Below are 72,089 nucleotides of genomic sequence, written 5' to 3'. Positions count from 1 at the left end.
TTGTGTGTACAAGATCCAACAAACCTTCACCCCTAGCACATGTACCAGTGAAGGGTGATTTTGTCATTTTTCCAAGTAAACAAGATTCATAGCTATCCTCCGACTTCAAGTCAAATAACTCCCAATCTCCATCCTTTTGGAGTTGTCCTATGTGTTTCTTATTCACATGTCCAAGTCAAGAATGCCATAATGATGCTTTATCCAAGTTAGTGTAAGAATCGATACACAACACATTATTTCCTAGGTTATCAACAATCGACATGGTTTCATATACACCAGCACAAGGTAATGCTTTAGAATAAAGAATACTTTTAAAGAAAGCATTAATACCACCACATTCATTATCAAATGAAAAAGTAAATCCTTTTTTAAACATACCATGAAATGAAATAATATTTCTCTCTATTTTATACGAGTAACAACATTTATTCCAATCTAATGTTAACCCACTGCTTAGCAACAATGAATAAACTCCAATCTTGGTGGCAGGTGAGGCTTTCTTATTCCTCATGATTAAGTTTATCTTCCCATGCTTCACATTCTCACTTCTTCTTAGTCCCTGCAAATCAGAACATATGTGAATACCACAACCTGTATCAAGGACCCAAGAATTAGAATAGGGTGGGTTGTTAGACAATATAGTGCAAATACCTACATAGTTAGGTTTTACTTTCCCATCCTTAACATCTTGCAAGTACTTTGGGCAGTTTTGCTTCCAGTGCGCATTTTCATGGCAATAGAAGCATTCAGCCTCTTTAGGGTTGGCAGAAGGAGTGATAGAACCACCTTTGGTTCTACTTGAAGAGGATCCATCAATAGACTTTCCCATGGTACAATTTTAAGGGCTCTTCCTCTTCTTCCCTTTACCTTGCCCGATGGCCAGAACAGGGGTGGCGGTAGGAGTAGTAGTGGTAACGAATGATTTACCTTTAAGACAGGTTTTGGCGGTCTTCAAAAGTCCTTGAAGTTTGTTGGGTGTGACCTCATCCTTGTTCATGTGATAGGTCAATCGGAATTGATCATAACAAGAAGGTAAGGAGTACAAAATGATATCAATTGCCAACACCTCGGGAAAGTTCACATTCAATTTCATCAAACGGTTTACCTTTGCATTTTCTGTAAGTGGCATGTGATGGATTCACCATCCTTCATTCAGGTTGTTATCATGGAAGAGATGATATCATACCTCTCTTGAAGAGCACTTTGATGGTAGCGGTCCATCAAGTCCATGTGCATCTCAAAAGGGTAAAAGTCCTCATAGGACTTCTAGAGTTCTGTGGTCATTATGGCCAACATGATACATGCCACTTTGGTAGCATCTTTATCATGTGCCCTAAAGTTAGTGATCTCCTCTGGAGTAGCAGTAGACTCATAAATTTCCTTTAGCTCCTTGTCAAGGACATATTCCTTATCCTCATAACGAGTGACCATCCTGATGTTCTGGATCCAATCCATAAAGATGGAACCATCGAAGATGACTCTCCAACAAAGTTTTATGAGAGAGAAGGAGCCTGTAGGGTTTGATCCAGAAGCAACATTGTTGGAAGACATCTGAAAAGAAGAAAGATAAGTTTAGATTAGATATAAAGATAGTCCTTAATAATACACCCAAATGTAATATTAAGGCTAGGACCCAACACAATATTTTATAACCTAGAAGAGGGATGCCGTAATCCAAGCTATAAAAATATTTGAAGGTAAGAGAATGACGATTCACCAATTTCCACCATGAAAAACGAAATAAAATATTAGGTAATTGGATTGAAACTCCTAGATCTTTTGAGACTCATTGAACTTTTCAATGGCATGTTTAAATCTCGATTGTGCCCTCTCAAGTTTGTGACTGGGATGTCGAGGATCACAAACAAGGTGTGAATAACCATCAAAATTAACTTGGTACCCTTAATCTTTATCACCTAATCGATGTGTCGGTTACCCACATGCGCTCCACCAATCTATGATAAACATTAAGTCACCCTTTTCCATTCTTACTAGTCCATGTTAGTGTGCTGGTTACCCACCCACGCTCCACCAACGACTTGGTAAGGTACAAAGTGTAATTTCATGGGTTACCACCAAATTCACATTTTCCTAAAGTAACTAAGATTGGGAATTTATAAACCATTTAGTTACTTTCTAATCATTATAGTTTTAATGAGGATTAAAGTCATTGTACTACCCGTTCGGCTAACGACCCTCCAACAGTCAAGGAAGCGGTGGGTGAGAGTGGATACCCATTCAGTTGTTATTTTATAGGCAACAACCTTATACCCCCTTATAGATTGGCTTTATGAATGAGGCCTACTAATGGTAAAACGACTTGTTCTTATACATACATACATACATACATACATACATACATATATATATATATATATATATATATATATATATATATATATATATATTATTAACTTATAATATTATAAAGAATAAGGGTTGAATTTTAACTTTTAAATTTTTAGGGATTGGAACTAAAGTTTTCTAAAGTTACTTTACATGTTCCAAAACTTAAGGGTAAGTTTTGTAACTATTCAAAACTTTTCAACTTGATAACTTATGAGTTAATGGTTTATTAATATAAAGACTCTTCATTTTATGTAACTTATGTGTTCTTTGATGGACTTTAAAAGAAAGACTTTTGGTAATCCATAACTTGAGGAAAAATTATGGATTCCATTAAAAACATTTAGATCAACAATTAAACTAACAAACTATTTGCAAATAATTCCTATGATCTATCAAACTCATAAGTGTATGAACATTCATATCAAAAATTTCAAGAATCATAAAAACACATATAAAACTTGAAATTTTGATAATAACTATTGTAAATGGATTAGCATAATCATTACCACATCAAAAACAGGTTTTATAAGTCCAAACAAGTTTAGGGTAAGATTATAGCCCATTTCCTGTAGCAAAACTTGAAAAACTGCACTCTTGGCCTCTTACTCGTCTAGTGCATGAACCTACTCGACGAGTAGGATGAATATATACTCGTTGAGCCTCCCCATGGACTCAACGAGTTCACTTAGCAGAATGAAGAACATTTGAGTTTCTTCAATAATTTGCATCAAGTATCAAGAAAACAAGTCTAGGATATGATACCACTGATGGGTCTTGAACATTCTAACACTCCTATGGTGTACAACAACTCTAGAAACCTTGGATATATGTTTTCTCTAATATACATGCAGATTTGATTTTTCCAAGGTTCTCATCCTAACTAGCATGTTATGGGGAACTTGTAATATAAAAACTAGTATAATTACATACCTTTGTGTGTTGCTTGTACTCCTATAGACTTTGTAAGCCTAGCACCCCAAATGGATGCCTCAAATGTTTCACACAACACCACAACACATGGAATAACTTGAGAGAAAAACACTTTGATCACAAAATCGTCTAGCACTCACTCTTATTGTCTTAGTGTCGATTTTGCTCCATATGAGGTTCATTATATAGTGTGTCACATGTAGGGTAAACCTTAATGTGCATGGCTTTTCATTTCCCCCATGATCCACAGATTTGTGACCTCCATGGAGTATCCATGGAGCACCCAATGGGTCCTAGCCCAATCTAGTGAATCATGGACCTTAAGCCCACTATATATGAATGAAAGATTTACATAATCAATCCTAATATATTTAATTAGTCTCTTTTGATCACAAAATTAATTCCAAATTAATTTTTGATCAATAATAATTAAACAATATGATTTCATATTAATATATTAGAATATATTAACAAATCATAAGTGTCTTTATTCTCATTTTTGTCTATCCAAATGTTGAGATTCCATGCAACCCAAATGGACCATGCTAAGCCGAGTCAAGTACATACCAAATATAGTTATGGACTTGGACACCTTATTCAACAATAATTTCATATGGTACGAATTAATAAGTCATACACAACATTTTGGACTGTTGGATTTTTTTATTTTACCTAAAGACAAAGTTTATATTTTATAAACTTGGATTTTATAAAAAATAAAGAATATTAATTTTTAAAAGGCATAATGATGGTGTGGGAGGTTGCTTTTCCAGCTTTCCACCTTTTGTTTCCCATGCTTGTAAAGGCTACCATTACTTTAGATTATTTTAATTGTTAGACCTTACTTTTCATGGGCTATATAAGAGATGCATGACGCTTGCATTTTTGTAAGAGTGAAGTTTTTCTTCTTCCTCTCTTTTCTCTCTAGAACTGTTGATTCTTCTTCTCTTCTTCCCCTCTCTCGTTTGAAGTTAGTTTGGTGTTTAGAAGACCTCTTGAGTTGTTCCCTTTAGTGGTTAATTGATTTAAGAACTTAAAGGCTTTAGACACTCAAGAATAGAAGAAGGAACTAATATTCCAAGTGTCTTACTCTTGATGGTGTATACTTGTAGAGAAATCATACACTTTGATTTTTGCTATCTTCATTAACACCCCAAAACCAAGTGGGTTCAAAGGATTCAATGTTTATCTCTAAAACATCCTATGTTGTTTTTATTTCATTCTAACATCTATAAATGGATCCACGGTGGTGTGGTTTTTTATGAACTAAAAATAAACTTGTTATTTTTAAAGTCTTTTGTTGCCGGTTTTTTGTGAAAACAAACTTTTATTACATATCAAAACCCAACAGTGGTATCAGAGTCATTTTTTATATGTTAGAATGATTTTTTATGTTTGATATTCTTTGGTTTTTGGAAAACAGACATGAATTTCTTTTGGTTAAGAAAAATCCATATTTTTTTTCTTTGACAACTTCTTGATTAAAATTGTTTATTTTTGTATATTACCATTTTTCATGCATTTTGGTTATATAAAAGTTGCCTTAGAAAAAATAAAGATTTGTTTGTTATAATATTTGATATGTTGTTGTGTATAAACAAGGCATTTGGACCTTTGTGTTGTGTTTGGTTAATATTTATTTATTTATAAGATGTAATAGATAAATAAGTATTTTTAATTTGTTGATTTGATGTAATAAATTAGTTAGACTAGTTTTATTTACTTTAAATGTAACAAGATGAAGAAATTACCACCTTGAAGATTGTTGAAGTGTCCCTTATGTCATTTAGGAAAGACTTAATAATTCTTATAATGGCTCACAAAAATTATTACTAGACATGGCTTGGTTTATACACATTATAATGCATGCTTGTGATGTTTATTTTATGTTAAATATATGTTATGTTTTATGTATGAAAATAGTTTTTACATGTCAAATAACATATTTTCATAAGATAATATCACCAGGAGTTTGAGTAAAAAATATTTAAAAGATAACATTAGATGTTTATAAATGGATATTTATAAAAACGTTTTACCGGTTTACCGGTTAAAACTCATTTTTTGTTGAAAATAGTTTTATTCTAAAACTTATAAATACACAAATTTAAAATATTTGAAATAGTTTAAAAGATATTTAAACTTTATATAAACTTCATGTATTTATAATAAATAAGAAGTTTTGATTGAAAAGACTAAAATCAGTGTATAGCGTTATAACGGATAATAATAAAATTAGTGATTATTTTTGCATCGAAACGTAATATATGATATTGGTGTTTTAAATGTGACACAACATGGTGTATTATGTTTTATGCATGCTAAATGAGATTAAAACATAATTATCACCCAAGTTTTGGTTTATCAAAATATGACTTTTATCATAAGATGCATAAAATTGAGTTTATAAAATAAAATGAGTTTATTTTATAAATCATGAAGTCATAATATTTTATTGTTAAAAGGAGATTTAAAATATTGATTTTATAACTCATCAAAAAGTCCAAGTCTTAAGCATAAAATAAAGTTTTATTAAGATTTTTACCGGGTTTTAAAACCGATCTACAACTAAACTTTAAAATACCGGATTTTAATTTATAATTGATAGCGGTTAATGGCAATAAAATGAAATTTTATTTGGCAACTAAAGAACCTCATAACAAGTGATTTTACAAAAGGGTATATGAATTGTTGGATGCACGCAATATTCATGAGACCATGTTTGTATAAACTATAATTGTAAAACATATATAAACACGTAATTACAAAATATCAAATCTACGCAATCCATTTAAAATTCATATGGATTTTAGGGCCACCTTATTCATTTGAGTTGTCAAAAATAGTCAATGTGTTTTTGTATTTGCTTGTGAGATAAAGGTCACCTAACCATTTGTGAAATATAACTCACATGTTTTTTAAATGGATGATTTGATCAATTTCTTATGTGATAAAGGTCGACTAAGCATCAGAGTACTTTTAAGGCATAGATGGGATTAACATGTCAAGCTAAACGATAGTTGTTTAGGAAACCATAATCAAGGAGTTACATATCATATGTGATTGGTAATCGTTATCTACCGAGTTTGATTAAGTTTATGGGATAAAGGTTGCCTAACATTTACTTGTTTCATTACTTAGATCCTAGACTTTAATAAATTATTGTTTTAAGAAACAATATACGATATTAATTTTTAAAGACTAAATATTGAAAATACTAAATTAAACTTTGTTAAATTCCATTGATAACTGTTAATAAATTTACGCCCTGCAAAATCTCTCTCTTGTTGAGTTTCAAGAGACAGTAACATTTTATGGTTATAACTGTAACTAGTATAATATCTTGGGGTTCTACCTTTAAGACAAATAGAAATTATATGTACTGAAATATCTCATATCTGAATAACCTCTACAACCAGTTAGTCTGATCATGATACTTTGATGGAAGTATTATTGTGATGATGATGATATGTCTCACATCATACTGAAGAAATTAACCATGACTTGCAGAAAGTCTTGGATAATTATAAAACATATCAGATGTCTCAGCAAGTAAAGCAGATATTCAACCATAACACTAGAAATAGCTTCAAGTCTGTTCAAGCATTGAATAAAAGGAAGTCTAAGAGATTGTGTACTCATATAGACTAATAGTTCAGTTAAGATAAATACAACATAAACCCAGAAATCAAGAAAGGACCAAATGATTAGTGTTGCTTCTATTGTGGAAGAAACTGAACACTAAAAGTGGAATTGCTCCTCTCGTCTCATCGAGTTGAAGAAGTATGACTTGGACAAGACTTCATACATCTATATGATAGAACTATTTATTTTTCCATCATTTACTTGAGTATGTTATGCTTCAGGTGACACTAATAATTGATATTATGTGTTGATGATTGGAATAAATAATCAACTGATTACAAACGAATGGCATTTCATGTTGAAGATATAACAAGTGTTGTTATAGTCATTTATTTAAAAAATAGATGTATTGTACCTATCCTTATAGTGACACGTAATAGTTGTAATTCATGAATAAATTCATATTTAATATCGTTTAATGAATGTTCACATTCATGTTCTGAAATGATGTATTATGTGTTAAATAATATTTTCTCATAATGTTATTTATGAAGTAAATCTATAATCTTTCATTAAATTAATAGTTTTGATCATAACACCTATATAATCAAATGATATTTGATTGGAACTCATCTATGTCATAATCATCATGACAATATCAATAAGAAATACATATACCCACTTCAAAAGGACGGAGTTTTTGAAGGCAAATGAGCTTGATTCATTTGATATATGTGAATCCTATTTACATGGGAAGATGATTAAAAGGTGTCTTTGTCTATTAGTAGTTAAAGAACAAAAGGCTTGACAAAGAGTTATACATAAGTGATGTATGTAATCTTTTTCAATCCATGAATAGATTTGGTGATAGATATTTAATCAATTTCATTGACAACTTTTATTCGTTGTTGATGGAACCTTTTGATTTGATAAAAAAATTTCATGGTGAAGATTGAAATACACATTAATGAGATCATCATTAACCTTTCGTTGTGATAAAGAAAATTAGTTTTGTAAGCCCAGTCTTCTTGTAACATCTTAGGAATTGTGGAACTGATTCACAACTCATTTCGACAAAAACACTCACTTGTCATTAGTATGGTTCTTGTGGCACTGGATCACCTGGTCACTTGAATCTATCTTTTGATATTCAAGGTAGCCTTCGATTTCTCTAGTAGGATAGGGTCACCTAGCTACTAGCTGAATGTTGATAGTACAATTTTTGAAGAGTATAAAAATAGATCTTTTAGTTTATTATATGATGTTTTAAAAGAAGTATTTACTTTATAAATTTTTCGGAATTGTGTTCGCTGCAACAAACATTATATATATATATATATATATATATATATATATATATATATATATATATATATATATATATATATTCCAACCAATCAAGTGGATTAGAAGCTTATATTAGGCTAAGGATAAAATGGTTTATCCTTATCTAAAAGGTATAGAGCTTATGTTAGACAATAAATTTAACCACTCTAGCATCTACTAACTGCATTCATATAGAATATCCTGAATGATTTTTAGGATGAAGTTTCTACTAATCCCACTAATATTCCTTCCTAAGACAAGTGATTAGAAAGTCCATTTTTTAAGTGGGAGTTATATGGAATTTTAAGATCTTAAGAACCATAAACTAAATGCATCATAGTTTAGAACTAGCAAGTTTTTCAACTGTTGTTGAATCTGATTAATGGTTGATCAGAAACTAATAAAACACATAGAGATGCATTCATGTATGATTATCAAGTATTGGATTGATTAATCTTCCTCGATATAGTTTGACTATAAAGAGTAAGTGAGTTTTCAAGGGAAAAAACATATATGATTGAAAATCTTCTCATATTTAAGCTAACATCTCAAAGTAAGAATCTTCTTTCTTATAAGTTAAATACATAGTGCGCTTTAATTATAAATCAAGATGACTCTTGTGTTTTTTCTACAAAGCTAGTGGGATCATAGTAACATTCTTAATGTTATATGTAGTCGACATATTAATTCATGGAATAGGGATCTATATAGTTAGACCATGGTAACTTAAAAGATTAAGTAAAATTGCATTAATTGTCAATGATCTTAAAAGAGCTTAAGATAAAGGACTCTAAGGGAGTCATCTTGTCAAATACCACATGACAAGATGTTAAGCAAAATCCTAGTGCAAATGTTTTTGAACTATATTATATGATTATTTTCTATATGTTGATGCAATTGGAGAAATCATATATGTCATGATTATGCATAGAGGCTAAATAAGTCGTATGGTTAGAGCATGTCGAATGATACCAGTATAATTCGAGAACAAGTCATTGTGTGACTTATAGGAGCATTCTAAAGAGCTTGCTAAAAGTAGAGAAATAGTCCTAATCTGCGAAGTATTTGAAAGAAAGCTATGTTTAAAGTTGTTACACATTTGCTAAATTTTCTAATAGATTCAGATGTCTCTTAATCACAATCGGGCGTGTCCTCATTATTAATGAAGAGATGGTTACATGGATAGTTGTTCCATGTAGATTTTAATTATAGTTACACATCAGAGTTAGAGTACCTCGTGGTTTGGAGAACCACGTACAAAGATGCTTAATGTATAGTTCATTATGACTATGAGTAATCCCATTATGCAAGTATTGGTATCTAAGTCATATTCAAGCATCTAATTCATTCTCAATAGTTTTTCTTTATTTATGAGTTATATATAAAACTAAAAATGATTGTATTCGCAAATTTTACACAAATAAAGTTTGACCAATCTACTTAACAAAGCTCCATCATTGGCTAAATCATGAAAGTCAAGCTGGTGCTATAGGGCCTTGTCGATATAAGTAAATGTATTAATTGAACTTTAGTATTTGGATATTGGAACAATAAAGACAACATATACTGTAATGAATGATATATTGGATATGATTCGTTCATTAAATAATTGTTGTGTTTTGTATTAGCATGTTTAAATCCTTGAATAACTAGGTTATTCTAAATGTTCATAGTCGTTCATAGTTGTGGGAGCATCTATGATATCATACTAATATGAGTGGATTGGTGGATTCTCATGGAGATGAGAATATCAAAGAGCTTCTACAAACTTCATAGGTAATTGATTAGGAGAATAAGTATTGGACTTGACCCACATCAAAAACACTTTATGGATCATAGTCAAGAGCGATGTTTTGATCAAGGTTTTATCTTTTTAATCTTAGACCTGAGATACATATTTGGGACTTGAGGTGATACATTTTTATGCTTACACATGGTTTAACATTGTTTCGTAAAAAGCAATCATAAGGGATATTGTTGGGTATGACATGAACTGTATTGATGGGCGTATATAGTCAAGATGATCTTTCTATTCTTAGACATGAGATACATATTTGGGACTTGAAGTTTAGGAATTGTTGTGCTTAGACATGGTTTAATGTTGTTTCGTAAAAGGCAATCATAGGGGCCATCGTTAGGTATGAAATGAACAACATTGATGGGTGTATGTAGTCGAGATAGGATTTGTCCCTCTTATTCATTGAGAGCATGACATCTAAGGCCTTAGTTAAAGTTGAACAGTAAATGAGATTGATCGCAATCTATATCTCATGTTTGACATGATGTCTGGGACAAATGGATAATTAATACCATACCTTTAGTAACAATTGTAGCTTAGATCTCATGGAATTGGATGTTGATGAAATGGCACCCTTCATATGTTTTTAGGGGCACTAGCCAACTGCTAAACGTTAGCTACTGTCTATGTCAGTCTATAATGAATCTTGTGCAAGTGGGAGATTGGTGGATCTATATGCCCAAGAATCATTGTGAAGTGATATTGTTAATAATATGTAATCCTATAGGTTCACACCTTTATCAAGTTGGCACATTTTGTATATTTATTATTAATATGATTATTAATAAATAATATCGATTCTTCTATTTTTATTAGGAAATAATTATTGTTTTGTGAAAATAACAATTATAAGAGAGTATTACTAGTTATTATTTAATATGGTATGAATTAATATTTCATGCATAACATTTTGGACTAGTTGGATTTTTTATCTTTTACCTAAAGACAAAGTTTACATTTTATAAACTTGGAGTTTATAAAAAATAAAAAATATTACTTTTGAAAAGGCGTAATGATGGTGTGGGAGGTTGCTTTTTCAATCTTCCACCTTTTTTCTCCCATGCTTCGAAAGGCTACCATTACTTTAGATTATTTTAATGGTTAGGCCTTACTTTTCATGGGCTACATAAGCGATGCATGAGGCTTGCATTTTTGCAAGAGTGAAGTTCTTCTTCTTCCTCTCTTTTCTATCTATAACCGTGGGTTCTTCTTCTCTTCTTCCTCTCTCTCTTTTGAAGTTAGTTTTGTGTTTAGAAGACCTCTTGAGTTGTTCCCTTTAGTTCTTAATTGATTTAAGCACTTAAAGGCTTTAGAATCAAGAATACAAGAAGGAACTAGCATTCCAAGTGCCTTATTCTTGATGGTGGATACTTGTAGAGAAATCATACACTTTGATTTTTACTATCTTCATCAACACCCGAAAACCAAGTGTGTTCAAAGGATTCAAAGGTTATCTCTAAAACATCCTGTGTTTATTTTTATTTCATTCTAACCTCTATAAATGGATCCATGATGGTGTGGTTTTGTTATGAGCTAAAAATAAATTTGTTATTTTTAAAGTCTTCCGTTGCTGGTTTTTGTGAAAAACAAACATTTCATATCAAAACCCAACAACATGGATATCAAGGAAGGAAAGAGTGTGAACTCCCACAATAGCCATAATCTCAGTGCAGAATGTGCCTAGACGCTCACTAAAAATCTCCATGATCCCCTCTTTGACCAAACCGAAGATCACAGGTGTCTGTTCCAAAATATTGCGAGTGATCTCCGACAAGATGAACTCCTGCATCCGCTCATCAATCGGCCCAGTGCCAACACCTGATCCCAAACACGATTCTCCACCACGAATGCTCATCACCATAGTAAAAATCAATCGTACAATAATCAGAACATACCCAAAAATCCTCATCCATAGGCTTCCTAGATTCTCCGTGACTCCCCTCGATTCAAGTACGGATCCTATTCTTTTAGTTGCCTGATCATGTGGAATAGGAAAGTGTCGCTTGTTGCCAAGATTGGAGTTTATTCATTATTGCTTAGTAGTGGGTTAGAATTAGATTTGAATAATTGTTGCTACTCGTCAGATATAGAGAGAAACAATATTTCTTTTCATGGTTTGTATAAACAAGGTTTTAGATTTTCATTTAATAATGAAATTTGTTCTACTAATGCTTTTTATAATAGTAAATTTTATTTTGAAGCATTTCCTTATAATCGTATATATGAAACTATGATGGTTGTAGACAACTTAGGAAATAATGTATTGCATATTGATACGTCCAATGGTTTGGACAACGCATGCTTGTGGCATTGTCGTCTTGGACATGTCAACAAGAAGCGCATAGCCCAGCTCCAAAAGGATGGAATGTTGGATTCATTTGACTTAAAGCCGGATGACACATGTGAATATTGTTTACTTGGAAAGATGACCAAGTCACCTTTCACTGGTACTTGTGAAAGAGGCGAGGGTTTGTTGGATCTCATACACACCGGTGTATTTGGGCCCTTCAGATCCGCCATAAGGGATGCTAACTGCTTTTATGTGACTTTTGCCGATGATTATAGCAGATATGGATATATCTACTTAATCAAGCAGAATTCAGAAACCTTTGAAAAGTTCATAGAGTTTAAATAAGAAGTGGAGAATCAGCTGGAAAGGAAAATTAAAATGCTCCACTCCGATCGAGCTGGTGAATATCTTAGTATTGAGTTCCACGACTATCTTAAGGAGTGTGGAATTGTTTCACAATTGATGCCACCTAGGACACCATAACGTGTTGTACATGGATTCATTCCATGATGAGTCGAGCTTTGTTACCTATCTCATTATGGGGGTATACCTTAGATACTGCCGCCCATATCCTTAATCTAGTGCCAACTAAGAAGGTTACCAAAACACCTCACAAAATGTGGACAAGGAAGGTTCCCTTGTTGGCACATATCAAGGTTTAGGGTTGCGAGGCTTTCATAAGATGAGAGATTCACGACAAGCTTGAACCTCATAATGAGCGTTGTATTTTCATCGGCTACCCACATAAATCCTTTGGATGTCTCTTCTATAGACCGATTGACAATGTTGTCTTCGTTGCGAGGATAGGGGTTTTCCACAAAAGAGAACTCATATGCCAAGAGGACAGTGAGAGGCAAATTGACCATGTAGACATTCAAGAGTTATGTGATGAAGGAACCTCAAACACTAGCGTTCAACCCAAGGAGGAAACTCCTGTTGAACCAGTTGACGATTCCGTACCTCTAAGACATTCCACTAGAGTTAGTGTTCCACCTGTGTTATATGGTTTTCATATAAGAGATGAAGGTGATACGTTTATTAGTGATAGTACATTGATAAATTTAGATGAACCTAAAAACTACAATGAATCCATGGCAGGTCCCAAGTCCACAAAGTGGAAGGAGGCAATGGACAGCGAGATTCAGTCCATGTATGAAGACCAACATGGATGTACCAGGTCGCAAGACATTCGGATGCAAGTGGATCTTCAAGAAGAAGACCAACATGGATGGGAAAGTACATGCATATAAGGCGCGATTGGTTGCGAAGGCCTTTACTCAGACTCCTGGAGTTGGCTATGATGAGACCTTCTCAACAGTAGCGAAGATCCAATCTTTTAAGAGTTATGTTAGCCATAGTTGTGTTTCATGATTATGAAATATGGCAGATGGATGTCAAAACCACTTTCCTAAATGGAAAGTTTCCTGAAGATGTTTACATGAGTCATCCAGGGGGTTTCGTCAATGCGAAGTACCTTAATAGAGTGTGCAAGCTTGAGAAATCCATTTATGGGTTGAAACAAGCGACTCACAGATAGAATCTTTGTTTCGATGAGAAAGTCAAATAGTTTGGATTTTCAAGAAGCTAGGATGAGTTTTGTGTGTATATCAAGGTTAGTGGGAGTATAGTTAGCTTTCTGGTTTTGTATGTGGATGAAATACTACTCATAGGAAACGATGTCCCAACCTTGCAGGAGGTTAAGTCCTAGCTTGGGAAGTGTTTCGCTATGAAGGACCTCGGGGAAGCTGCTTACATTCTAGGGATAAGGATATTAAGAAATAGAAGTAAAAGACTAATAGGACTTAGTTAAAGTACCTACTTGGATAAGGTGTTGAAACTTTCAACATGGAGAATTACAACAAAGGAGAATTGCATATCCATAGCAATACTAAACTGAGTAAGACTCAAAGTCCAAGTACCGATGCCGATATAGCATACATGAGCCGAGTACCATATGCTTCCGCCTTGATGTGGCCTTTGCTTTGAGCATGGTCAGCAGATATTAGGGGAACCCTGGTAGAGCTTACTGGACTGCAGTAAAGAACATTCTTAAGTACCAACGGAGGACTAAGGATTGGATCCTTACCCTCGTGGGAGTGATGACTTGAGAGTAACAGGTTATAGTGACGCCCGCTTTCAGACTGATAGAGATAATTTCTGCTCTCATTCGGGCTGGTATTTACCCTAAATGGAGGAGCAGTAACATGGAAAGTTCCAAACATGAGACTGTAGTTGACTTAATGTGCGAATCATAGTATACAGCAGCAAGCGAAGCGTCGAAGGAGGCAATATGGTTGAAGAACTTCATCAGATGCTTTGGAGTTGTACCAGCTATAAAGGATCCTATGGAGATTTTCTATGACAACGAGGGTGCGGTTTCCTTAACCAAGGAACCGATGGATCATGGCAGATCCAGGAACATCGACAGAAAATATCACTTCATAAGACATCGAGTAGAAGATGGACTCCTCGTAGTAAAGAGAGTATCATCAGAAGAGAACCCATCAGATCCTCTTACAAAGGTACTTAGTAGGGTCAGGCACTTGCAACATGCTAGGAGTACTAGGCTGAAGGACGATATTAGTTTTAGTGATTAGATATCTATTTAGAAACTTGTAATAGATAAAATGTAATTGACATTTGATAATTAAATAAAAGGAGCTTTATTTATGAGTGAAGTTGATGTCTTGTGCCAATCGTTTACTATTGGTTCATTTTGCATGTTTTGACTTCTAGAATAATAAGATTAATCAAATTTTCCACAGTTGATCATACTTTGGTAGTAGGTATTAAGGCAAGACTTTCATGAATTGACTTGTAGATTGTCTTAAGCGTTTACACACATCAAACATTTGCTACAAAGTTCATGAGTGCTCCTAAAATAAGATTTGAGTATTGAATTAAATCCATGCTCACATGAATCACTTCATGGAATTTATCATGAGTGATTGTGAGATGATAATATCATATAGTCTTCAAACCAAGATATATGAGTTGTTGATTATGAGTTGGTTGTACATTGATAGTATGAAAACACATCAGTAACTTGGTGTTACAAAATGTTTTCTTGTGTATAATTTAACAAGTAATTAGTACAAGCATATAAGTCGAAGTTTATCTATTCCTTTTATCCTAAGAGGATTAAAAGCGATATCTTGGGCCCCTTGATGATTTTGTTTCGACTTATGTGTTGGGCCCGGTCAAGACTAAATTGATGTGTTTAATTAAGTTCTATGTCACACAAAACAGAAATCAGGAAATAAACTGTTGGACAATAAGTATGAATTTATTCCATGAGTTGTCCACACGATATATTGAAGAATAGAGGATTATATGATCCCTTGTCTAAAGGACGCGTCAGAGTTCGACGACGGCTTTTGAGAGCTATGATTGCTAATCGGATTTTGAAGTTGCATTGGCAGTTATAGTTATTAAACTTATCCAAGTGGGAGACTGTTGGATTAGGTGTCTAAGCCCATAACTATAATTGGTATGTACTTGACCCGATAGTACCATGGTCCATTTGGTTTGCTTTCACTAGAGCAATTTGATAGGATAGATATTTGAGAAAGAAGTTATTTATGATTTATTAATATTTTATAAGAATAATATATTAATTGAGAAATCATATTATTTAATTGGTATTGATCAAGAATTAATTTGGAATTACTTTAGTGATCAAAAGAGACTAATTAAATTAACGGGGACCAATTATGTAAATCAGTGATACATATAGTATGGACTAATGATCCATGATTGATTAGTAATGGACTAAGCATATCTGAGAGTTCATGAAGTGTTAGTCCAAATGAGTTATTGGATTAAAAGCCTAAGTGAATGAATTAGGGTTTACAAATGACCCTTGGAATTCTACACTAAAAATGTAACCCCTAAGCCCTAAAATCGGATACAAGTGTATTGTAAGAAGAAGCTAGCCGATTTTGGTGCCTCCAAGCTCTCTCTTGTTGTCCTTCATTGTTCTTGGTGTTTGTAACTTATTTGAGGCATCACATTTGAGGTGCTAAGATCTTGTAAAGCCAAGTTCTTCAAGCTACAACAAAGAGGTAAACATCTTACTTGGTTTTATGTTTCAATTATTAAAGTTGTATGCTAGTTAGGCTTCATGCTTTGGAAAAATGAAAATTTGCATGTATAAATTGAGAAAATTTAGATCCAAAGCATTACGGTTGTATGTGCACCATAGAGATGTTATAGTGCTCAAAACCTATCACAAACTACATGTATTCTCAGGAGATTAAGCTAGAAAGGAGATGGGCAAGTTCCCGGTGATGCAGTAGGAGGCCTATGTGTTTTATTTTGTATCGTACCTCTACCTTCAACACCTATGTAGCTTAATTTACCTAATGAATAAAAAGTAAAGTTTTCATAATAATTGTGTACTGTTCAGTGTGACTTTGTATTTATCATCCATCTTCCTAATGTTACACAACTCAACGTTTGCGTCACCGGCCTGGGGTATGATAGTCAGAGGATTTGGGAGGATTCTTGAGGAAAGTACCACTACAAGAAAATATCGATATTGTTGGGGAAGATTGCTATGGAACATATGATATCTAATTGCACTTCACGCTCCAAAATTTTGATTATTCAATTAATCTTTCATGGGCGAAACAGATGATATCTCAATTGGGGAGAAAACGGAGAAATCTCATATGACCCAATATATCTGACAAATCGCACTATATGTCAACCCAAGATGCATCTTCCTCTCAAGGACTTCGAAAAGGTACTTTTAGAACACCAATAGACATTAAATGAAATAAAAAAGAATTCAGTACTATATTTTACTTTGATGTGGAAACGTCACAAAACCTTTATTATATTTATAATATTGTACTTTATCCTAATCATATTTTACTCATAAATTAGAAAATTTTATAAAGAAAATAAAAATAAAAATAAAAACATAAGGGAAAAATTATTACGTATAATATCATTTAATGATGAACACGCATGGAAAGATTCGCTCATATCAAATGACATTGTATTTTGGTATTTAACGAGTATAGAATAAATATTCTTTTATTTGTTCCTACGAATAAAATTCGTTACATGATTTCTTTTTCATAGGACATGGTGGGGTAGTTGGCACCCACATATTATATCATTTTCTTTTAGTAAATAAATAATAATAAAAGTTAAAAAAAAAAAAAACTCAATAAGAGTAATTAGTCTTTTTTATATTGATTAGGGATTAAAATCCTAACAATCACAAACTATAGGATGATCCAAGTTAAAAACTCTTTATACGGATCATTAATACATATTATCCCAAACTATAGAAACCATTGATGTAGCATTATATTTACTTAAACTTTTTATACGGATCATGGCTAGGTTGGGCTCTTTTTTCTTTCTTCTCTTCTTGCTTGTTCAAAAATAATAATAATAATAATGATAATAATAATAATAATAATAATAATAATAATAATAATAATAATAGCTAATATACTTTGGGCCTCAAACAATAAACAAATCACGGCCTAACAAAAGATGCACGAACTGTCAATACTGTCAGATAGATTCTAGAACTTGTGTATCCACAACGGATTATTGTGAGTTTTTGCATTAAATAAAATGGTTAATGAGTTTGCCCACGGTTTTTTATTTATTTATTTATTTATTTATTTATTTTTTTTTTACATATTACATCATTATGGATTTTTATAACCGTTTAAAGATAGGTATTTTATCATTTCATCTAAGTTTTTTATAATTTATATTAGTATCTAGTTAGATAGTTTTTATCATTTCATCTTGTGATTTTAGTTGCCCATTCACTATAACCATGGTTTCAATTGAAATGTTACATAACATTTTTTGTCATTTATAGAAAAATAAATAAATAAATAAACTAATAATAATCAAAGCCTTACTGATTAAAGTTATGTTTGGCGCACCACAGCTAGCTGATAAACTAGTTTATTTTTCGATATTTTTTAAGTTGTTATGTTTAGCAGCTAAAAAGTAGTTTATAAGCTAACGTTTTAAAAATTATTTAGACTAGTTTTTTAAAAGTTTTTTTTAGTTTCCTAATATACCCCTTAATTAATTAAGAAAACATATTTTTTAAATGTCCGTTTATATCATTATATAATTTTCAGATAGTTTATAAGCCCAGAACCAGTGTCAAAGTAAAAGAGTATTCCCGATAAGTAATGGGGTATTCTCGATAAGTGATGACATATAAGGGATACCCCATTGGTGGAGCCATTACTTATCGGTGATACCTCATTACTTTTCGCGGATGCTCGTTTACTTTGATCCTCACTAGCTTACAAGTTATCTGAAATTTATATAATGACATAAAAATACTTTCAAAAAACATATCGTTTTGATTAATTTAGGGGTATACTTGGAAATTAAAAAAAATTAAAAACTAGTTTAAATAGCTTTTTAAAATACTAGCTTATAAGCTACTTTTTGGCTTGTCAAACATGACAACTTAAGAAATAAAAAAAAAAAAAAAAAAAAAAGTAAACTAACATATCAGTTACCTGTGGTGTGCCAAACATAAAGTTAATCATTAAGATTTTGATTATTACTAGTTTTTTTTCGTAAAAATGATAAAACAAAAAAAATGTTATGTAGCATCTCAAATAAAACTGTGGTTGTAGTGTATGAACGATTAAAATGAGAAGATAAAATGATAAACCATCTAATTAGATACTAATATAAATTATAAAAGAGTTTGATGAAATGATAAAAATATTGAAAATATGGACCTAATGTAAACAAAATTAAAACCTTATTACATCTTTTTAAACGGTTATAACAACCATGTCGTTGTAATATGTATAAAAAAAGGTCTTAGAGACCTAATGTGGACAAAATTAAAACAATATTACCTTTTTTAACGGTTATAACAAATCATATTGGTGTAATATGTACAAAAAAAAAATTAAAGAACATAATTTGGACAAACTTAAAACCTTATTATCATCCTAAAGTCATTCATTTTTTGGATAAACATAAAAAAACTGAAATCAATAACCATATACTTACTAATGTTTTGTTATTTTATTAAAAAAAACATAATTATATGTATTTTTTCTTATTTTAATTTTTGTATCATATTATCTATTTTATTGTACTTTTATTTTTTATGCTACGTAGTTAATTCTATTGTTAGGTAGTATATGCTTGAAACTACTCGTTTCTTTAGACTGTTACCCCACTTGTTACACTCGCTAGAAGGCCTTGAACACCGCCCCCTAGCGCTCGCTAGGGGACGCTAACCTTTGTTCGTTACAAACTTGGCGATAAGGTCATCTTCAATGGTAGTTTAATGGGAAGTTTAATCCCATTAAACTCAAAATCCCCATTTTGGGTTAATAACATGGCACTTAATAGAATTGGGAGTTCAACTCCACACTCTCTCTCCTCTCACACATATAAATGATGTGGTAATCCATTAAATTGTATTGTGTTTAATGGAATGTAGAGTTTAGTATGTAAAATTGTATTGTGAGTGGAATGTACATGTGACAATCCATTAAACTCATTTGAGTTCAATGCATTGAAGATGGCCTAAGAGAGAATTGGAAGAGTGGATCTGATTGGTCGAATAACTAAAATCAAAAGTCAACTTTCTCCATTTGTGGTCCGCCGCTCCCACCACTACCACCGATCTACAACCCCATGCTTACACTGACGTAGTTCCGGTGGCTTTCGACAAAGATTCCGGCAAACCGGTGGCCAATTCCGTTTTTGTTCCAGCGAATAAGGCCGTGGATTGCTACTGTTTAAGACTTGCTGCAGAAAAGGACGATGGCTTTTTGAAGGAGATCGTGGAGCATGGGGGCGGGTGTATGAGACAATGAGGGGATGAGGGTAAAACCTAATTTGGATGGAGTGGATCTATTCTATGGGCTATTTCGTATGAATAAGTCAAGAGTAATTTTAATTGCTTTTTGTTTTTATTTTAAATGTTGATTTTTAGTTTCTTAACATCCATGGCACACGAGGATTTACTCTACCACGATCTACTACCATTTGATTGTATGTCAACAAGAATTTTTAATTGAATTTTGTTTTTTTGTTTAGTTATTGATTTTTCTTTTTAATTTCCATAGGCACAATGATATTGTACTCATAAGCAACATAGAATTTCCATGGTATTGTATTTTTTTTTACGTAAATCATATTTAAGAATGACTCAACGTATGTAGTTTTTAAAAGACTACTAATTTGTTTTTTAATTAAACAAACCATATATAATTAATTTAATAAAATATGTTCAATATTTGAGTATGAAAAAGTTTGTGTGTATAAAATAATTAAATTAAATTAGAAAAAAAAAATCAATAAAAAATGAAGTGCTAACAATGTTAGCACCATTTCCTACGAAATGCTAAGGTTAAGTGTTTAATGAACAAATATGAGTTGACATTTAAAAAACTAACGTAGCAAGATGTTAGGAGTATTATCACTCCTTTCGATCTTAGTATATATATATATATATATATATATATATATATATATATATATATATATATATATATATATAAACGAAGAGAGACAAGTGCACAAAATGCAGTACAAGTAATGTAATTTCAAACACGTATTATTTAATTTATTCAAAGGAGGTAAAATTCTCCTACGTGCTAACCTACTACATGTCTCATGCAGTCAGTAGGCTTAAAATAAACCCTCTCATTTACCAAATCATATCCCACCAACAAATTCTGTTGTAACAAATTCCCAAAAATAGCCAAACCATCCGCCGGAACAATCGTCAAACAACTCAACCCTTTTTGCACTTCCAAAAATGTACTAGTCGCCGGCAACTCCACGTCAGCACCGTCAAACCTGAATGTCATATTCGGAACACGTGTCAACTCCAGATCTCTGTAACAAACCTCTAACAATCCTTGTGGGTCCTGAACAGTTTGAACTCCAATGGCATCAGTCAAAGCCGACGTCAACGCACTATAGAAATCCGGATTGACAAGTGTGAGTGTCGTACCAGAATCTATTACAATGTTACCTTTGACAACCTTATTTCTCGAAAAAGATCTCTCGTATGACACACTAGTGTTTCCAACCAACACGCTTTGTAATGTAAGGTAGTAGTACGTCGATGGCTCTTTTGGCACAATGGGAGTTGAAACGACGTTTAATGCGTTGACTTTAGCAAGATCACCGAAGTAAATCTTACTTGTTTGGTTTGTGATGTCGTTAAAGTGTGGAATCAAACAGTATGAAAACTGTCCCTTCACGACTGAGTTTAATTGGTTGACTACAGAAAGTTGGCCGCCACCAAGACCAATGATCCCAGAAACATTCTCGTTAAACGTGCCGTTATTATCATGTCCACAACCAAACACCACGTTTTTCATATGGGTTAACCCGAACCAAAAAGTGTCCATAGCAAGGTCACCTGATGTGTAAGACCGATCCCCATACATCATTTTGTAATGGCACGTGTTTTGTGAGTCACATGCTGATTGGCTTTCTTCTAGGGCTTCACATCCCTTTGATTGGCATGATAGTTGTTGATAAGTGGATGAAGAAGAGGGCACGAGATAGGGCACACTGATTTGCTTGTAGCAGTTCTGGCAAGGTTGACACTGGGCCCACGTGAGGTCGGACCCGGTGTCAGCAACTCCAAGAACTTTTACAGGTGGGGTTCCAATCTGGATTGACATTATGTATTCCCCTGGGACCTCATAAATGTTTGCTTCTATTTTCGTGGTAAAACCTGCCCTTCTTGAAAGCGTGGAAGCTCGAGAAATGGACCGATTGAAAGCATTTTGAACACGGTTTGATCGGGAATGAGTTGGGTTGTAGAGAGGTGATAGTGGAGAGTCTCTATGAATAAGATCAGCTGTAAAACCTTTAAGTTTTCCACCGCCACTACTGCCGTCGCTGTGGTGGTTTGATGTAGAGAGAGAAACCGAAAGTGTGAGTAAGAGATGGAGAAGAGCGAGAGCTTTCATGTTTAAGAACTTAAGATGACTATGAAGGATAAATGAAGATTAGATCGATATTTATAAGGTAAAAATTAAGTAATTTAATATGAAGTTATATGAATTTGGAAGGTCAAAAGTTAATTACGTTAATTGTTAAATATTATAGGAAGGAAATACTTATATATGCTTAAATAGTTATTACAGCAATTATTTGCATATATAAATACAATCAGTATACTCCCCTTAACGTTTCGGTTCAAAATCGAAATATGTTCCATATATATATATATATATATATATATATATATATATATATATATATATATATATATATATATATATATATGAGTCAAGTCATACATAAACTTTAAATATTATATAAATGTGTGACTAAGCCAATCAACTTATAAAGGTATTATAGTAATTTGGTTAAATAAATTAATTGATACCTTAATTAAATCCTATCTTTACGGAAGATAATTTAAATTACAAAATCAAATCCCTATATTTACGTATTAATATCATTTGTTGTGTAAATTACCATCTGCGATCTTTCCACGATCACTATAATTCAACCTTCATAATACAACATCAATCATAAGCAACAATCATCAGTCGTGAATCATCTTTGCCGATCAATTTCTTCACATAGACTTTGCAGGTATGTATCATTCTTTTTTCTTTATTTTCTTATGTTACCCGTATATAAGTATCAAAATTGCGTAGATATGATGTATTTTTTTTCTTCTCCGTTTGTCCTCTCTGCCTTTTTTGATTATGCTATTCATATTTTGCAAGAAAAAATTGTCATTGATGTTTTTTTTATTATGTTATACATATTCAACAAATAGAAATTTGTCACATTATGTTATTCGTATTTAGCAAGCAAAAATTGTCATGGATGTGTTTTTTTTTATTATGTTATCCATATTCAGCAAGTAGAAATTTGCTATGAATGTATTTTTTTGAGAATTGTAGATATGGGCAAATTTTGATTATTTGTGCTACTATTTTTTTAGTTGGTGAGGTTTGTTGCTAATATCATACTTATATCCAAAAAACTCTCAAAGTTTCATTATCAAGATAGATAATAGAATTAAGATTTTGTTTTTGACATTGTGAGGTTGTTCTCAAAACAGTATAAATTAGTCTTGTGCTAAATGATTGAATTCTTCTATGACCTACTGTTTTATTTTGATAAATTACTTGTTTTTATGCTAATTTAAAAAGTCAAATTGGTGAACAGGTAGTAGTTGATATCAATCAGAGAAAGATGGAAATACAATATGTTTATGGTGGCATTCTTATACAAGTAGATAGTAGGAGAGAACAGTAATGCAGGTAGTAATAGACATGGATCGAAAACACTGGAAACACAAAAGTTGTAAACATTGTACCTTACCAAGTCGTTGGTGGAGCGTGTGTGGGTAACCGGCACACTAACATGGACTAGTAAGAGTGCCAAAGGGTGACTTAATGTTTATCATAGATCGGTGGAGCGCGTGTGGGTAACTGACACATCGATTAGGTTCATAAATATTAAGGGTATCAAGTCAATTTGCATGGTTATTCATTTGACATCCCCAAAATCTCGGCCAGAAAAGACCGATTTTCATTTATGCTTTTAAAATAAATTCAGAGTAAATCCTTTTGATTTAAAAGAGTTGCGGAATTTGTTCCCAAAAACAAAATGTGATAAAAGAATGTTTACCAAAACATTTCATAAAAGAAATGTATTTTTCATTATATAATCAAAACTCGGGGTGTCATGTTCCGATACAGACCAATAAGCATAAACGATAACATTACAAGTCATTCGACGAATATATACATATACAGACTTGTAAACAAAACAACTTGATGGTTCATCCATCTTACGCCCTTGCGCCACTTCCTGTAATACAAATAAAACTGAGTGGGTCGGGCTTGGGAGCCTGGTGAGCATATAGAGTTTTCAACCCACAATAAATAATTAAATTAATTATTATCAATCAACAATAACCCAGTTACCCATTCCCGTTATTCTCACTTTACGTCCCTAAAATAACTAACACAAGGGAGCTAATCTAAGAATATTTTCATCGGGGTGACAACACATGCTGCGGGGGTTCCTCAGCAATATAAGTCAAATAAGGCAACCATGAGGGGGATGGAATACAGCGAATGAACACCCAAGTTCATTAAAACCTACAGGTTATGAGCCTGCTAGCGGGCAGAGCTTCGGCTCGGAAACCGCACTTCTCGGGATCTCGGGACTTGCTTCGGGACTCGGGAATATTACCGGGGCTTCGGGATATTTCTGGCATGCAAATCGAGGCAAAACGGGAGAGAGAATGGAGAAAAATAGCAAAGAAACTCGGCCGCCTCGCATCCTATTTATAGGAGGCTGATGCCTCAGAGTACGCGGGGCGTACGCCAGTATGCGGGGCGTACGCCAGTATGCGGGGCGTACTGGTCCGAAATCGTCATTGCGTTCGTCATCCGAAGTCCTCGAGTGCGAGTGTCGACATCTTCGCTGTACGCGGGGCGTACTCCGGATGAGTCCGGTGACTCGTCTTCGGATAAGGCCGGATTTAATAATTAATTTTAATTATTAATTATTTAATAAACTTCGAAATTTCATATCTCCTTCATACGAACTCCGATTTCGACGTTCTTTATATCCACACGAAGGTGAGACTACGCTCTACAACATTCGTTTAGACTCCGTCGGCTAATTTTGACTTTATTTTTATTATTTATTTTTAATAGGCCGGGACAGAAAATTTCTTTATAATTTCATAACTTCTTCGTTTGACGTCCGTTCTCGCCTAACTTTTTATCGCTTTGATACTAACAACGAGATCTTCGATTCTCGTTTAGATCACTAAGGCTAAATATCGCTCTAACGTAAGTTTCACTTTTTACGTTAATCAGCGTTGCCGGTTCTGTCGCGAAATTTCGACAGGTCATAACTTCCTCGTTATAACTCGGATTTCGGCATTCTTTATATCTTCGGAAACCTTGTTTCAACTACTACAACATTATCTAAAGATATCGAGTTTATTTTACACTTAAATTTTGACGCTTATTTTATTCTTAATTAATCAAACCACATAATTAAGCAATTAAGCACAAAACACATAATACTCAAATAATACACTTCTATTATTTCAAAACGGGTTACAAAGGTTAACCTAGACTATCACATTGCTAAAAATGGCAAGCCCAGAAACACAGGCGTCACAATTCTCCCCACCTTAGAATAATTCTGTCCCCGGAATCACACCTCAACAAACAAATGCGGATAGCGACCCATCATGTCACTCTCCGTCTCCCAGGTGAGATTCGGCTCATTCGTGTGTTTCCATCGGACAAGCACTAACTCGACCATCTTGTGTCGCAACTTCTTAGTATTTCGGTCAACAATTGCCTCTGGTTCTTCAATCAACCTTTTGTTCTCATCGATTCTCAACTCCGAAAGTGGAATCATGTCGGGAACTTCCCCCGTGAACTTCTGTAAATAACACACATGAAAAGTGTTATGAATTCCATTTAGTTCTTCTGGTAGTTCGAGCTTGTAAGCTTGGTTCCCAATCCTCTGAAGAACTTTAAACGGTCCAATAAACCTTGGACTCAACTTTCCCCTTTTACCAAATCTTATAAGTCCCTTCCACGGCAAGACTTTAAGCAAAACCGAATCCCCAACTTCAAAAGTTATCGGTCTTCGCTTTTTGTCAGCATAGCTCTTTTGACGATCCTGAGCCGCTAACATTCTTTCCTTAATTATTTTCAACTTTTCAGCAGTTTGATGAACCAACTTCGGTCCCATAAACTGCTTTTCCCCAGCCTCAAGCCAACAAGACGGCGTACGACACTTTTGTCCATACAAAGCTTGGTAAGGTTCCATCTTAATGCTCGAGTGAAAACTATTATTATAGGAAAATTCTACCAACGGTAAATGTTCATCCCAGTTACTTAGGAATTCCAAGGTACATGCGCTTAGCATATCTTCAAGTGTTTGTATCATCCGCTCGCTCTGACCATCAGTCTGCGGATGGTAAGCTGTACTTAAACACAACTTGGTACCCAATTCCTCTTGTAGACTTTTCCAAAAACTTGAGGTGAAACGACTATCACGATCCGACACAATGGTTTGCGGAACACCGTAAAGTCTCACAATTTCCTTCACATAAGAATTCACAAGCTTTTCCATAGACCATTTCTCCCTGGCTGCTATGAAATGCGCGCTCTTAGTGAATCGATCGACGACCACCCAAATCATGTCGTGACCATTCTTTGTTATGGGCAGTTTAGTGACAAAATCCATAGCAATGTCTTCCCACTTACCCATAGGTACAGGTAAAGGTTCTAAACTCCCATACAGTTTCTGATGTTGTGTCTTGACTCTCGCACAAGTCACACACTCGGCCACATACTTTGCAACATCAAGCTTCATCCTCGGCTACCAGTAGTAGGGTTTCAGGTCCCTATACATTTTAGTGCTACCGGGATGAATCGAGTACATGGTCTTGTGAGCTTCTTCCATCAGAAGATCTCTGACTCCTCCTATCTTAGGTATCCAAATCCGATCTTGGAACACCTTCAATCCATGACCGTTTGTACCAAACACCAACGTTTTGCCCAAACGTTCCTCCTTCCGGTCATTCTTCTCAGAAGCTTCGCTTTGAGCTTTCTTTATACTTTCTAAAATAGCCGAGACAACTTCAATTCTCAACGTTCTTGGCCTTTTCCTTTCAAGATTGACTTTCCGACTGAGAGCATCAGCAACAACGTTAGCTTTACCGGGATGGTAAAGTATCTCACAGTCGTAGTCCTTGAGTAATTCCAGCTAGCGTCGTTGCCTCATATTTAACTCTTTCTGATTGAAGAGATATTGTAGACTCTTATGATCAGTGAAAAGTTTGCACTTCGTGCCATAGAGGTAATGCCTCCATATTTTTAGAGCGAAAACTATCGCTGCCAACTCCAAATCATGAGTCAGGTAGTTCTTTTCATGCTCTTTCAGCTGTCGAGATGCATATGCTATCACCTTTTCTCTTTGGGTCAAAACACAACCCAATCCAACCCCAGACGCATCGTTATAAACAGCGAAGTCTTCGACTCCATCGGGTAGAAAAAGTATCGGTGCCTCGCATAGCTTCTTCTTTAGTTTCTCGAATGCTTCTTTATGCTTATCACTCCAAGCATAAGTAGCTCCTTTGTGGGTCAAAGCTGTCAATGGAGTAGCAATCGAAGAAAAGCCTTGGATAAACCTTCGGTAATATCCGGGTAATCCTAAAAAAGCTTCGGATCTCCATGGGACTTTTCGGTTGTTCCCACTTCATTACAGCTTCAATCTTTGCTGGATCAACCATTATTCCTTCTTGGTTGACCACGTGACCCAAGAATTGGATTTCACGAATCCAAAAATCACATTTGGAGAACTTAGCATACAACTTCTCCTTCTTCAAGACTTCTAAGACTTCTCGCAAGTGTCTGCCATGCTCCTCCTAGCTTTTTGAGTAAATCAGAATGTCGTCTATGAACACTATCACGGATTTATCAAGGAACAGATTACAAACCCTATTCATTAAATCCATGAATGCTGTCGGAGCATTGGTTAGTCCAAACGACATAACCAAGAACTCGTAGTGTCCATATCTAGTTCTGAATGCAGTCTTCTCTATATCCTGCTCTCTTACTTTCAGCTGATGATATCCTGACCTAAGATCGATCTTCGAGAAATAGCTCGAACCTTGCAATTGATCAAACAGGTCATCAATCCTTGGCAACGAATATCTATTCTTTATTGTTGCCTTGTTCAGCTCTCGGTAATCAATGCACATCCTCATGCTTCCCTCTTTCTTCTTCACGAATAACACCGGAGCTCCCCAGGGTGATGAACTAGGTCTAATGAAACCTTTGTCCAATAACTCCTGAAGTTGCATCATTAGCTCCTTCATCTCCGTCGGTGCTAATCGATAAGGTGCTTTTGCTATTGGCGTTGTTCCTGGTAACAAGTCTATTCTGAACTCTACTTGTCTATCAGGTGGTAATCCAGGAAGATCTTCGGGAAATACTTCCGGATAATCACACACCACAGGAATACTCTGCATCACCTTCTTCTCCTTCTTAGCATCAATCACGAATGCAAAATATGATGTACATCCCTTGGTCAAACACTTTCTGGCTTTCAATAGAGAAATGATTCCAGAATTCACTCGGCGTTTGTCCCCATACACCATAAACGAATGTTTTCCAGGCGGGTTCACTTTAACTATCTTCTTCTTGCATAAAATTTCGGCATCATTGGCGCTGAGCGAATCCATTCCCAACACGATGTCGAAACCATTAAGTTTGATAGGTAATAATTCCTCGTGAAACTTATTCCCATTAAGGTCGATTAAGATGTTTTTCATACGGTGGCTAACAGGTACAAACTTGCCACTAGCAACTTCGACTAATAAAGCATCATCTAGTCTATCAACAGGCAAAGCTAGTTTTCTACCAAATTCATGCGATATAAAGAAGTAGTTGGCTCCAGAATCAAATAAAATTTGGGCAGGCAATGTGTTTACGAGAAAGGTACCTGAAGCGACATTAGCTTCATCCTTAGAAGCTTCCAGTGTCATCTGGAATGCTCTCGACTTCGGCTTTAGTGGAATGTTGGGCTTACCTGCCTCCTTCTTCTTCGGATAGTCTTTCAAAATGTGCCCCTCTTCATTACAACCAAAACACATCCTTTTGTTATTCGGACATTCATTGGCAAAATGTCCAACCTTCCCACACATGTAGCAAGTTACATCCTCGCTACATTTCCCAAAGTGCTTTTTTCTTACACTTATCACACCACTTCGCTTCTCCTCCTTTTCCCCCACCAAACCTTTTCGAATCAGATTTCGAAAATTTGCTTTTCTTACCGGAACCAGATGTCCCCTCAAACTTCCTCTTCTCACCAACCTCAACCTTGTTAGTGGTTCTCCCCTTTATCATGTTCTCAACAGACTTGGCAGCCCAGATAGCTGCCTCTAGAGTATGTGCCTGACGTACTGGCACCTCGTACTCCCATGGGAGTCCCTTCGCATACCGGTCCACCTTTGTCAGCTTGTCTGGAACGATACGCAAGGCAAACTCCATCTTATCGGTGAAGTTATTGGTGTATTCATCAACTGACATGCTGCCTTTCGTCAATATCAGAAACTTGTTCTCTAGCTCCAATAGATTTTGAGTCGAGCAGAACTTGCGTTTGAACTGCACCAAGAATTTTGCCCATGACAATTGCAGTGACTCATTTGGGCTCAAAGTCTAGAGTATTCCACCAACGAACGGCTCCACCTCGGAATTGACGCACTGCATAGATGGTCTGTAACTTGCCTCTGCAGCCACACGTCATGAAGGCCAATTCCATTTCAGAGATCCAATCCATAACTCCAATCGGATCCTTCATTCCATTGAAGGTAGATGGTTTGCAAGTTAGAAAGTCCTTGTACTTGCATCCCATTCCATCATTCCTTCCATCATGGTTGTCTCGTCTAACTATCGGTGGGTTGGCTTGACCAACTGATCCACTGAAGTTTCCACCTTCCGAGTGCCCTTCATTTAATTCAGGCTCTTCCACATGAATTGACAGTTCTTCACGATTCTGTTGAAGCATCCGTCTAGTTTCGTCCATCTGACGATCCAACATTGTTTGAATCATCATTTGCACACCAACCATTGTTATTGGCTCAGGTGCTGCTGCTACAACAGGTCTTTGTTCAATCACTGGTGGTTGATTCCTGTTTTCATCAGCATTTCCAACTCCACTTCTTGTTCTCACCATTTTTGATGTACACACCGAATAAGGTGAAATTAGATCCTTATTCACGATAGATTTTCAAATCATCCTTATCACTCCGAAACGTTTACATGCTAGTTCTAATATCGTAGACGTACGCTTAGAATCCTACACACATAAAGTTTCTAGATCCGGTCGGCAACAGACCATAGATCCGAACAAATAACATCATATATGGCAACATATAACATTTAGCACATAAAGCATTTTAGGCAAATTCCTAAAATAAACTAGTGCTCGTGTCTAAAATATAACAGACACACATCTCAAAATTTCACTTAGCATTCTAAGTTTAAGTCTAAAAATCCTACAAATTCCTAGTTCGCTTAAACTAATGCTCTGATACCAACTGTGACATCCCCAAAATCTCGGCCAGAAAAGACCGATTTTCATTTATGCTTTTAAACTAAATTCAGAGTAAATCCTTTTGATTTAAAAGAGTTGCGGGATTTGTTCCCAAAAACAAAACGTGATAAAACAATGTTTACCAAAGCATTTCATAAAAGAAATGTATTTTTCATTATATAATCAAAACTCGGGGTGTCATGTTCCGATACAGACTAATAAGCATAAACGATAACATTACAAGTCATTCGACGAATATATACATATACAGACTTGTAAACAAAACAACTTGATGGTTCATCCATCTTACGCCCTTGCGCCACTTTCTGTAATACAAATAAAACTGAGTGGGTCAGGCTTGGGAGCCTGGTGAGCATATAGGGTTTTCAACCCACAATAAATAATTAAATTAATTATTATCAACCAACAATAACCCAGTTACCCATTCCCGTTATTCTCACTTTACGTCCCTAAAATAACTAACACAAGGGAGCTAATCTAAGAATATTTTCATCGGGGTGACAACACATGCTGCGGGGGTTCCTCAGCAATATAAGTCAAATAAGGCAACCATGAGGGGGATGGAATACAGCGAATGAACACCCAATTTCATTAAAACCTACAGGTTATGAGCCTGCTAGCGTTCCACTGGACTGTCTAGAAAAGTCCGTGGTCGTCATCTAAATTCCGCTAGATGACTGGATCAAAACAGCAACGAGGTCTCTCATCTGTTTATTACACACCAACTATCTACCCATGTTCTACCCAACATATTAGTAGATAAAAACATACATTTTTATACATATTTTCAAAACCTGTATAGCATGCTTGATCAATACATTTTCCATATAACAGATGAGGCACACACACGTAACACGTATTTCATATAGAAATAATCAGATCTGTAAGATAGAAGAAAGTGAATATACATTCACACACATAACAACAAAATATACACATAACACGTATCTCGTATAAAATACTTCATAATTGTACGTTAGGAGAAAGTAACAACGCACTCACACGTATAAACAACAATATACTTAATACACTCAAACCATACTTGTATTATTATTGCGTTTATGAAAGGTAGTATACACTCACTTGATCAGAAGATGATCAGACAGCACTACGACTTGCAAAAGTAGAAATCCTCAGCAGATCTGTAAGATCTCTACAAAAATCGAACTTCTCACGGGCAGAGCTTCGGCTCGGAAACCGCACTTCTCGGGATCTCGAGACTTGCTTCGAGACTCGGGAATATTACCGGGGCTTCGGGATATTTCTGGCACGCAAATCGAGGCAAAACGGGAGAGAGAATGGAGAAAAATAGCAAAGAAACTCGGCAGCATCGCATCCTATTTATAGGAGGCTGATGCCTCGGAGTACGCGGGGCGTACTGGTCCGAAATCGTCATTGCATTCGTCATCTGAAGTCCTCGAGTGCGAGTGTCGACATCTTCGCTGTACGCGGGGCGTACTCCGGATGAGTCCGGTGACTCGTCTTCGGATAAGGCCGGATTTAATAATTAATTTTAATTATTAATTATTTAATAAACTTCGAAAATTCATATCTCCTTCATATGAACTCCGTTTTCGACGTTCTTTATATCCACACGAAGGTGAGACTACGCTCTACAACTTTCACTTAGACTCCGTCGGCTAATTTTGACTTATTTTTATTATTTATTTTTAATAGACTAGGACAGAAAATTTCTTTATAAATTCATAACTTCTTCGTTTGACGTCCGTTCTCGCCTAACTTTTTATCGCTTTGATACTAACAATGAGATCTTCGATTCTCGTTTAGATCACTAAGGCTAAATATCACTCTAACGTAAATTTCACTTTTTATGTTAATCAGCGTTGCCGGTTCTGTCGCGAAATTTCGACAGGTCATAACTTCCTCGTTATAACTCGGATTTCGGCATTCTTTATATCTTCGGGAACCTTGTTTCAACTACTACACATTATCTAAAGATATCAAGTTTATTTTACACTTAAATTTTGACGCTTATTTTATTCTTAATTAATCAAACCACATAATTAAGCAATTAAGCGCAAAACACATAATACTCAAATAATACACTTCTATTATTTCAAAACGGGTTACAAAGGTTAACCTAGACTATCACATTGCTAAAAATGGCAAGCCCAGAAACATAGGCGTTACAATTCACACCTTGTTTGTGATCCTCGGCATCCCAGTCACAAACTTGAGAATGCACAATCGAGATTTAAACATGCCATTGAATAGTTCAATGAATCTCAAAAGATCTAAGAGTTTCAATCCAATTAAAACCTAATAAATTATTTCATTTTTCATGGTGGAAATTGGTGAATCATCATTCGCCTACCTTCAAATATTTTATAGCTTGGATTACCGCATCCCTCTTCCAAGTTATAAAATATTGTGGTGGGTCCTAGCCTTAATATTTCATATTGGGTGTTATATTAAGGACTTAAATCAACTAACTTGAATATCTCCCATTTTAGATGTCTAGTTCAGACAATTATGATCATCCCAAATCCCTTGGAACAAGCTTTCCTAATGAATCTGATGTCCAATGATTGGATCATGGAAATCATACTTATCTTCCTCCACCTCCTCCAATTATTCTCCCTGGCCCACAAGCTCGAAAACTTGAAAAGTTCAAGATCACTCAAACCCTACTTGCAATGAAACATAAAGATGGAACACCTGTGTGTACTCATGTCTTAGAGATGACGTTACACATTGACAGGTTGAGAATGTTGGATGTTGTTGCTCCAAGGAAGTTGGCTATTGACTGGGTTCTTCAGTCACTTCCTGTAGGGTCAAAATATGGTTTATACTTTACTTTTCTGGGAATTGTATTTTTTCTGTAATATTTTATGAATTATGCCCTAGTTTACGGCTGAGTTTACGGCCGTAAACACCTTACGACCGTAAACTCATTTACGGCCCATTTGTTTTGTTCAGCCCATATTCAAGTATAAATAGAGGTGTTAGGGTGAGGAGTAGAGATTGATGAACCCAAGAGAGTTGACGGCCACAGAGCGAGAAAAGAACGTTTGTGTGTGAATCTTGTGTAAGGAACTTAATTCATATTATCAATACATTCAAGATTCATCATATTCTTCTTCTCATTCTCTTCTATTTGATCTAACATCATCTGTTTGATTGAGATTCCGCACCATCAAACGAATCTGATTGATATACGAGCAGATTAGGGACTTACAATTGGTATCAGAGCCAAGTTGTATTAGTCAAAAAAAATTTAGATTTGGGGCATTATTTGATCTTATTTTCGAAATATTCTTGCGTTTTTGGATAGATCTCTGAAAAATAAGGGGGGTTTGTTCTTCGTGTTTTTCATAAAAAAGGGTTTTTGATCGAGTTTTGGAGTAAAAAAGGGCAAAAAACGGTGTTTTTAGTCGTAACCAGCGAGGGGGTGGCAGCGGCACTTAGGGTTTCCGAGGAGCTTACGGCCGGAATCGGAGTATACGGTCCGGAGCTTGCGGCCCGAGGTTCACGGCCTCGCATCTCGGTCCTCGGTTCGCGGCCAGAAGGAGTCCTCGCAAGCAGCAGCCTCGCTTCGCATTTAAAAATAACCAAACGCAATTTAGAGGGTGCCGGGTCTCCAACTCGGCTAACACCTTTCTCATGTTTTCCCTTCGAAATTTAATCTATAAACCGTCTTTTTCGCTTGAAGTTTCACATTTTTTACACTTTCAGCCCAAAATTCAATTCCTTTTAATTCTATTTTTTTTTTCATCCAAAATAATAAAAATAATAATAATAAATAAATTAAAATTAATAAATAAAATTATATTAAAAAATTTTTGTTCTTTTGTTTTTTTAACTTTTGACCTTAAATTTTGACTTTGACTTCCAAGTTTGATCTTTGACTTTAAAATTTGACTTTTTCGTTTAACTTTTAAATTTTCAAATTTAGCTTTTCGGTTTGACTTTTCAAGTTTGACTTTTGAGTTTAACTTTTTAAGTTTGACTTTTAAGTTTGACTTTTGAGTTTAACTATTTTAATTTGACTTTTAAGTTTAACTTTTTATATTTGACTTTTAAGGTTGACTTTTGAGGTTTATAATCAAAGGGTTTGACTTTTAAGTTTGATTTTGGTTTTTAGTTGTGCTTTTTAATTGATTTTAAGGTCTACGAGGGAGTTGAAAACATGAAAGAGAGTCATCAGGATATGTTAAGACAAAACTTCAACATGTTCGATTATATCCCTGGAGAAACCCTCGAAACTCAGTTGCAGCGATTTACTACACTCACTACTGAGATGAATATAGTTGGGATCTTCTTGACTAAGTCCGAGATAAACAAAAAGCTGCTAAATTCACTTCCGAAATCGTGGGATATGAACGTGGCTATCATCAAGAAGACAAAAGATCTCAATCATCTTAGTCTTGCTGATGTAATTGAAGAACTTGATGCTCTAAAGTGTGGAAATACAATGAGTTCTGCAAACCTTCCGGTCAATGAAGTTTCATGTTCTCAATCATGTGAAGTTTCATGTACACTATCTAGTGAAGATACGATTAAATTTCTTCGGGAACAAATTGATTTATTAAAAAGAGAAGTTGAGGACCTGAGATATAAACGATATCAACTCAGGAAACGACAGAAACCCCTGAAGGCTGAGTTAGAAGCAAAAACCAAGGACTTTAGGAAACTTCAGGAAGAGTATAGCAACAAGTGTGAAAATTATGACTATATTAAGAGACAACTTGCTGTTGTAACTGAAGAACTTGACGCTTTAAAAATTAAGTGTGGAAAAACGGATGTCAGTTTCAAAAATTATACTGCGTCAAGTCAGACAGTCGATTCCTTATATGAAACCCAATTAAAATTCAAAGAAAATCAAAACAAGGGTCTAGGGTATAAGAGTGTACCTCCTCCTTATAATCATAACTACACATCCATCCCTATGACACAGGACGAAACTGACAGGGAGCCACATCTTCGATATGGCAAACTAGCTAGATTTGTGTCAGGAGGAGTTATTAATGTTGAAAATACTAATGTTTCTACTTCATGTGCAGGTAAAGTAGCACAAGATGAGAACAATGAGAGCACTACTGAACAAACCAATGACACCTTGAACTCAGAATATGTTGCTTCGAATTCTGTTACTCCTAACAAACCTGCCGTTGAGAAATACAGGCCTCCAATTCCAACGCAACAGAGTGCCTGTTGTAATTGTGCATGTGGGAACAATAAGAGTCAAGGCAAGGAAACGCCACCAGCGGCAGGAATAAATAACTTCACAGTAACGAAAAAGACATGTTTTCATTGTGGAACACCTGGTCACATTGCCCGAAATTGTCCAAATCGCGCATGCGTTCCCTACTACGCACAAGGATGGAAAAATGCGCCAAGTGGGAGATACTTCAAAAGAAATCCTTCCAGTTCATGTTCAGACAATGGTGACTGGAATGTGCAGAAGGCTAAGAATCAATCCCAGAAGGCTAAGAATCTGAATCCCAAAGGCAAGAAGGGAGTGTTGGCCACAAAGCCCAATCCAAGAGATACTCTAGTGAAACAAAGACCGGTTAGGTCAAAGTCATCTCGGCAGCCGGCTTCAAGTTCCAAATCAAGTGCCAAGGCACCCATCGAATCGAAAAAGAAATGGGTTAAACCCGAATATAGATGGGTACCAAAGGTGAAAACTCCCAAATCTTCTAATGATTCTAATATTTCATCGTCTTCTGTTTGTGATAAGCAGGATATGTCATGGGAGAAAGTACCGTGTGTTGATGACAAAGGTCGACCCAGTTTTAAAATGGATTGGGTTCCAAAGACCAACTGATCCCGCTCTGTGTCAGAGCAGATATGGAGGCATATCATCAGACTTCGGTTTGTTGATAGTGGCAGTTCCAGGCACATGATAGGAGGCATCTCTCAACTGTGCAACATTTTGACCTTTACTTGAGAGTATGTGTCCTTTTGCAGGAAAGGAAGAAAGGAAGAGATCACAAATGGGGTTAGTGCTTAATGATATGAAGAATTTTCGGATCTGTTCTGAGATTACGCGTGTTGTTCTCAGACCTTCTGGATGCAAATTCAACCGGTGACTTACGATTTGCGTTTTCTTCTCTATACTATAGAGTTTTTCTTAAGCTGATTTGCTTTAAAGACTAATTTTTGTTTTAGGATAGTTTAAATTTGCGCATTTATTTTCGTTTCTCTCCTATGCACAAATTTAGGGGGAGAAATAAAAACAAAACAAAAATTAGGAAATTTTCAAAAAATCCAAAAACATTAGAAAATCAAAAATCAAAAAAAAATATATTTTGGTTATGAAATGTGCTTGAGGGAGATGTTTTGGGAAGTGATATTATCAAGTGATAATAGGCAACCTGAGTCTGCGTAACGTACCCAAAGTTGAAGGGTCTATGCTCTGACTTGATGCGTCGGTAGGCATGAAAAATTTTAAAATGGACATGACTAGGCAGAGTTGAACTTAGGAAATTTATAGACTTGACAAATTTTGACCTAGTTAGATACGTTCAGCCTGACAATACGATGCTCGGATAGGTTGAGTAGGGAGATATATATGGGAATCTACTCGTCACATTAATTGAACCCGTACTTGGAACCGTGGTTTAACTTTTCCTTGATGTGCGGATTTTGTCCTTAATTCCAGTTGGATGGGCGACTGGTAAATTCCGATAAATTAGGTCTGTAGAATATCATTTTCTTTCTTTCCGTCTGTTAGTCATATGTTTTTTCCTTTGCGTGACTTCAAATCCGACCTGGTACACAACATATGCAACTCTATTTCTCTGCAGGTTATATATGTGAAATACTTCCTATCTGTTAGCCATATGTTGTCTCCTTTGTGTGACCTCAAATCCGACCTGGTACACAGCATATGCAACTTTCTACTTCTCAACCCCTCTAAAGTGATAAGTTATTAAATTCTGAATCTATCTTCTCTCTGAATGGTTGTCTGCTCACCCGGTGTAAGGAGTACTCTGGAAGTTCTTGATGGCTGGGGCATATCAGGAAGCGGGAAACACGTTCCAGTACACTTAAAAATTGAACTCATACAGATTGTCTGTAGATCTCGCTGCTCAATTTAGGTGGACAACAATATCCCTGGTCGTCGTCAGATGAATGGTCCTTAAGATATAGTATTTAAGGAATTAGGATCAGATATATTTTTTAGGAACTTAAATTCACCTTGTCTTGTATCAAATAATATGTCTTAAATCAGTCACAATTTTTTGTGTTTAAGTGGACCACAATACCGGCGATCGACGAGTCAAAGACGTGAAGATAGAAGGTACCGACAAGTGGATAAAGGCTGTCTAAAAACTTTGATCCCAAATCACTATTAAAGTTAGATATCATTTTTATTTTTGTTAAATTTGTCATAGTTTCTTCTAATTTAAATATTATGGGAGAATTAAAAATTAAAAATAAAAGAAAAATCAGAAAAAAATTCAACGATCAAAGAAAATTCAAAAAAATTAAAAGTCTAAAATAGTGTTATTTCTGTTTTATTTCTTATTCAGAAAAATAAAAAAAATTCAAAAATATTTTTGTTTCTGTTTTAATTTGTGTGCTAATTTTTCTTTTAGTTTGTTTTGTCTTGAAAAGTGTTTTCAGGTATTAGATAAGACTTATGGAGTTTGTGTTGAAGATTTCTGAGCCAAAGCCTCGTCCGTGAGCATCGAAGAATTCTCATTCGAAGGAGCAAGAAATGAAGATTATTCTTTCAAATTCAATCTTTCAACCCCAGAAGCAAGGTGAAGCAGAAATTGAAGATTATGTGACGGATTGCATTGAAGCCTCCTCAATCAGTCTGCTGCTATCTATGAACCTGCTGAAGTGATCCAGAAGATTTGTTCTCTCTGATGTTCTCTCTAATGTTCTCTCTGAATATTCTCAAGCTGAATGTGTCATCTTTCAAGAATCAGTACGTCATGCCTTCTCACCCAATGTGCGTTCAATGCCAAATTATGAAGAAAACCTCAAGTGCTCAAGATGAAGTCATTCATTGAAGATTCATATGTTCATCCCGATGTTGTGAAGAAATCGAAGGTTAAAGCTGAAGCCAAGCTCTCATTGAAGATTGACAAGAAGAGCCAGATACTTTTTAGGGGGAGCTTGTTGGGTCTTTAAGAAATGAAAGCTATAAACCAAGGGGGAGATTGTTGGGTCAAAATATGGTTTATACTTTACTTTTCTGGGAATTGTATTTTTTTTGTAATATTTTATGAATTTATGGCCTAGTTTACGGCTGAGTTTATGGCCGTAAACACCTTACGGCCGTAAACTCATTTACGGCCCATTTGTTTTGTTCGGCCCATATTCAAGTATAAATAGAGGTGTTAGGGTGAGGAGTAGAGATTGATGAACCCTAGAGAGTTGACAGCCACAGAGAGAGAAAGGAACGTTTGTGTGTGTGAATCTTGTGTAAGGAACTTAATTCATATTATCAATACATTCAAGATTCATCATATTCTTCTTCTCCTTCTCTTCTATTTGATCTGACATCATCTGTTTGATTGAGATTCCGCACCATCAAACGGATCTGATTGATATACGGGCAGATTAGGGACTTACACTTCCTGAGTCGTATAGCGAGTTCATTAAGAACTACTATGTGACAAATCACGACATGACCCTAATAGATCTTTATTATTTGCTTGTTGCTGCTGAATCATAAATAATTTGGCGCAATGGTCAAAGCAAATATGGGTGGAATGTCTATTTCTCAAACTTCCATGGACATTGACAATGGTAACATTGGAAGTCCAGAAAAGCTTTCTCTTCCCAATGGAAAGGTTAAGTTTGTGATAGACCCATGCACCATTCCCAAAGAGTCTATATGTTTTGAGAGAAGGGGCATTGGTTGCGAAGCTGACCTAACTACCTGAAAGATCTGAGAGAAGGAAGAATCAAAAAGTTTGACTCTATTTCAGGTAAATCCACTATCTAACTCTGTTAAGTTCCTAATTTTTGATTCTTAATACATGATGTGACTAGGTTTCATTTTGATGTTTTGCAGGATCAAACAAAGGGAAGGAAGTTTAATGGAAGAGTTTGTTGAATCCGATCGCGAAGATAGATTTCAATCGCATGGTTCGGAAATCGGATTTTTGAGCTACTACTTAGGAGTTATGACAGATTGCTAAATAAAATTTTGTTTTTGTTTTATTTTATATCTCCTTGCAATGGCATTTATGGAAAATTGATGTTTGTATGTTTCTAGCAATAATGGAAATATGAATTTGATTATTTCATTTGTGGTAGTGTCTAAATTTACCAAATAAGGAAAGATTCTCATCACCCAAGTTTCAATTGGACCGAAAATTGGAATCATACAAGTTGTATTGTATGATGAATGAGAATTTTCATCTTTGGAAAAATTAAGACTAATTCCTTGTTCACATGTACATGTGAGTCAAGTGAAGGACAAAGGGATCAGGTACACTTGGTTGTGCATTGGTCAAAGTCCACCACTAAAGATCGATAAGACTATTCGTCACGATTTACTAAAGTTTAGTAAATATGGTTATACTTACAAGTTTAAGTATCATGTTTTATGATCACCTTAACGATTATGAAACCATATCACAATTAATTCTCTAAGGTTAGTGTATTGTAATGGCTAAGTAGAGGAGTCATGAATTGTTGGAGTGGTTAAATCAAGAAGATGAGTCATACTTCGTTCCAAAACAATTCTTAGAGTCAACCTCCAAGAGTGTAATTTGAGTGACATATCTTAAAGAAGGTTTATAACACTTGTCAAATGTAAGAGTAAAATATTTTCTACTCTTGTACATTTGAAATTGGTAAGTTGTGATGTTTTGGATACAACAAAGACTAACTAAGGCTAATTGTGTGAAGTGTTTGTCTTGATAAGAATCCGCACTATCTCTTGAATATTTGTTTGTCAAGGAATGGTACTTGGAAAGAGATAGTTATATGTCAAGAGGACAGTGGGAGACTAAAAGATCCTAAAAGAGTTTCAAGAACTAATCAAGAATAATACATGTAGTTTATCACTAGCGCACGACTTGAGGTTTGTAACCTATCGCTTTGACATATTCTTATTTTTGTGTCCATTCCAATTAAAGTTGACTATGTATGTGAGTTCTATGAGTTCTCAATTGTTTTCATAACAACCTGGAAGCAATGGTAGGATTTGTGCTGCCAAGTGGCAAGAAGTTATGATTGCACGAGTTCCGTCCGTAATAGTTTGGATTTGTCACTAACTTTGTCTTGTGATTATGGTGCTGACAAATTCAAATGGATAGGAACACATACATCATAAAATCTAAGTAGCATAAGGTTTCTCTCTGATTCATGAAAATGATGGTAAGGAAACACTTTCACTAAGTAGATTTTAAGTAGATAGCAATTGTGATATTTGCATTCTCAAAGTCGTTAGTGGAGTGTGTGTGGGTAACCGGCACACTAACATGGACTTGTGAGAAATGGAAAAGGCATAAACAATTGATACTATGATTACGACATTCATTTTCATAGTTCTAAAAATTGTTTAGACACACATGTGAACTATCTAAGAAAAGGTGTATGATTTTGATAATGTTTTATCAAAGCATCTCGTATCAGAAATTTGAACTTTGGTAAGAAAGTCAATAAAGTATTTATTTATAGAAGTCCAGCTGATTTCTGGATACATGTCAAAGCTAGTGGGAGCATAATTGTTATGCTAATAATTATCATGTTAGTGATATCATGATAATGATAAGTGTTGCAAGTTATTAATGTTAATTATAGAAAACAAAAGTTTCAATTGGGAAAAATTATTTTGCTATAATTAAGGGAGATGAAAATTATACTTCATTTCAATTCTAAAAGCTTAGATTGAGATTTTAATCATCTTTGGTCAAGGATATATATATATATATATATATATATATATATATATATATATATGTGTGTGTGTGTGTGTGTGTATGTATGTATGTATGTATGTATGTATGTATGTATATATATATATATATATATATATATGAATTTTATGTTGGAGTGGTTCAACTTAAGGAAATTCTATATATATTGCGATCTCAAAATTCGATTATAATTACGGCATCCCTCTTCATAGTCGAATTATGAAAAACATGGAAAAATAAAAAAATATTGTAGCAAAAGACTGGTGTAGCATCATGTCTTTACGTGACACATCATGAATCGTGTCCCAATTGCTTCAGGTATAGGATCGATTACATGTGCTATAATATTTATCATTTCTAAATTTTCCAAATGCCTAGGGCATTAAGAGGGGAAAAGGCCTAGAATTGGATATGACTAAAATGATTAAGCAATTGTCGAGGACAATCTGAGGTTTACTAAAGATTGGTTGCTCATGGACAGTTGGAAGTATGGTGTAAATTTTGGAAAGGACCATACTGACATATTCTGAAATGTCACACCCCAAACCGAAACGGTGAAAACGTTCGGGGGCGGAGGACGTCATGTATAGTATCACAACAATTGAATAATAGTAATCAAAGCAACAACAACCATTGTATTAATAGTATAATGTTTACATTTCATTTGAATTATACATGATTGACACCAAAAGTAAATAACAAGTAAACACTCGAAGCTACTATGCTCCATCTTCTTGAATCCGGTGCATAAGCATTTTGTTTTGGAAAACTGTTCATAAGCGTTTTGTTTTGGAAAACTGTTCTTTGTTATTTCGAAACGTACGTTATGTTTCTCCTAAAAAACCTTACATTTTCTGATATAGTAAATACTTAGTAAAAATGATTCTTGCTAGTTCTTCCTACGACTACTTAGTGTAAACAAATCATATACAATCTAGATCAAACAAACAATGGATTGTATGATTCTGCCCCAAGCCCACAACCAAACAAGGAACATGAAAAGAGACGGAGACCACACATTCCACTGGTTTTCGGACCCTCATGTACGTAATTCTGAAGTATTCACTAGGTACTTACAAAGTTAATTGTATTGATCCTTTGATATCTGTTGATATTGTTCCTCAAGAAAATCCAATATTTTCTTATGAAAAGCATGATTAACCCATTCCTTCTATGATTTCTTAGTTAATACTAGTTATGTATAAACCAATATCGGATAGACAGTTAATTGTGTGGATCTGATCTAAACCCACAACCAAACAAGGAATAGGGAATGAGGTGGAAACTACACATTCCACAGTCTATTAGGTATTCTTCATACGTAACCTGGATGCATAAACTAAGGAGTCATGGAATTAATAATGAATGCTTGTTATTTGAATAATAAACCAACTGTTTGTAAAATACCGATGTTTACCCTGGAAAATCCTATATTTTCCCTAAGTGTACGTTATTGAATTATATGTTCCAAATCTTGGAATATAAGTATCTACCATACTTATGTTGTTTAAGTATTGTTATGTTTTGAAAAACTTTGTATGAAAACCTTTGTATAGAAACCGTTGTATTAAAACCATTGTATAGTAGTCTTATTACATAAATAGAACTAGTTGAAAAGGTAGTGTCCTGTATCCTGAAAATGTTATTAATACCCTCCTGTGATCACTCAATACATATGACTTAAAGAAATCTAGATCGAACAAACAGTCGATTGGGTGATTCTGCCCTACGCCCACAACCAAACAAGGAACAGGAAATGGGGTGGAGATCACACATCCCATTGCAAGTCGGATGTTAAATTCATATTACCCTAATGTATGTATTAAGTCATTACATAGTTATTAACCCTATTAACTGTTTGTTAGGTATATTATTACGTGAACGAGTCATTGTTTCACCTATGGATTTTTATAACCATACTATTGACGATCAACATTACGACGTACTCGGACGTTGCTAAAAATGATGTTTGTCACCCTCAGTTGACTGTAGCTAATAGTCAAGGTGTGGGATTGTCACTCCCGTATAGATCTATACACAAACTCACGCTCTCCCTCTAGGAGACTCTGTTTACAAGGCGTCTCACACTGTAGTTCTCTCAACGAATTCACTAATAATACTATGAAAACCCTTTTTCTTATTAACATCAATTCTTTTATTTTATAATTCATAAGTTTGTTCCTCTGTTCTGAAAATTGTGCTTGCAAAGTTTGTATCTTAACACGTTTATGAAACTGTCTGCAAAACTATGTTCATCATGTTTAGTAAGTTCTATGTTCGTTGTATACCAACGATAGGAAAATATAATAAACCAAATTATATTTTTAAACACAAGATTACTTGTGCTTTTACTTGTATTCCCCCTGAAAACATTAAAAACTCGAAAAATATAGGGGTATGAACTCACCTTATGTGTTTGATTCGATTAAAGGTTTGCGTAGGGATGAGAAGTTCCACGAATGAATTCTCGAGACACAAACGAGTCCTAAATGACATATAATCACATATATAGGCATGTAATTAGTGTTTTGGACAACTAACATGGAAGGAAACACCCTTAGGGACTAGGAAATACTTGAAACTAAGTGTTACAATCACATGTGATTGACTAAAAGGGGTCTATGGCCATACAAGGGAGTGTACGGCCAAGGGTTCACGGCCAATGTGTGTGTGCAGCCATGAGTGTACGGCCATGGAGTGTACGGTCGTACACCCATGAAAGAAACATGGAAAAGGGGTGATTTGGTCCATGGGGAAGCTAGTGGGTCTAATGTTCAACTAGATCACGAACTAGGCTCTCATTTTGGAGGCCCTTGAGGGGTGTTTTGAGGTGTGTATGACCATTCAAGGGTGTACGGCCGTACACTCCTTTTGTTCCAGCTAAATGGTCGATTCTAAGGTATTAAATAAGAGTATCTAATGTATACTAAGCATATGGAAAGGATACTTATGATTCGGAGTCTCAAAAGAGGGTTCCCGTCCACCAAGAACAAGTGTATGCTCTTGGTGTTCTTGGTGAAATGGATGAATGTTTGAAGATCTAACATAAAAAGATGTTTTCATGGATGGATCAAGAGATGTTTACAACACTAACGAAGATATCAAGAAGGGTATAAGAATCACTTACTTTTTTGATGATTTAGGATGAAGAACTCGATGATAGTTGAGAGACAAATCCAATTTCTAGACTTGGAAATTGAAGAAATGGCTGGAAATGAAGGGATCCTCTATATATCGGGGTGGGTGTATGGTCAACATAGGTTTATGGTCGTATACTCATGTGTACGGCCGTACACTCCTTTTGATGGAGTGTTTGACTCGATTGCAACACGAAGAACTTTAGTTGACACATCCCTAAACCCATAACTTGATTGTATTGAGCTTAGAACCCTTAAACAAGCTCTACACGATGCTAAAAGATAGCAGAAACGAGTCTGACACTCGATTGAATTGAATGGATGGACTTACAAGGCAAAAAAATTCAGTTTGTCACATCATCCCCCCATTAGAGGGAATTTTGTCCCGAAATTCAAGCATAGAATACAAATCATAGACTCGGAAAAAGATGAGGATGGTTTTGCTTCAAATGATCTTTGCATCCCCAAGTGACTTCAGGTCCTCACTTGGCATTTCAGCGGACCTTCATTATCGATATGCGACTTTGTTTTGTTCTATTGACTTCCCGATCCATGATTTTGACTGGTTCTTCCATGAAATGTAAGCTATCGTCTAGCTTTGAGCAACCTTTGTCCTGAAGTTCATGATAGGACTCATACCCGGTTCATCTATCATTATCTTGTGTACACAAGTCATGTATAATTAAGATTGATAAGACGGTCACATCGGTGACTCTGCCCCAGGTCCACAACCAAACAAGTAACAAGAGATAAGGCGGAAACACACATCCTAAGTCCGTAGAATCTTAATTATATACCACCCTCGCATGTACATTTAACATCGATAGGCTAACCGTATCTGTCCCTAGCCTCTGTGCTTGAACTTGACTTGCTGCGTGAGTGGTGTTTCCAAAATGGTCTGATGAGGGTGCTCAAGGAAGGTTACGGGTAGATACCATACTCCTCACATGAGTATTTTCGGGGTTTGAGGCGAAATGAAATGATGGAACTTTTGTTGAAAATTCTGGTGTCAAATTGGATAACAGACATGTTGTTACGTATCACAAAGACCTTTTAAAAAGATATCAAGGACACATTAATGTCGAGTGGTGCAATCAAGATGGTTCTATAAAATATTTATTCAAATATATCAATAAAGGTCCTGATAGAGCTACACTTGCTGTCATACCATCGAACAATGAAAGTGCTACTGATAATTCAGTAGACGAAATCAAAGAGTATTATGATTGTAGATATATATATATTTGCATGTGAAGCATCATGTAGAATTTTTAGTTATGATATTCATTATAGGTATCCTGTTGTGGTTAGGCTTCTTTTTCATCTTCCTGGTCAACAACAAGTTATTTATGATCCAGATGATGATATCGACAATATCCTTGACAAACCATCTGTTGCATCTTCAATGTTCACATCTTGGCTTAAGTGTAACAAGATCTATAAACAAGCCCGATATCTTATTTAAGTTGAATTCCCTACACAGTTTGTGTGGAAAACTAAATCACGAAAATGGAAACCAAGGGAAATAGGATTTTCAATTAGGAGAATTCATGTTGTTTCACCTAAACTTGGTGAAGCATATTACTTAAGAATTCTTTTAAACAAGGTCAGAGGTCCAACATCTTTTGAAGATATTCGAACAGTAAATCGAGAAATATGTCCTACTTTTAGAGATGCATGTTACGCTTTAGGGCTTCTAGACGATGATAGGATTATATTGAAGCTATTAAAGAAGTAAGCCATTTAGCTACTGGTTATTACCTGCGGTCATTATTTTTAATGATGTTAATATATGATAGTTTGGGAAGACCAATATTTGTTTGGGAAAATACATGGGAATACCTTTCAGATGAAATTTTTTACAATCAACGACGCCAATTGAAGTCTCCTGGTATAATACTTAGCTTTTATTACTTTAACCTTTTTTTATATAAACTATATATTTGTATTTTTTTTTCTAAGTTTATATTTACCATTGTACATATTTATCCCTTACTAATCATCAATTGAAGAACTTGACTTTGTTTGAGATTGAATCATTTCTACTTCGTAATAATTCCACCCTCAAGAACTTCACAGGCATGCCTTACCCAGATTTTGATTGTGTATCTTCTTATAATAATCATTTGATTGCTGAGGATTTATCTTATGACATCACAAGTCTTCAAAACGAATTTCAGACACTGATGTTTCATTAACAAATGAACAACGAGGTGTTTTTGAGGATGTCATGGCAGCAATTGAAGATAATAAAAGAGGTGTGTTTTTTGTTTATGGTTATGGTGTACCAAGAAAACCTTTCTTTGGAAGAATTTATCAACAACTATCATATCTACATGACAAATGATTTTGACTATTGCTTCTAGTGGTATTTCTTCTTTGTTACTAACCGTAGGTAGAACAGCACACTCTTGCTTTGGTATTCCATTAAATCTTACTGAAAATTCTATTTGTTCTATAAATCGAGATAGTGATGCCTCCAAATTACTAAAACAAACATCGCTGATTATTTGGGATGAAGCGCCGATGGTTCATAAGTATGCATTTGAAGCGTTGGATCGCACTTTAAGGGATGTTTTAAGTTTTGGTAATGTTAGCAACTCACATATCCCATTTGGAGGTAAAGTAATCGTATTTGGAGGTGATTTTAGACAGATTCTACCAGTTGTTTCTAATGGTAGCAGATAAGAAATTGTCAACGCATCGTTAAGTTCTTCATATATATGGACAAATTGCAAAGTTTTAAAATTAACGATGAACATGAGATTGACTATTGGAAAAGATCCGTCTGAAATACAACAAACAAGGTTATTTGAAAATTGGCTCTTGGATATAGGAGAGGGAAATGCCAGTGGTTGTAATGGTGGTGATGCAGTTATTCGTATTCCTGAAGATCTTCTTATTACTCAATCTTTTGATCTTATAGGTTCATTAATTAAGTTTGTATATCCATCATTTCTTGACAACTTGAACGATCCCAAATATTTTGAAGAAAGATCAATACTTGCACCGGAAAATGAAGTTGTTCAAGAAATAATTGATCGTCTGCTTTCATTGTTTCTTGGAGAAGAAAAGAATACCTCAGTTCAGATAGTATCTGCCAGACAGATTTTATTAACAATCAGTTTGATGAGAGTTTATATTCACCTGATGTTTTAAATGGACTTAAAATCTCTGGTTTTCCAAACCATAAGTTGATTTTAAAGGTCGGTGATTCGGTTATGTTACTAAGAAATATCGACCAGAAAAATGGGTTATGTAATGGTACTAGACTTCAGGTCGTATTATTGGGTAACCATGCCATAGAAACAGTGGTCTTAACTGGAAGTAACATTGGGCATCGAGTTTTTATTTCAAGGTTGTCTTTAACACCTTCAGACAACAAAATTCCATATAATTTCAAAAGGAGACAATTTACCCTAGCGGTTTGTTTTGCTATGACGATAAATAAAAGTCAAGGCCAATTATTAAAAAGGGTTGGGTTGTTTTTTGCGAGAACCGGTTTTCTCACACGGCTAGTTATACGTTGCTTTATCTAGAGTATATAACAGAGAAGGATTGAAGTTATTGATTTTAGATAAGGATGGTAATTTGACTAATAAAACTTCCAATGTTGTTTTCAAGGAAATATTTCAAAATCTATGTTGAAGTTTCATGTTTATTTTTTTAAATAAAATAAAGTTGTACTTACTTACCATCCACAATCAAATGCTTTTTTTACATTTATTAATTTTTTTGGTCTATATAAAATTTGTAACTTACCTCCCTGTGGTTTCCACGGGTTATAACCTTGTGTGTGTGTGTGTGTGTGTGTGTGTGTGTGTGTGTGTGTGTGTATATATATATATATATGAGTCTCTTCCCTCCAATCTCTCACGCTCATGCGTCTCTCTCTCATCCTCTAAACTCTATGGCCGATTCCTTCTTAAGCCCTAATCATGCTTTGATTTTTCTTCAAGTAATATAACATTATAAGTCAAAGGTATGTTATTTTCAATTCCTAACTTGATCTCCTTCATCATCTAGGTCAATTTCTTCCGTTGTTGGGTAAAAATCAGAATTCCCTTCCAAGCCCTAGTTTTTGCTTTGTGAATTATGATTTGATTTTTGTATTAAGGTTCAAGATTGTTGCAAAGGGTTTGAAGAGAAAACTTGGGAAGCTATTTTGGAAGGAAGATTGGAAGCTTTCATCTCAAATTGTGCATTCCACCATTGATGAGTTCAAGCTTTTCTTGAGGTTGAAGATGAAGTGAACAATTCAAGTAAACATAAAAGTCAAAGGAACAGTTGGAATCTAAATATGGTTCCACCACCATTGTGCATAATTTTCTTTAGTACCCTAACCGCTACCGTAACCTAAAGGACCCTGAATACTCTCAGCAATAGTTTTTAGATACTCCCACTCTCTAAGAACTAGGAGTTTATAATGGCGTCCTTGGGCTGTTTAGCAATATCGGTTGGTAGAGTCTTCTTACTTTGGCACCAATGGAATTGTATAAAAACACAACCATTGAATTCTTAAAATCATTGGAATTTAATGACAATGCCAAATGTCTCTCATTCCTTCTCATGCAATTGCATTTTTTTCCGAGTCTAAATGATCTTAGTGGGTAACTTGGGATTTGTAATATCTGGATTCCCAGGTATATTATTTGATTCATTTATTTTAGAGTTGCGGAGGGACTCGGTGAGTTGGTGCTTAGACTCGCCGAGTAGGGTCGCGAATTCTTATCCGGATTAATGACCGGACTCGGCAAGTTCATGAGTGGACTCGGCGAGTCCGTGCTGTTTTATGAAACCCTAATTGTCCGGGTTTGGGACCTATTTAAAGAGCCTTAGGGTCTTCAATTGCGGCTATCCTTACCCTGGAGAAACCCTAAATCATCCTTGAGAGATTAGAGAGTAAAGAAGAGCCATCTTGAGCATTTTGGTGTGTCATTTCTAAAGAGAAGATGAGATTCTAGCAAGAGGGACCAGAGGGGGTTGATGTACTGAGGTTATGAAGCCTGGAGCTTCACTTTGAGGTAACAAATCGGACCATTCTCCTGTTTGATGTTGATGTCATGAATCAAGGGTTTCTTAACCATTCTTTTTAGAGGTTTTTGGAATGTTTGAGGTACCAATGTGGAATAAGCCTTAAATCTGGACCATGGGAGGTCCTGAGAGTCCCTTACGTTCAGCTTTATGCAGTCATATAGAGAGTTTGAGCCTAGGTTTCCATTTAGATGGCTATTTCTTCATTTATGGCTCTAATCATGATGCATGGACGTAAAGTTTAGACCTTTATGTGATTTGTGGGTGCAAGAAGGATAGATTTGAAAGTTGGTGAAATAGATCTGGCCTCAGAAGGTCAGATGAGTTTGTTCATGGAGGAGACTCGCCGAGTCCACAGGAGGACTCGACGAGTCGGATCGAGTTTACCCGAGTTTCGTGATCAGTGGAGACCCGATGAGTTGGGTGGGTGACTCAATGAGTCGAGTGAAACCTTGTAAGGAATTTGATTTCGCATGTGGACTCACCGAGTCATTTCCTGACTCGATGAGTCTGGTCAAATTGGACCGTTGACTTTTAGGGTTTAGTCAACTAGTGGACTATTGGGCCACGGGAAGGGTAGAATGGTCTTTTACCCTTATGGGAAGCATTGTACGAGACCTGTCTAGCCTTTGAGAGCCACTGCTAATTTAGAGTTATTTATTTGTGTGTTTAGGCAGCGGCTAGATCGGTATTTCGAGTTCGAGACTTTTCGAGAATTACCCGAGGTGAGTCTCCTCACTATACGTTACCTTGAGTGGTAGTTATGTGTGACCGGAGGGTCTTATGTGCTTACATTGAGTATTATGTTATATGTGATATGCTATGCATCATGTCTTTGTGATTTTTGCTATGCATAGTTTATAGACCGGACCGGAGGTTCCAACGATATAGACCGGACTGGTGGGTCCAACGATACAGACTGGATCGAAGGGTCCAACGATATAGACCGAACTGGAGGGTCCAACGATATAGACCGGACCGGAGGGTCCAACGATGCGGAACTGGATGGTTCCGCTGAGACACACTGACCGGAGGGTCATATTGTAGCCTTGAGTGGAGTATGTGCCGTATGTGGTATTTTGGGGAACTCACTAAACTTCGTGCTTACCATGTTATGTCTTATGTGTTTCAGGTTCTTCAGAATCGCGGGAAGGCGGCGGCTCGATTGTACACACACACACACACAAGAGAAAAGAGTGATGAATACAGATCCTGGAATTTCATAATGTTCTGAAAACCTTGTTGATGATTTTTAAATAAAAAGTGTTTATATAGAATAATGTGCATTTTTTATGAAATAAAATAAATTTAAAATTCTCAGGGTGTTACAAGTTGGTATCAGAGCCTTGGTTTGAGGGATTCAGGTACACCTTCGGGTATGCCCGGACTCAAACTGAGGATTGAGAAAAAGGTTTTCAAAAGAAATGGGTTTTCTAAAAACGAGTAAGAGAATTTATAAGAGAAGGAGACAATGAGTAGTGTGTACAATCAGTCAGCGCCCAAATGGTGATTTCCCAAAAATACCCTTACAATGTGTGTTATGAGTAATATGTGAAATGTTATATATGCTAGAGAGTAGGCTAGGTATTTCATATTTTAGCGCTAGAGTGGCCTGATTTTAGATGCCTTAGCCTAGGAATTATTGTTATTTGTGAGTTGCTTTTGTGTATGTGCGGATTATGAGTATCCAGTAGGAATCATATTTAGAGAAGGATTTGAGCAGAGGAGTAATCTAGGAGAGATACCTAGATGAGCATTTAAGGAGCCTTCCGAGAAGGTAGTCGGATACCCGCGAGGGGTGGAGTTGCTTGAGCTCGGTGACGTCTTTGATTATGAGTGTAGCAAGCGGAGTTGTAACCTAGAGTGGTGATATGTGTTGATAAGGGACTACTCGATGCCAGAATACTGCTTGCTTCGTGCTTTGTGGAATTCTCGGTGATGGGAGTCGGCTACTAAGTGAATATGACGATATTCAGGAGGTAGACGGCTGGTATCACTAGGAGTTCTTTAGAAGCTGATGGAAGGAAGGCGTGGGAACCTAGGAAGAGCATGGGAAGTGATCTTTGTTAGATGAGTATGCAGATAATGGAGAGTATTCGTAGGAAGAGCGACCAGCAGGGTGGAAATTGTAAGTGAGGAGGTTGAGCAGCTACTTAGGAGATCTGGAATGATTTATGTGGAAAGTATAGGTAGATGTGGCAGGTAGTATGGTCCCGTACTACTGAAAGCAGAGGACCCATACTCGATACATTGAAAGTTCCTGGGATTCTAAGTAGCAGATGAGAGGGATCGTATGGTTTGAGTACCATGATCAGTGGCAGATGAGAGGGATCGTATGGTTTGAGTACCATGATCAGTGACAGATGAGAGGGGATTGTATGGTTTGAGTACCATGCTTAGAAGCAGGTTGGGAAGTGATGTCATGGTTCGAGTACCATGGTTTGTAGTGGATTGAGAGAAGATAACATGGTTCAATAACCATGAGTTATAGCAGGCAGAGAGATAGCAACATGTTTCGAGTACCATGGCTACGATGATTAGTGTTACTAGTCCTACTAGTTATGCCATTATTGATTATACCAAGATCAGGTACGAGAGAGTATGCGGATTGAGGGCCAATTTGAATGAGTTCGAGGGAGTATGCTTGAAAGAGAAATGGGATTCGTTTTAAGATGTTTTATTTGTGAGGTGCCAGTGGAAACTACACGGCTTAAGTATAAGTGGGATGATGTTGTTGAAGAAGCGGGGTTCGAGTCAAGCCATCGGCTGATGGATGAGCCATCACCATCTATGGCGAGAGTTACGTGGTTTCCGTTCTTGAGAAGGGGAATGATGTATCAAGTTTTGTTGTTCCAGAAATTGGAGGTCGTGGAGTAGTACTAGTGGTGATCTTTTCAGGGTGTTTGAGCGATTTGTCTGTGGTGAAGTATTTCTTGTACCATAGAGCCAATGGTGGAAACGGAGAGTCTTGGGTGAATCGGGGCAGTTGGGATGTCCAGTTATGGGGCAGTATGAGGTCCTGAATGGTTAAAGGAAGTCATGAGGACAAGTTATGAGTGTTGCGTCTGTGATTTGGAGTGTTTGGTATTTCTAGGTCATCAAGCGTTGTGTAGCTCAATCAGAGAATAGATGTGATGTTATTAATGGAAGCAGTATGTGGATGGATTGAAAGTGCGCCAATTGGCGATGGTTCGAACCCTAAGTGGGGGAGAACCAGGTAATTGCTGAAGGGATTTGAGAATTGTGCAGAGGCAGTTAGAGGACTAGTTACAGTGATTATGTGGCAGATTCATGGGTTCATGGCTAAATTGGTGGGTAGGGCGAGGTGCAAGTGGGATGATGTCTGTCGTGCATGATCAGGAAGGAATGAGTGATTCTATGGCAGGTGACCGTTGGTCAGAGAGGTTGTTCGGGTCAGAATTACAGTGTGTAAAACAAGACGAGCCAGTTAAGTCCTTGAGTTCAAAGAGCAGCAACAGAGGTTGATATGTATATATCCAGAATGTGATCTTCTCACCAGGAAAAGCAAAAATTGGTCTGTTAGTTAATTTTGAAGACGGTATTAGTAAGATGGTATGAGTAGCGATCGGTAATGGGTGAATTTTCAGGTTCTTGTAGTCGAGTTACGAGTTAATGGCGATGTCCTGTGTTTAATTTGGAAGGGGAATACTTCGAGGTTGCAAGTGTTGCAAGATGTGGATCGATTTCGAGATTCTAATGAAGTGAGGCGGTATCCGTGTATGATGTTGTGAGTGCGAGATCAGTGATTGAGATAAGGCATCGTAGGATGTTGTGATGGTGTGCTGTCGTTAAGTTCGGATTATTTTGGATTTGTGAGGTGGAGGCAGATAGTGGATATCAAGTGAATACGGTTCCGGTGAGAACCCTATGGCCAAATGACATCAGGTGAGATTATTCGGGAAGGTGGTTTGCAGCAGAGAAAGGTGTGTTCGGATGTTGTCAGAAAAAAAATCAGTGCATAGTTTGAGTAAGTGTGTACACCTACGCATGGCTGGTCCGCAAGGCATGAGTTCATGATCGCGGTAAGGCATCTACATCAAAATGAGATTATGAAGAGGTAAGGGCTGGTGCGGTAAGACTGTGGGGAGCCGCAGTTCAGTGGCTTAGAGCAGAGGTTGTAGTGATGCTACGGGGAGCCATAGTACTCACAGATAAGAGAGAGGTTGTGGTGATGCTACGGGGAGCTGTAGTACTCACGAATCAGAAAGAGGTTGTAGTGATGCTACGGGGAGCTGTAGTACTCACGAATCAGAGAGAGGTTGTAGTGATGCTACGGGGAGCCGTAGTACTCACGGATCGGTGATAGGTTGTAGTGATGCTACGGGGAGCCGTAGTATTCACGGATCAGAGAGGTTAGGGTGATGTGACGGGGAGCCATAATATTCACCGATTAGAGAGGTTGGGGTGATGCTACGGGGAGCCGTAGTACTCACGGATCAGAGAGAGGTTGTAGTGATGCCACAGGGAGTCGTAGCATGCACTAATCAGGGAAGGTTTGAGATACTGCGAGGGTGGTTGTACTCTCTAGTCAGTAAGAGAATGTTGGGATAAACTATTCTATGATCAGAACATAACGCGGAAAGGTTATTTGGCTTGGGTAGCCCAAATATATGAGATATGGAAACCTGATGCTTAAATCAGGGACTAGATTGTGGTTATCTTAATTGTATGGAATGGTTATACTGGATGGAATTGTGGTTGTCGTAGATGGGTGAGTTAAGTGTGGGTTGCGAGTCATCAGTCTAGAAACGAGTGGTTCTTGGGGCGAGTGGTCCAACCCGGGGATTGATCAAACTCTTGAGATGAGTTTGATTTTAGTAATGCGTCGGGAACGCGATATGAGGTTTCAGATTCAGAGAATGAGTACTCTTCTGAAAATTTAGTTGTCATATGGAATTGAGACCAGAGGTTCAGTGTTTGGATGGTATAGTACAGTGAGTTGCACGAAATTCTTGAGCCTTAGATGTCAAGTGTCATGCGTGAGTCGATCTTCGGTTGGATTGTAGTTTTCATATGAGGTAAAGAAATTTTGTGACTTATGCGTCACTGGGCCGAGATAGTTGACACGAGAAGGAAGTTAGGGAGACATTCTGAATGATGTCATGGGTAACCATGGAAGTTCAACTATGGGGTTGAGGTTCTATGAGTTTTCCTATAGCAACAACCATCATTCGAGCATCGGTATGCCACCCTTTGAGTTGTTGTATGGGAGGAGATGTCGGACCCCAATTGCTGGGGAGAGGTAGGGTAACGTGTGATGGGTAGTACATAGATTGCACTTCATACAACCGAGCAGATTCAACAGGTCAGACAGAGGTTGTTGACCGCTCAGAGTCGCCAGAAGAGTTATGCGGACAGGCGCCGGTCCGAGCTCGAATTTCAGGTCGGCGATTTCATGCTTCTGAAGGTCTCTCCTTGGAAAGGAGTGATCCGATTCAGGAAGAGTGGAAAGCTGGGGCCGTGATATATTGCACCTTTCGGAGTGATCCCAAGGGTAGGCAGGGTAGCCTACCGTTTGGAGCTACCTGCAGATTTGGGTCAGAAACATGACACCTTCCACGTGTCACAGCTAAGAAAGTGTATAGCCGATGAGTCGGCAGTGGTACCATTAGAGGATATTCTGGTGGATGCGAGCCTGAGCTACGTTGAGAGACCGGTGGCGATTACGGATCGGAAGATCAAGGTTTTGAGGAACAAGGAAGTGCCTTTGGTGCAGGTCTAGTGGCGGCATCAGAAAGGGTCAGAGTTGACTTGGGATCCGGAGTGAGAGATGCGTGAGCAACATCCAGTGATGTTTGTAGATTGAGAGTTCGAGGATGAAGTCTGATTCTAGTGGGGGAGAATTGTAACATCCGGATTCTCAGGTATATTATTTGATTCGTTTATTTTGGAGTTGTGGAGGGACTCGACGAGTTGGTGCATAGACTCGCCGAGTAGGGTCGCGAATTCTCATCCGGATTAATGACCGACTCGACGATTTCATGAGTGGACTCCGCGAGTCTGCGCTGTTTTATAAAACTCTAATTTTCTGGGTTTGGGACCTATGTAAAGAGCCTTAGGGTCTTCAATTGCGGCTATCCTTACCCTGGAGAAACCCTAAATCATCCTTGAGAGATTAGAGAGTAAAGAAGAGCCATCTTGAGCATTTTAGTGTATCATTTCTAAAGAGAAGATGAGATTCTAGCAAGAGGGACCAGAGGGGGTTGATGTACTGAGGTTATGAAGCCTGGAGCTTCACTTTGAGGTAACAAATCGGACCATTCTCCTGTATGATGTTGATTTCATGAATCCAAGGATTCTTAACCATTCCTTTTAAGGGTTTATGGAATGTTTGAGGTCCCAATGTGGAATAAGCCTTAAATCTGGACCATGGGAGGTCCTGAGAGTCCCTTATGTTAAGCTTTATGCAGTAACATAGAGAGTTTGAGCCTAGGTTTCCATTTAGATGGCTATTTCTTCATTTATGGCTCTAATCATGATGCATGGACGTAAAGTTTAGACCTTTATGTGATTTGTGGGTGCTAGAAGGATAGATTTGCAAGGTGGTGAAACAGATTCGACCTCAGAAGGTCAGATGATTTTGTTCATGGAGGAGACTCGCCGAGTCCACGGGAGGACTCGACGAGTCTGATCGAGTTTACCCGAGTTTCGTGATCAGTGGAGACCCGACGAGTTGGGTGGGTGACTCAGTGAGTCGAGTGAGACCTTGTGAGGAATTTGATTTCGCATGTGGACTCGTCGAGTCGTTTCCTGACTCGATGAGTCTAGTCAAAGTTGGACCGTTGACTTTTAGGGTTTAGTCAACCAGTAGATTATTGGGCCAGGGGAAGGGTAGAATGGTCTTTTTCCCTTTTGGGAAGCATTGTACGAGACCTGTCTCGCCTTTGAGAGCCACTGCTGATTTAGAGTTATTTATTTGTGTGTTTAGGCAGCGGCTAGATCGGTATTTCGAGTTCGAGACTTTTCGAGAATTACCCGAGGTGAGTCTTCTCACTATACGTTACCTTGAGTGGTAGTTATGTGTGACCGGAGGATCTTATGTGCTTACATTAAGTATTATGTTATATGTGATATGCTATGCATCATGTCTTTGTGATTTATGCTATGCGGAGTTTATAGACCGGATAGGAGGGTCCAACGATATAGACCGGATCGGAGGGTCCAACGATACAGACCAGACCGAAGGGTCCAACGATACAGACTGGACCGGAGGGTCCAACGATACGGAACTGGAGGGTTCCCCTGAGACACACTGACCGGAGGGTCATATTGTAGCCTTGAGTGGCGTATGTGCCGTATGTGGTATTTTGGGGAACTCACTAAGCTTCGTGCTTACCGTGTTATGTGTTATGTGTTTCAGGTTCTTCAGAATCGCGCGAAGGCGGCGGCTCGATTGTACACACACACAAAAGAAAAGACTAATGAATACAGATCCTGGAATTTTATAATGTTGTAAAAACCTTGTTGATGATTTTTAAATAAAAAGTGTTTATATAGAATAATGTGCATTTTTATGAAATAAAAATGAATAAAATAAATTTAAAATTTTCAGGGTGTTATAGGATTTCTACATACAATACTTATGGTCCCAAATTAGGATACATGTGGGAGAAAATACCCTTTTAGAACCCAAGCAAATGCCTTTTGGAAAGAAATCACAAGACTTGATATGTGTAAGGCTCGATCCGTCAAAGCATCCCAAATCATCCACCTGGTATTAAGGGTGGCTCTCCGAATTATTGCTAATATTGGCTTCCCCCAAGAAGACGTTAGCAGAGCCTGTAAGATGCAGCTAAAAATTCTTTGGTGCACGATCATCAACTTGAAGAAACCACATTTTGTCGCTTATCTTGCTTCCAAACTTCTCAAGGTCTCCACTAGCGATTCCATCCCTATTCACCGTTCCACAATTATTACTTAACTTGCCACTTGCCTTACTTGAGTCGAGATTTTTTAGAGCAAGTGCCCTAATCTCGAGAAATTCACACAAGGCTCCAATACCATCACATCCAATGTCCTTGTAGCCTCATCTTTCTTCCGCAGAGAAAGAAACGGTAGTCTCACATGGTTGGTGCAGGGTGAACCCTATTTTCGGGTTCCTGTTGGTGACTTCAGTTCCCACTAGCTCCAATAGGGCATCACTCGGACTTGGTGGTGTCTACCAAATTATAATTCTGCAGATTTTGTTCCACACGCTCCAAGGCCCCCGTTTGCTCCCGAACAAATGATCATCGGCCATGAAGATGACACTCGTGCTAATCCCCATGTTCCTCCATCTCATTCAACTCCTCCCACTACAGGGGGTCCACTTTTGTCGCCTCGGTAGAGACCGTCTGTTACATCTACGCCTGTTGGGTGACTCAGTACCATGACACATACATGAGGCGTTTTGATCTCCTTGATCAAGATGTTGCCGACATTCACACAGACTTATCTGCAACCAATGCCTGTGTTCAGCAATTGACACAAATGGTACAAAATAACCGTTATGAGGTTATGCAGTTTCAACAGCATTGGACTCCCCCCAGTCAGTAGGTTGTCCTACCCTCTCCGAGCATCGATGATGATGCTTAATCTTAAGCTTGGGGAGAGGTCATTGTACATTAGGTTCTAGTTTCCACATGCATTTCATAAAAAAAAACATTCCAAAAAAAAAATCCAAAAATATTTTACTTTTCTTATTTTCATTTTTCATGCATTCATTTCAAAACAATAAAAAAATTCACAAAAATATTTTCAATTATTTGCGTTTCGCATTGTTAATCACAAAAAAAAAGTTACAAAAAGATTTTGTTTTCAAGTATTTCTTAGTTTTCATTTATTAAAATTCCAAAAAGATTTTTTGTTTTTAGCAATTTACCTTTTTGCATCTAAAAAAACAATCTAAAGAAACATAATTTTCTTGAATCAATTGAAGTGGTAAATGAGTCGTACCTTGAGATTAGAACTTGTTCGTTTTTTCTTAAAAAATCTTAAAGAAATCTAATCACACACAAACATGTCTCTTGAAGCTACTCATGCAAAAAATGATAAGGTTATCAACACTGAAGCATAACTACAGGTATAGGTTAGCCCTTGGAAAACACGACCAGTCTTATGAGTAGTAAGTGCTAAATCATACCCAAACTCCAAATTCAAAAGAATCATAAAATAAATTTAAATTTTCAGTGACCCGAACCTTCCAACACTCTAAAAACTCATTTCTACATATTTCATACTAAGTATCCTGCTTGGGGACATGGTTTCCAACTATAGTTACGAGTCTTTACATGTTTAATCAATCCCCCAAAAAATACTTTAAGAGTCTCTCACGGTAATAGACCCTGAGATGTCCTAACAATAGAAAAATTCAAGGATAAAAATATAAAGAATTAGGCCAAGCAAATAACTTAAACATGTATATATGTACTCTTCCCTCACAACTGTACTCCTATGTTTATATCACGTTAAGCCGACATTTAACCATGAGTGCATCTTCAGATACTTTGATAGTGCGCCCTTGCGAACAGAACTTCAAAGGACATGTGCAGGTAGAAAATATAAAGAGTTAAAAAAAAAAAAAAAAAGAAAAAAAAAAAAAGAAAAGAAAGAAAGAAAAAAATGAGTTAAAAAAAAGTCAATAAGTGGAAAATTCCACAACAACATTAGATGCATGAATAAATATAACTAGGAATTTTTTTTTTGGCTATAAAAAGATCCCATTGGACTTGAACTTGAAGTTATGACATCGGGACTGACTGTGAACTACTTTGACTGGTGTAAGTGCTTTGAAACATGTAACCAATTTGGGTAAATATTTTTAGAAAAGATTTTTTTGAAAAACGATTGTTGCTAGTAAACAAATAGTTGGAGTCGTCATTGTCACGCTTTGTAAAATGAAGATGATTGAGCATGTTTTTCATAACATATGTTTTCACTAGAGTAAGACCATAACTTATTCCGTATGCTAACCCAATATAGGTAAAAGTGAACAAGTGTTGTAACTTTTGATTTTGTTGAGTTGTGTTAGGGAGTGGCTAAAAATTCTATTTTAAATGTTATATATCTTTGTGGGGTTAATGTCAAGTTATCTCAAGGCACGACAGGTACACCTTCGACTGTATGACACAATGAGGTTAATTGGATTGAATCCTGTTTTTTTTACTACATTGATGTTTGAAAAAAAAATCTTTGAATATGTGTTAATCTTTTTGTACATATGTTATTTTCTTTAGTTTATCTTTTATTGCATGCATTCACTCTTAATTCCCTTTAGGTCCTTTTCATTCCTTCCGTTCTTTTCATCTTAGTTTCTTTTTAGTCGCATATCATCTTCTTTCGGTTATCCTTCATTTTGTTTTTTCTTGAGGACAAAAAAGGCTTAAGCTTGAGGAGGTTTGATAGGTACATTTTATGCACCTATTTTGCATGTTTATTTCCATTCTTTCGTAGCATTCCACTTCATAATTCTTCCATTTCGTTAATTATTTGGTCGATTGCATATTTTATTAAGAATTCCTGGTACTTCACTATTTTTGATTTATTTTTTAAGCATCATGGAGCATAGAGCATGGAGCATGGAACATGGAACATGAAGCATGGAGCTTTAGAGCATGAAGAGAAGATGAACCCTCATGCTATGGAAGAAAACATGAATACATAACCCGACTCATTGTTGCATTTTCATCATAACAAAAGACTATGTTTGAAACACGGTTAATGTCACACCGACATGGGTCGTATTTTTCCTTTCTCATCTAATATTTGAGCAACATGAGTCGTGGTGAAGCTAGAGTGAAGAAGGAGCCAAAAGTGAAAGCTTATTGGAATTTTAGCAAAAAGCATGGGCCATGCTAAAAAAAACATGGTCATGACACATGAGCAAAAGGAATGGTCATGCTAAAAACACATGGTCTCATGGAATGCACGTGAACAGTTAATTGCATTGCTAAATTGGAAGAGATCAACACTTTTCATTTAGGGATAGTTTTTGGAGAAACTTCTGACGATTTTGGGAAGATTTTTGGGAATTCTTGAAGGCTACTAATCATTGCAAACACTTTGGATTTCCTTTTGTAAGCATTAAACATTTCTATTCCATCTTTATTCTTGTTTGATTTGTTCTTAGCCATGTATGACCAAGAAACCCTAATTTCTAGTTCTTGTTCAAAACATGTTGATTGCTTGACTTGAAGCATATGATTTGATGTTTGATTTGTGATTCTGTTCTAGTGATTCAGTTTTTGTTTAAACTAGAACCCTTGAATTTGATTTGTGTTTGATTGGCCACTTTCATGAGTTGATTTTTTGTGTAGTTAATTAACTCTTAGGGAACCTAATCATCCTATTAAGTTAATAATTGATAACACATAATAAGTTTTCTTATTGTAAAACATATATCACATGTTTTTACACTTTTGAGCGTATGAGAAGAAACGAACATTGTTGGGAAGCTTGTACAAAACTTAATGCAATTTTTCAATACAATCTAAGAGCATGTTTAGATTAAATTAGTAAAGCTAGGTTTAGTCAAAGAACATGTTTTAGTTAGATATTTTGGCAAGCAAGAGGTATTAGAGCGTGAATATCTTTCAATACCAACTTAGAATAGCAATCATGAATTACATCAAGTCATAATCAAGTCGAACAACAACATTGAGAACTAGAATAAGAACCATTCCATCAAACTGCTTACAAGTTTATTCCATTTTTTTTGCATGTTTTTAAAGTAGATTGTTATTTTATTATTTTACTTTTGCAAACAAAACCCCTTTTTGTGACCAAAGCACCTTGTACAAAGATGTATAGACTTTTATCCCATGTCTTTATGGTTTGACCCAGCTTGCCTTATACTACTTTTTAGTGCATTAAAACAGTATATTGGGAGATCCTTGCACCCCTATTATTTGTTGGGTTTGACACGCCTAACAGCTAGATCTAGTTTAGGGCTTTGTTTTGGTATATTTTGGTCCTATGAGTCCTCCTTGTAAGTTTGATCCACTCCAGGAGCTAGGAATGTTAGATCTTAGCCACTCTGATACCCTTGTGCATAAATATTCTATCTTGATATGTTATATTGGAGCATGCATGAGTTAGGGCTCTTATTATGGGTCTTAATGGTAAAAAACGAGTATTGATTCCCATTAAGTCATGCAAGATTGTAAAGTTGCCAGCTTTATGTTTTAACACCTTATTTTTTAGTGGATCTAAGGTTTGGACGTAAAGGTCTTAAGGGATTAAGACCCCAGGTGACTATGGTCGGTATGCCGACCATACTAGTGGGTCAGCAGCCTGCTTTGGGGTCAACGTGTATACGCAGGGTGTACATATAAGTTACGTAGGGCATACGCTAAGCAATTGAATTTTATTTGTTTTGGGCCCTATTGGACTTGGACATCATTTGGGCTTTGGGCCTTAGCTGAATTTTGGGTTTTGTATCTGTTGGGCCATAATTGAACCTTAGGTTTATGTGTTGGGCCATTTTTGGGCCTTGGGCCACTATAGAGTTAGTGGGCCAAGCTAGTTACGCCCAATAAAGAAAAAGGTAAAATAGTCTTTTACCCTAGAGATTGAAGATGATGAGTTCGGACCCTAGTTATGGTTTATGGCCTAATTATTAATTAGGGACTAAACTGCAATTTTGGTCCCTGTGGTTAGCAAAAAAATGTGGATGTAGTCCAAAAAGTTTTCAACTTGCACCATTGGTCCAATTTCGAATCTTTTTGGTGATTTTGGTCCTTGTAGTTGGCATGTTTTTATGGTTTTGGTCCACTCCCAAACTAAAATGACTAATATACCCTTAATCAAAAAAATTTAATTTCTTTAATTTATTTTCTTATTCTTTTAATTAAAAAAAAAGCAAAAAGAAAATCACACCACTGAACCCCTTCTACCCTCCATCTCTCACTCTTGGAAAAGCCACACATTTATTTTCTCATCTTCTTGCACCCGCCACCACCTGGATTATTGCCATTTCTCTACATCTTCAAGCATCATTCTAAAAACCAGCACAATAACCATCATACATACCATCAAAATCCACGTTCATCATCTTCAATCTAATAATCACATTTACTTCATCGGACCACCGACCACCACTAGCCCTTCACCATCTCTAAATCAACAAACCCAACATCACCAGCCGTCATGAACCACCATTATCTTCATCTCATGTTCTAATTTAGATTCCCTCACTAATATCAAGATCACCATTAATGTATCGTCTTCTTCCTAAATTCTTGATTTTAGGGTTCAAGTTCTCGATTTTAGGGTTCCAATTTTTGAGTTCTAATTGAGTATCATCTTCTTCCATTGCCTTTTATCCTTCTACAATTGATGGTGTTGGTCTGTTGAGATGATGAGAAATCAGTGATGGTGTTATTCTTATGGTTTTTGTCTGAGAGGTGATTGTTTGGTATGTTTTAGATATCAGTCAACTAATGTATTGTACTGGTGGTTGGAAGATGCTGGTTAGGTCAGAAAAATGAGAAAACGGTGAAGATGCTGATGATGGACCAGGTGCTAGTTTGCGACAGGGGAGATGAAGTGGGGGCGAAGTTATGGCTGGATGAGATGAAGTGGATATGGTGGTAGGAGGGATAACACCGTGAAGTAGGAGAGGAAAAGGGGGGAGTTGTGGGAGGCAGCAACTCCAGCAAACCAAGGTTGATTTCAACTCTGGATCTGGCGATTTCTCTCCAAATAGAAGGTAGTGGCCCCGACGTTATGTTGCCAGCAGAAGAGAGGATGCAAAATAAGTGAATGTGAGGAGTTAAAGATTGAGGGTGGGGTGGGTGCGTTTTTGTTTAGTTTTTAATTAAATAATAATAATAATAAAACGAATTTTAAAAAAATGAAAAAACAAATGAAAAGGGTAAAATAGTCATTCAAATTGTTTAGGGACCAAATCCATGGAAAGTTTGTGGTTTTGGACTAGTGGTGCAAGTTGAAAAAAATATCCACAATTTTTTGCTAACCACAGGGACCAAAATTGCAGTTTAGTCTTAATTAGGGCATTGTTTGATGTTGTTTAGTGCGAAAATTTCCCATATCAGTAATTGAGCTTTTATCTGATTTTCAGTAGTTTAAGGTGAGTTTCCTCCTAATGATTAGCGAGTCGAAGGCACCAATGATGACCTATAGATTACGGTTATTTGTATGCTAGTTTTTTGTGTGACCTTGCATGTGTGTATGTTGTTGGATTAGTGTCTAAGTCCATAACTATTTTGGTATGTACTTGACCCAATGGTGCATGGTCCTTTTGGGTTGCCTTCACCAAAGCAACTTGATAGGATGAATTATGGAGAGAAAGGATTAAATATGATTTATTAATATATTATGAGAATAATATATTAAAGGAGAAATCATATTGTTTAACTAATATTAGTCAAGAATTAATAAGAATTAAGTTTATGGCTAAAAGAGATTAATTAAACTTAAGGGACTAGAATTGTAATTATAAGATAATTGCAATTGGGCTATGGATTACCTTATAATATAAGATTGGACGAACTCTATGGAGAAACCCATTAGAAATCGTCCAAGGCTTGTTAAGGAAAGAGTCCATGGGTTGCTTAGGGATTAAGCATCCAAATAAGGGTTTCCTTGTTTGATAACCCTAATAGCCTCACTATTTAAAGAACCCTTAAGCCTAAAAAACGTGGTGAACTTGTTCCTTAGGGTTTCCACACGTTTTGGGCAGCATCCTCTGTGACATCCCCAAAATCACGGCCAGAAAAGACTGATTTTGTTTATGCTTTATAAAAATCAGAGTACTTCATTTTATAAAAAGGTTGCGGAATTTGTTCCCAGAAAAACATGGTAAATACGTTATTAAAACATTTTCGAAGAAACGTATTTATTTCATTTTAAAATGTTTGGGATGTCATCATTAATACCGAAACATAAGCATAAACAGAACTTACAATGATTTACACTAGTGATCTACATCTCTTTTAAATCTCTCAGTGTAATGTCACTTCACTTCGTCACCTGTGATATACATAAACTGAGTGGGTCAGGTTGGGAAACCTGGTGAGTACATAGGGTTTTCAACCCACATTAATATAATTACTATGTTCAATCAAACAATCAACCCAATTATCCATCCCCATTATCTTCTTTACTCTTTAAGGATTTAACCTAAGAGTCATCTATCCTGCATTCGTTTATTCCAAAGTCCCTTACCTCCAGGGTTATAGGACTGACACTAAATCCATAGCTGCCAATGTTCGTTCATAAAGCACTATTTCCATAGCTGCTATAGTCTATTCATCGGGTACTAAATCCATAGCTACCAGTGTTTATCTAATAGGCACTAAGTCCATAGCTACCAATTCCTTAACAGGTACTAAATCCATAGCTACCGGTGTTTGTCCAATAGGCCCTAAGTCCATAGCTGCCGATGTTTATTAGTTAGGCACTAAGTCTATAGCTGCCAATGTTTACTCACATCATCTTTTATCTCTCATCATTCATCTACCTGTATCATACCCAACATATTCGTGTATATAAAATACGTATACAGTTTAAATCATCTAAAACATGTATAAAAACGTTCATCCAACATAGACAGCAAGTATACAAATAATATGCACACATAACACGTAGTTTATATAAAATAATTCATATCTATGTGTAAGATGAAAGTAACTATGCACTCACCTGAGAAGGTGGTAACTCGGTACTCGGACAGCGCTTCGTTTACTTTAAAATAATTTCCTTTGATGAAACCTAATATTATCACCACATAAAACACCGGAGGGCAGGACCATTTTGGCGTATAGCACTTCTGAAATCCAACAATCCTATGCGGCTCTTTAAACTAGATTCCCCGTACCACAAGTAGTTAAAAGATATTATAACGACACTTATATAAGTCATAATAATAGCTCAAATATTTATTATAAATTTATAATAACAATACTAATTTTAAATATAAACTATATTTAAAATAGGGTAAGCATAACTTACTTTCAAGGGGATTTTAGCTAGGAGTCGGGCTCTGCAGGGGCAGAACTTCGTCGCTGAATCTTTCTAAGAAAGATTCGTGCAGCGCTTCAGCGCTCACCTTATTATACTAAAACTACAGAAAGAGAAGTCGAATCACGAGGGACCGAAATGCTCAGGGGATAAGGAGAGAAAGACTCTTGAATCAAGAGAATGGTGCAAGAAATATGAGAGCCCAAGGCTCTTATTTATACTAATTGAATTTTCAAAAACTACCCTCCATAATTACTTAATGACCTTTTAGTTATATAAACAACTAAACACCCCTCTATAATACTATTTTAAATGGATTTAATGATATTTGTACTAAACTAATGTCGAAAAAACTCAACATTAGTCTTATAATGACCGCATCGTCGATACCTTTCTAATGATATATACATATGTATATATATGTGTACGTATACATGATTTATACTTTATTTTAATACGTAAATATGCTATTATAATTTGTAACTCGTTCATACGAACTCCGTTTTTGACGTTCTTTATATCCACGCGTAGGTGGAGACGTACTCTACAACTTTCGTTTAGACTCCGTCGGCTAATTTTGACTTTATTTTTAAAGTTATATTTTTAACAGGCCGGGACAGGATTGGTCCGTTAAAATCTCATAACTTCTTCGTTATAACTCGGATTTCGGCGTTCTTTATATGTACGGAAACCTTGTGACATATTCTACAACTTGGTTAAGATTATTTATTCTAAATAATCTTTTTGTCGAAAAGTCGTTTTCGACCCCTATTGCCTTTAAATTGACTAGCCCGGATCTGCGGGCGTTACAATTATCTCCCCCTTAGGATGATTACATCCTGGAATCATCAACGAAAAAAGGGCTCGTATAATGACTCCATACGTCATCTCTTCATCCTAGGTAATAATTATAACTTCTATATTCCTTCAAGTCTATCTCTTAGACTCATTGACTGTAAGCAATACTCGATCGTGCACCTGCTTTCTACCTCAGGCTAGACTTCAAATTATGACCTATCATCATGTGATGCACGTTTAGACTTAGGTCTCTTAGAGTTAAATTCTAAAATAGACTATGCCTTCCTTCATGTTTTAATGTGATATAATCACACTTTAATATGTAGCGTTTCTGGCTACCAACTTCTTTAACAACGAACGCGATACTTCTATTGATCGCTTTGATTTTAATTGTTTGGTTTAAGTCGGAAGCTACATTGAACTTGGTTCCCTGAACCACGCAACATACTCATCGTAGTCGGACTCAATTTGGTATGACCACTAGGATCGGAAATCAACAATCTTTTTAGTCATTATCGAAACGATGGTAATGACATACTTGAAAAAAACGAAATCAATTACTAGCTTCTTGGTAACCTTGTGACTTTCCCCGATCCAAGTGTGAGTCTTGTGCTTCCGGTAGTATAGGCCTCTACTACCATTCACACCTACTCATACTCGTCCCAAGTATTGTCTCGCAGTTTCCCAAGTCACCATGCAACAATTCATACAATTATTCAACACATCAGATAACAAAACGAAGGTTTTATATCATTTCTTGAAACGATTACATAGGTGTTCAAGTTCACCCTAGACTATGCCTCTACTAGGCTACATCATACGAAACTATGACTACAGCATAATCCGATCCTCGGGTAAGAAGTCCTCATTCTTGATTCCTCGCACAGTTCTCTGCTTCGTCGAGGATCATGTGAAATGCCCTTGGCCTTGGTGGCGTTTCTGGTCTTGCTGCTTTATTTTTCCTTGGGTAGTCTCTGGACATGTGCCCCTTGCCTCCACATCCGTAGCATACTTTGTCATTATGCGTGCAGTCTTTGGAATAGTGACCAGTCCTCCCACACTTGTAACAAGTCACTTCTTCGTTGCACTTTCCACCATGCTTCTTCTTGCATCTATCACACCATCTTGCTTCACCTCCATTTGCTCCTCCAAGCTTTGAGAATTTTCTTTCCTTGTTCGGCCTCGAAGATCCTTCAAACTTCCGCTTCTCTCCTACCTTATCTTTTTCTAGACCCTTTTCTCTTATCTGGGCCTCTACGTTCTTAGCTTCCCTAACAGCTGCTTTCAAGGTAGTTGTCATTTTGACCATTGGGCCAAAATCAATGGGCAGCCCGTTAGCAAACCTATCAATCTTGGAGAGTTCAGTAGGCACCAAGTAGGGGAATAGCTTCATCCTCTCAGTGAATGCGGTGGCATACTCATCAACACTCATCTTTCCTTTCTTCAAGTTCTGAAACTCGTTGTTTAGGTCTATCAGATCTATCTCCGAGTAGTATTGTATTTTCAACTATTCCAAAAACTCTTCCCACGACATCCTTAAGGCTTCTCCTCGTGGCATCGTATCTGCCAATAGCTTCCACCAGCTCAAGACTCCAGTTTTCAGCTGTCTTACTGCGAAGACAGTCTTCTGTTTCTCGTTACAGCTGCAGCTCTTAAACACCATCTCCATCTCAGAGATCCAATCCATAATCTCAACCGGCTTCGGGCTTCCTGAGAGACTTGGTGGTTTCGCACCCAATAAATTCTTGTACATCCGCCCATCCTTGTTGTTTCTCCCTTCTGGGCCATCCCTTTGCTCACCTTGAGTCCCTACTTGACTCACTTGGCGGCTGTAGTTCCCTTCCTCAGATTGCTCAGGAATTGGCTCCGTCGGTTCAACATGTACAGTAGGTTCGTCCCTGTTCAACATTTGTATCATTTCCTCCCTTTGTTCAGCTAACATAGCCCGAATCATGGCTTGAACTCCAGCCATGGTGACTGGCTCCGGCGCAACTTCTTCAACAACAGGTATTTGCTGAACCACTGGGGGTTGGTTTCGGTTCCCATTCGCATTTACGTTTCCGCTACGGGTTCTTTCCATCTTGATCTCTACACCGAATAAGGTGAATCTAGATCTTAATTTAGGATTGATGTCTTAAATCATCCTTATCACCCCGAAACGTTTATATGCTAGTTCTAATATCGTAGTTAAACGCTTAGAATCCTAAACACATAAGGTTTCGAGATCCGGTCGGCAACAGACCATAGATCCGAAGAAATCATATCATGCGCAAAGCATTTAGCACATAAAAGCAATTTACGCATTATTCCTAAAATAAGCTAGTGCTCACACCTCACAATCATCGCTTAGCATTCTAAGTTTAAGTCTAGAAATAAATCCATATTCCTAGTTCGCTTAAACTAATGCTCTGATACCAACTGTGACATCCCCAAAATCACGGCCAGAAAAGACCGATTTTGTTTATGCTTTATAAAAATTAGAGTACTTCATTTTATAAAAAGGTTGCGGAATTTGTTCCCAGAAAAACATGGTAAATACGTTATTAAAACATTTTCGAAGAAACGTATTTATTTCATTTTAAAATGTTTGGGATGTCATCGTTAATACCGAAACATAAGCATAAACAGAACTTACAATGATTTACACTAGTGATCTACATCTCTTTTAAATCTCTTAGTGTAATGTCACTTCACTTCGTCACCTGTGATATACATAAACTGAGTGGGTCAGGTTGGGAAACCTGGTGAGTACATAGGGTTTTCAACCCACATTAATATAATTACTATGTTCAATCAAACAATCAACCCAATTATCCATCCCCATTATCTTCTTTACTCTTTAAGGATTTAACCTAAGAGTCATCTATCCTGCATTCGTTTATTCCAAAGTCCCTTACCTCCAGGGTTATAGGACTGACACTAAATCCATAGCTGCCAATGTTCGTTCATAAAGCACTATTTCCATAGCTGCTATAGTCTATTCATCGGGTACTAAATCCATAGCTACCAGTGTTTATCTAATAGGCACTAAGTCCATAGCTACCAATTCCTTAACAGGTACTAAATCCATAGCTACTGGTGTTTGTCCAATAGGCCCTAAGTCCATAGCTGCCGATGTTTATTAGTTAGGCACTAAGTCTATAGCTGCCAATGTTTACTCACATCATCTTTTATCTCTCATCATTCATCTACCCGTATCATACCCAACATATTCGTGTATATAAAATACGTATACAGTTTAAATCATCTAAAACATGTATAAAAACGTTCATCCAACATAGACAGCAAGTATACAAATAATATGCACACATAACACGTAGTTTATATAAAATACTTCATATCTATGTGTAAGATGAAAGTAACTATGCACTCACCTGAGAAGGTGGTGACTCGGTACTCGGACAGCGCTTCGTTTACTTTAAAATAATTTCCTTTGATGAAACCTAATATTATCACCACTAGATTTTAGTCTAATATTACCGTCACTAATTATTAGTCTTATTATTATTATTATATAAGCGTTTAAACAATACTTTCCAACTACTATGTACAGACAGGGGCCAGACATAAAACACCAGAGGGCAGGACCATTTTGGCGTATAGCACTTCTGAAATCCAACAACCCTATGCGGCCCTTTAAACCAGATTCTCCGTACCGCGAGTAGTTAAAAGATATTATAACGACACTTATATAAGTCATAATAATAGCTCAAATATTTATTATAAATTTATAATAACAATACTAATTTTAAATATAAACTATATTTAAAATAGGGTAAGCATAACTTACTTTCAAGGGGATTTTAGCTAGGAGTCGGGCTCTGTAGGGGCAGAACTTCGTCGCTGAATCAAGATTCGTGCAGCGCTTCAGCGCTCACCTTACTATACTAAAACTACAGAAAGAGAAGTCGAATCACGAGGGACCGAAATGCTCAGGGGATAAGGAGAGAAAGACTCTTGAATCAAGAGAATGGTGCAAGAAATATGAGAGCCCAAGGCTCTTATTTATACTAATTGAATTTTCAAAAACTACCCTCCATAATTACTTAATGACCTTTTAGTTATATAAACAACTAAACACCCCTCTATAATACTATTTTAAATGGATTTAATGATATTTGTACTAAATTAATGTCGAAAGAACTCAACATTAGTCTTATAATGACCGCATCGTCGATACCTTTCTAATGATATATACATATGTATATATATGTGTACGTATACATGATTTATACTTTATTTTAATACGTAAATATGCTATTATAATTTGTAACTCGTTCATACGAACTCCGTTTTTGACGTTCTTTATATCCACGCGTAGGTGGAGACGTACTCTACAACTTTCGTTTAGACTCCGTCGGCTAGTTTTGACTTTATTTTTAAAGTTATATTTTTAACAGGCCGGGACAGGATTGGTCCGTTAAAATCTCATAACTTCTTCGTTATAACTCGGATTTCGGCGTTCTTTATATGTACGAAAACCTTGTGACATATTCTACAACTTGGTTAAGATTATTTATTCTAAATAATCTTTTTGTCGAAAAGTCGTTTTCGACCCCTATTGCCTTTAAATTGACTAGCCCGGATCTGCGGGCGTTACATCCTCTCTCCTTATTCTTCACCCTCTTGCTCTTGGTGTTTGTGAACCATTAAAGGAGTGAAATTTGTGACTCTAAGCTTTCTAAAGTCAATACAAGAAGGATTTGAGATTGTTATTGCTACATAACAATCAAGGCAATATCTTAAACCCATTATTATGTTAATATTGATTATCATATGCTAGAATTAGGGTTTATAGTCTTAGATGAATTGCATGTACAATAGAGAAACCTAGATCCAAGCATTAGGGTTTGCATGAGCACATAGGATATTTTTATGGCTAAAACCCATCAGTGGTATCAAAGCCTTGATTGGTTTCTATTGTATTGATGCCTTGTATGTTTGTTCAAGCTGAAAATCGAATTTTGGCCTCCTGTTCGAACTGACTCGGCGAGTCACTACATGGACTCGATGAGTCTGCCCTACTCGGCGAGTTCCAATGTGTGACTCGACAAGTCCAAGGGTCAGACAGAGGGAATATCGGGATTTCTTGTTGTTTTGCTGAAGGATTAATACCAAAAACTTAATTTTATGATAAAATCCGATTTTTATTATATTTGGGTGATTATCCTTCATAAAACAAAAGATAATTTCAAATCTCTTGAATAATACTTCCTTATATGATAAATATGGATTATTTAATTTATTTGGTAATTATCTTATAAGATTAGATCAAATATAGATAATGATGAAATTAATTGTTTAATTTATATTATTTGTTATTTGATCCTTGTGTTATGAAAAGTTTCAATTTTCCCCTTTAGGTTTCTAGTTTAAATTTGAACTTAAAAGTTTTGTTTTTGAAATTTAAATAGTTGAAACCCTAATGTTTTGAAATGTTTCAAAACTTGCCCTCAAATTTTGGAATTTAAAAGTTGATTAAAAGTTTAATTTAGAAATGTTAAATTCTAAAACCCTAGTATAGTTTTGAAAAGTTCAAATCACACCCTTATGGTTTTGTTAATTAAGGTGTATAATTAAAAGAGGTTTAATAAATCCATAAAAGTTTTGGTGTACAAGTTAATTGAATTAAAAGTATAATTGTTAAATTAGACCACCTAGTATTTTATAAGTTTAAAATACACCCTATACTATATATAACATTAAACGTCTAACATTATATATATATATATATATATATATATATATATATATATATATGTATGTATGTATATATATATATATATGTATGTATGTATGAGTAAAAGTCAGTCTTACCGTTAGTAGGCCTCATTCACGAAGCTGGTCTATAAGGGGTGTTTAAGGAAATTGCCTATAAAATGGCG

The 72,089-nt window shown here is 36.2% G+C and overlaps 1 protein-coding gene and 1 pseudogene across 1 annotated transcript; one reads left to right on the top strand and one right to left on the bottom strand.

The window, feature by feature from the left end:
- Positions 1 to 20,868: 20,868 nt before the first annotated feature.
- Positions 20,869 to 22,245, bottom strand: LOC145001902 (aspartic proteinase CDR1 pseudogene; annotated as a pseudogene).
- Positions 22,246 to 45,373: 23,128 nt separating this feature from the next.
- On the top strand, positions 45,374 to 47,079 carry LOC145003117 (uncharacterized). The gene is made up of 8 exons (XM_078962258.1): positions 45,374 to 45,428; positions 45,530 to 45,608; positions 45,685 to 45,784; positions 45,875 to 46,125; positions 46,191 to 46,282; positions 46,354 to 46,470; positions 46,572 to 46,649; positions 46,787 to 47,079. The coding sequence occupies exons 1-8, from the start codon at positions 45,374 to 45,376 to the stop codon at positions 47,077 to 47,079; spliced, it is 1,065 nt and encodes a 354-aa protein (XP_078818384.1).
- The last annotated feature ends 25,010 nt before the right edge of the window (positions 47,080 to 72,089 follow it).

Source organism: Lactuca saligna, chromosome 6 (assembly GCF_052625555.1).
Source record: "Lactuca saligna cultivar CGN05327 chromosome 6, ASM5262555v1, whole genome shotgun sequence".
Classification (NCBI taxonomy): domain Eukaryota; kingdom Viridiplantae; phylum Streptophyta; class Magnoliopsida; order Asterales; family Asteraceae; genus Lactuca; species Lactuca saligna.
Note: the sequence above shows the minus strand (reverse complement) of the source record. Positions and strands in the feature narration are given on the sequence as shown.

Bases quoted from the DNA above. Each gene is read 5' to 3' on its own strand.
- LOC145003117 (XM_078962258.1), top strand. From the start codon at position 45,374: ATGGAACTTTTGTTGAAAATTCTGGTGTCAAATTGGATAACAGACATG. The intron at 45,609-45,684 runs GTATTATGATTG...TATTCATTATAG, and splicing joins TCAGTAGACGAAATCAAAGA to GTATCCTGTTGTGGTTAGGC. The intron at 46,283-46,353 runs GTATAATACTTA...TTTTTTTCTAAG, and splicing joins ACGCCAATTGAAGTCTCCTG to TTTATATTTACCATTGTACA.